Source organism: Aedes albopictus, chromosome 3, assembly GCF_035046485.1.
Source record: "Aedes albopictus strain Foshan chromosome 3, AalbF5, whole genome shotgun sequence".
Taxonomy (NCBI): Eukaryota; Metazoa; Arthropoda; class Insecta; order Diptera; family Culicidae; genus Aedes; species Aedes albopictus.
In genome coordinates, this window is record NC_085138.1 from 11,126,331 (window position 1) to 11,190,258 (window position 63,928).

General features: G+C 41.0%; 1 protein-coding gene across 1 annotated transcript; it reads left to right on the forward strand.

Moving 5' to 3' along the window:
- Nucleotides 1-7,718: 7,718 nt before the first annotated feature.
- On the forward strand, nucleotides 7,719-58,517 carry LOC115268724 (uncharacterized protein K02A2.6-like). The gene is made up of 4 exons (XM_062857171.1): nucleotides 7,719-8,244; nucleotides 8,328-8,555; nucleotides 8,632-10,570; nucleotides 58,325-58,517. Exons 3-4 carry the CDS (start codon nucleotides 8,766-8,768, stop codon nucleotides 58,515-58,517), a joined length of 1,998 nt encoding a protein of 665 aa, XP_062713155.1. The 5' UTR covers nucleotides 7,719-8,244; nucleotides 8,328-8,555; nucleotides 8,632-8,765.
- Nucleotides 58,518-63,928: the final 5,411 nt, after the last annotated feature.

Consider the following 63,928-nt stretch of genomic DNA (forward strand, 5'->3'; position numbering starts at 1 on the left):
CGGTTCACTGCAAAACCATAAGTAGGAAAACATTATTGAGTTGCCTCAATAGCGTATCTGCTACCAGATCCCACAAAAGCGGTGTTAAGACTCCCTCTTGGGGGTATCTACAAACACTCAATTTCATAATCCCTGCTAGACGCAATGTCAAGAAGAGATATCGGTTTTTGAGCATTTGGTGAATCCAATTGGAAATCATTGGAGATATACCATGAATTCTTGGTGAAATCCTTGGAAAATTTTTTGGAAGAATCGAGTCTCATTATTTTCGATGGGCAACAAGCCCAAAAAGTTTCACAACAATTGGATTTGCACTATATCGATTTGCTATGGAATGATTGACAGAGATTAAAAAAAAATGGTATTTTATAAATTTATACCATTTTTACATGAAACGAAACTATCAAATTGCAATCCCGCCCAGACAAACAAAGTAGTCGAAAACCAAAAGGCCTCTGTATGCCACTCTGTCAGATCTCATCATTAGTTATGACTGCATAGACCGGAAATTGGTAAGCATTTCCGCCTTTATGGGCAAACTTTAGCCATATCATAAATGTATCCTTTCGGTCGCTGGACGACATATTCAGAGCGTCGAAAACGGTTTCTAATCGTTAGCACGACTACCGAAGCCGAAGCAATGTTCCTCTGAGTGTGGGGGTGGTTCTCCGCCTGATTGCTACGCTGGGGATAAGCCAGAGTCGTAAAACCAGAGATGCTACAACTAAATTTTATGGACTTGTTCTCGAGTAGCATCCCATCCTCCTTGTAAGCACAGTCAGTGAAGTCGGTGCTGGTGTCGCTCCTCTATCACTAGGTAAGATGGTTCATAAAGATGGGAATCATTCGCTGCTAATCGTTTGCGGTTTTTTGGGGGGCAGGTTGGGGATAAACTTCGGAGAAGGAAGGTTACATAAAATTAAGTTCAGATTATGAGGGTTGACCGCAACTTTAGCAACATTGTGATCATAAATGCCAATGGTAGTTCGTTTCTAGATGCTCCACGTGACATTTACGGTACTGTTGTGATTCAGTTTTGAGGTAGAATTACAACATCTGTAATTATCAACCACCGGAAAAAACATCTGCTCGTTGATGAAGTGACTCATGACAAACAACTCATACAAAATGCCCATCAGATTCATATGTAGGCGATGAAAAGAGTAAGTGAAATTTATTTCAGCTTTTCAGCGGCTGGTTGGTGCCGCTTTCTACCCAATCTTTGTACCTAACAGCAAATTAATTTCAAATCGTGAATAGTCACAATCACGTTAAAACTGTTCTCATTTATCGTGAATAAAACATCTAGTACCGCCCTCAAAAGTGTCGCAGCGCAACGATCACAAAATGTTCTTCATGGGCAAAGTCACAAAGTGCCACATTCTTTCTCAAGCTGGGTCCCCAAAATCTCAGCAGGCCATAAAAGTAAGAAATTAGGGTTGCTCCCCTGGAGTTGGTGGCACTAGCAAGCAGCCAGTAGGCGGTTTCAGGCCGGGTTTAATTTATCACACGTCATCCACCTAACTGGAAGCCATCTGCATGACTAATGATAATATGAGCCACGGGAGCAACAAGCATTATGTCTTGATCGCAACCATATTCGGTTGAGGGCTACAATCGTACCGTGATGAGAGGTCAGACTGATATGTAGTTTTTTGATATCCGATCTAAAATTTGTGCGAAATCGAGTAAGTCCAAGGGGGTGCTCATCGAAATCTTTACCAATCAAGCTGAAAATTTGTCCAGAAGTTCATTTCGGCATGAGAATTTTGATACTTACTTGACCGGTGAGATTCAAGACATTTTCTAAAATGTGAACATGTCTAGTGCTCAACGATGCTTGATGGGAAAATTTGATCAAATATACGCAAATATATTATCACAGACAAACAGACGTAACACTCTTCAAAACGGTTTGTCATATGCATTCAACGATCAATTCAAATTTCATTTGATTTCCGCGATCCTTCCACCAGAGGCGCTAGACTAGCGCCGCTAGTGTTCGATCGCTTTGACGTTTGCCAGTGTACACGTTGCTGAATGATGCAAACGAAAATTACAGGCGATTTGTGTAGCGTTGGGGCGAATGGAGCAGAGCTGGGAGCACGGTCTCATACTGACCGTCGCCTCGCTTTACCACTGGGCTCTTTCCTGACAGCTGGACTGTCATGCGATTGATGCTACGTCAGATCTAAAATGTCATTACGATCTCCGCCTTACTCGAGTATCGCACTGCACATGTAAATAACAGTCGTCTTTTAATAAAAGTAGTGCTAAAGTGTTTTATATAATTGAATTCGCGTACGTCTTATTTCGTATTACGACTATCATGGCCATCTCGGACGCGTATTCAACAGTGGCGACTCGGTGGTTTCGTTTCGTTCGCGCGGTTAGTGAGTGAACGGAAAAATCACGCCTCCCACGCGGAAAAGGAAAAGGCTGGCGGTGGATGAAAGTCCGGATCGATCCCCTTCTCCGGTGAACATGAACCAGCAACCGCCAGAGCAGCAACTGCATCAACAGCAGCCGATTCCGATGGACGCACTGATTCTGCAGGTCCTCCAGCAGCTGCAGCAACAGTCGCTGGTCACTAACTGCCAGAGACCGCTCAACCTTCGACATGACACGGCTATGATCGAAGGAAGTGGAAGTTCCGTGAACCAGATTAGGCGACACCAGCAGTTCCAGAAGCGTTTTAGCTCAAAGCAGAAGAGTTCTTCGAAGCCGCAGTTTACAAGCATCACAATCACAATGAAATATGCGTGATAGATAAACGTCAAATCGAAATCCATCATGGCCGACTGTGTCTCGCGCGGTTCTACCAACAGTTTGCAGTGTGCTCATGAAAAAGACGCAGGGCGAAAGTTTTTGATGACTTTGATGAGTTACGATTGTTTGTCTGTGATATTATGTTGTCGATTTTAGCCGCTAGGCTGCACTGTAAGCGTTCAATTACAAAACCATTGCTATTTTTGTAGCTTAGCTTAGCTTAGCTTAGACTGACTGCACATATCTATGGTTGCTACTCCGTGATTGACCAGAACCAATGACAGTTGCACAATGAATCAACTGAATAATTGACTGGGAGTGGTCAACATTCTCACTATTGCTATTTTTGTAGGTGGCTAAATCCCAAACAACTTTGTCGAAGACCGCAAAGTGATCCGATGCCTGCTAAAAATGTTATACCCTAGGTAAAATGAGTCTAAGTATTTGGAAGTCTGGAAAGCGATGAGGGACAACGTCATGCTCGTGGATCTGGGAGTCGATGTAAGTAGTATTAGACGTACTCGTGTAAGGGAAATAATCCTCGAGCTCAAACGCGCAAAAATCGGTGGGGTGATGCCTACAGGATCGTGATGGCCAAGACAAGAGATGAAATGACTCCTACAGAGTAGTAGAGATGTTGGAGTTTATTTTTCCGCGTCATGATCCTTGTCCTTGGCCGCCTTTCATAGAGCAGCCGGGAACTGAGGCTGGCGATGAGGAGAGGGTCACCGATGAAGTAAAATAAAGTTTGAACTAAATTGGATAAATTTGGATAAATCTGTTTTTTTATATATATTTTATATTTATAATTCAAAGTTCGTTTTTTTTTTAAATTTATTACTATTTTAGTTAATTTGTAGCTTTTGACGTTTTTATCTTTTTTAAGTAAAATCTTATTTAAATGGGATTCGTTGAATTTGTGTTTGAGTTTGATCCGTTTCGTTTAGTAGAGATTATCCGTTTCATATATGGATTGTGTCTAGGCTAAGCTAATGACGATTTATGTTATGTATCTTACAGTTTTTTTTTCGATGGCGCAAAATAGATTTACAGCCATGTGCGAGTTGAATTTGGCGCACTTGTAAATAATTGTTTGTACATTCAATAGACGACTGTCTTAATAGCAGGAAATTTACTTGACTAGAGAAATCGACTTGACTCCATCACTTTATAGTCAAGTCGGCTGGAGAGCAGAAGTGAGCTTCGGCGACCTTCTCCCAGTTTGTAGTTATTTAAGTGTTCAGAAATTAGATTTTGTCGCCAGGGGCAGACACTCTGCTTTCTGAGCATTCGTTTAATTTTCCAAAAGCGTTGAAAGACGCTTTTTATTTTGGGCTTTAAGCCACAACGCTCATCCTCGCCCGCCAATTACTGGCAGTTAAACGGAGTCAAGGGGAATACTTCCGGCCTACCTGCATGCGGCCAACGTACAGGCAGAGTACCGGACCTCCGACACCCCTCCGCACCTATAGTCCGGCGAACATTCAGGACAGCGAGCTAACGTCGACGATTGGCCAGGAGAAACCACCGTCGACGAACAAAACCTGCGCAGGTATATCACTCATGGCCATGAATACCCACATACACACACACACACACACACTTGACAAGCATTTTGTGAAAGACAATATACGTTCAAATGGATTCAATTGTTTTAGTTTTTCTTTGTTTCTGATTTTTGTTTGTTCCTTAAATTTACGTTTCACATTCAATAAGTACACTTCAAATACTCTATTCCGTTTGCTTATTCAGTTATCTAGGTTCTGTTCTTTATGTGCATTTCCGTTATTGTTTCAGTTCGTGCGTTTTGTGTGTTAAATTTAGTGCGTTTGGAGATTTAATTGAGTCAGCGGCCGTTCGAGAAAACCCTTGAGTGAAGAGTCGTCACATTAGTCGGGCAAACTTGAATATGAACCGGTGGTCTCTCGCTGGCGAGAGTGGCGCAAAAGCCACCGCGTTTTACGTTTCATTCAAGCTAATTCGACGAACGGTTACAATACACATACCAACTAACAATGCCAGGTAGTCGTCGGCAAAACCATAAGTAGGAAAACCGCTATTATTGAGTTGCCTCAATAGCGTATCTGCTACGAGATTTCACAAAAGACTCCCCCTTCTTGGGGGCATCCACAAACACTCAATTTCCTAATCCCTGCTAGACGCAATGTCGAGAAGAGATATCGGTTTTTGAGCATTTGGTGAATCCAATTGGAAATCATTGGAGATATACCATGACTCCGTGCGGCTTCCAATATGGCATCGAAAGACACGTTGTCAAAGGCACCCTCGATATCTAAGAAAACACCCAGACAAGACTGCTTTTGAGCGAATGCTTTCTCGATATCGTAAACAACCTTGTGTAAAAGAGTCACAGTGGACTTACCAGATTGGTAGGCATGTTGGTTCACATGAAGAGGCACGTTGGCCAGATGAACATCACTGATGTGATGATCCACGATGCGTTCTAAGCATTTCAGAAAAAAAGAGGTCAAACTGATAGGTTTGAAACTCTTTGCTTCTTCATACGACGCACGACCCACTTTCGGAATAAACTTCACAGTAATATCCCACCAGAATATGGGAATATACCCTGCAGCAAAACTTCAAACAAGTATTATTTCAAAACATGTTTGAAATGATCAAATCCCTTCTAAAGCAAAATAGGATAAATTTCATCTGCCCCAGGAGATTTGAAAGGAGCAAAGCTATTAAGTGCCACTCAATCGATTCTATAGTTACGATACTCCGAGCCGAAGCCAGGGAATCGTAACTACAAGAAAAGACATCAGGTTCATCCGAAGATGTAATATCCACGCATCCAGGGAAGTGTGTGCTGAATAAGCATTCAAGAACATCCTCATCAGAGGAAGTCAGATCGCCATATGGCAAACGAAGTTCGTTCACACGGAAATCCTTAGATTTCGCAAGGATTTTATTTAACCGACTGACTTCACTCAAACTGGAAACATTTGTACACAGGTTTTTCCAGCCGGATCGTTCAGCAGACCGGAGAGCTTTCCTGTAGGCCTTGCAAGCCGACCTGAAAGCCTCCGAACCAGCCGAACGTCGTCTGTTCCAACTCTTTCTACATTGTTTCCTGAGTTTCGCCAGATCATAGTTCCACCAAGGGGTTCCTCTTGTAATCTTCACAGACCGTAGAGGGCATGCTTCTTCAAAAGCTTCCATGATGAAGGTCGTTGTAGTATCAATGGCATCATCTAAATCACTTGGAGTGTCAATGAATGGCGGGTGTCCATGAAATTTGGCCACAACCAAATCGGTAAAGAGATCCCAGCTTGTTGACCGGGGATTCCTGAAACGCAAAGTTTGCAAAGTAACATTTAAATGTCCAAAAAAGATGTAGCGATGATCAGATAAAGATTCTTCATCTGACACATGCCAATTGGTCAGCTCGTGACTAATTCTGCTAGAGCAAAGCGTTATGTCTAACACTTCCTCTCTAGCAGATACCATGAAGGTTGGGCGGTTGCCTATATTAAGTAATGCAAGATCTGTACTACTTAAATACTCCATCAAACTGGAGCCTCTCAAGTTAATGTCTGAGCTGCCCCAGATGATATGGTGAGCATTAGCATCACTGCCAACAATTAGCGGAAGGCCTTTTAAAGTACAGTATGCGATGACTTGTTTGAAAGCATCCGTGGGGGATGGTTAATCATGCGGTAAATAAATCGAACAATAGACATATATCCTGTTGAGGTTTCCAACAGATACATCAATTGTGATAGCACATACATCTCTGGTGGTTAGTTCAGAGGTGAGTGTAGCAACTATTGCGTTGTTGACAAGCACACAGGCTCGAGGCATGACACGCGAGTTTGCCATTTCATGTTTACTGAAAGTAGCAAACACCTTGTTCACAAGGTTTCCTAGATAGAAATTCCCCTTACGGAAGTATGGTTCTTGGACCAAGGCCACTTGGGCTTATCCATTTTGCATAAGTCTGAAAAATTGATCGTTGCTGTTCTTTTATGCTGACGATTGGTCTGAGCTATCCTAAACGTAGCCACTACCCAAAGTAGGCAAGATTAAACTCTTCGCAACAACAGCACAACAAAGATCAGCAGCAACAAAAGCAAATCGGTGTCGATTGGAAAACGCCAAAGGCGAGGATACACAGAATGCACTGTGTAAATCGCATAATGCGAAACCATATAGGTAAACATTTAAACTAATTAACAACATCTTCATAATCCCGCCCTTATTTAGCCTCAAGGGAGACTAAAGAAAGGCAGCCGATTGTCTCGGAGAAACACAAGATCCACTGCACCATTGCTCCGGTTAGCGCAGTAAGGGCAACATACTGTGGAGGGCACCCTGGTACTCCACAGGTTCCGTTTGCGGTTAGGTTTTTATTAGACCCCCCTACCCATTCATTCCTTGGCACGGTAAGCATGAAGCCGCATCACACCATGAATAAGGGGTCACCTGTTGGTGGGCTCTTACCACCGGAACAGGCGGTCCGTAGTGTTATTCTTAGCCAATTGAGACAATCGCTACCGACACTACACAGCTATCTAGGCTGATCGAGAAAAGAAGTTAATATTGAAGATCAACTTCATATGGGCCCGAACAGCCGACCAAGAAGAAACTTTTGCACAAATCTCAGTAAAAATAACAGTAGAAATTTCTTTCGGTCAGAGTAGAGATTGTTGGAGGTTCTGAGTAGTGCCATATAAATCACAACGCGAGCATAGCAATTTCCCTTTTTCTTTAAAGTACTGAACATGCTTTCAGTTGTATTTTCTGATCGGATTCCAGTGAAAGCACTCATTAAAAGTCGTTAAAACTTTCTCATTTTGGATAAGATTGTAATGCCCGCTTAAGTCAGAAGAAGTGAACACGGCCGGCGGCTGATCCGTGCAATTGTAAATACTGTGTTTGGGTGTTGTGGTAGTAGTGATGATGTGTAGTTTTACATAAGGGGGTGTCCATTAATTACGTAAGGGAATTTTATCGATTTTTCGACACCCCCTCCCCCCCTTGTAAGACTTTTTGTATGAGAACCCAAAAAAATTTGTATGGCGCGTAAGATTTTTCAAACCCCCCCTCCCCCCAAAAACCCTTACGTAATTAATGGACAGCCCCTAAGTTTACTGAATAGCTGAATCATTGTTATTGTTGTGACGGGGCTATAAATAGTCAAGTAATAAAGCTAGCTGGGTTGTATTTCGATCCAGTGTACTAAACAGTATTCTTCTGTGTGGTTACTCAAACATAACAGCTGGCGACGAGTGATAAACAAGGTTGAGAACAATTGCAGTTGGCAGTGTAATAATCGGCGGCAAAGATTTCGATAGTGCGGTCAGTGAGGCGTTTTGGAACGGTGTTGCAGTAGAAAGGATTGGAGCAGTGATTAAATTGTGACTCATCCGCGGATTGTGTTTGGCTGTTTATCTTCCGGCCAAGTAGCATTTGCGCTGTTGGAAGTTGGTTGTTGGCGTGTCGCACAAGGTGAGAATTGTCTGGCGAATAATCATAGTGTTACGAAAGTGCCATAGTGTAGCCATTACACCGTTGTCCTTTTGTGTTTCTAGCCGGTCGGATAGCGACGCCAGAAAAATTCAGACAACGGCAAGAGAGAGCCAGAAGGAAGAAAAGTGAATTGGGAATTGAAAAGGGATTCCGGTGGTGCGATAGCAGCGGCGAGTGCTGAGTTTTGTATGGACATAGGCGGGTTCTGGTGACGGGTGGCATCGTTGGTGTTCTGGAGTGGACAAGAGGCTGGAAAACGAATTCCTGGGTAATCATCAAAGTAGAAACAGGTACGTGGATATTTTTTCCATTATTCTCCCCGTGATTACTGATTGCAAGTGCTTAACTGTTGTGATTTTCATTCAGTGCAGTCGAAATGGCGTTGATCGGTACAATCGACCCTTATGTACCCGGAACAAGTTTTTCCAACTATGTTGAGTTGATTGAGTTTTTTTTTTTCATCTAATAATATAGTAGAAGAGCGTAAAAAGGATGTTTTTATGAGCTGTGCTGGATTAGCCGTTTTCGAAGAGCTAAAGCTTTTATATCCTGCTACAGATCTCAAAACGTTGTCTTATGCGGAGATAACAAAAAAATTAAAGGAGCGATTAGATAAAATAGATTCAGAAATCATGTTACGTTATAAGTTCCGTTGTAGACGACAAAGCCCTACGGAAAGTGGAGAGAATTACGTATTAGCAGTGAAGCATTTAGCCGTATCTTGCGACTTCGGAGCGTTTCGCGACTCCGCCATACGCGATCAGTTAGTTTTTGGAGTGTACAATAGAGAATTGCAGAAAAGATTGTTGAATGAAGAGGAACTAAGCTTGAAGTCAGCAGAAAGGATCATAAAAGGTTTCGAAATGGCGAACAATAATAGCCAGTATTTTGCCGAAACTGGAGCAGCAGTTGGAGTCAATTCAGTCAGGAATCGTCTTGGAAACAGACAATCTAGAGTTGAAAGAAGAGATCGTAGCCGTAGTAGGTCCAGAGATAGGAATTATGGCAGGAATGAGGATGGACGTTCAAGTTATAGAAGAATGGAAGGCCGGTCAAGATCGGGGCACCGGAATGTGAGCAGAGGTAGATACGCAAATTTCGTCTGCAATTTCTGTAGGAAGCGCGGTCACATTCAAAAGAATTGCTACCGATTCAAAAACAGTCAAGGCGAGTCGGTGAATTCGGTAAAGGAGGACACGGCATCTAAGGAAGTTCACGATTATTTCAAAAGGCTTCGAGTAGATTACAGTTCGGAAAGTGAGGATGAAGGTGATTATCCATGTCTTATGATCTCATCTATTAGAAAAATAAGCAAACCTTGTCTACTCGAGGTCAAAATAGAAGGAACATCTTGTTTAATGGAGGTAGACAGTGGTTCGGCTGTGTCTGTGATGAGTAAGGCCGATTTTTTGGAGAAATTTAGTAGTATCAGCTTGAGGAACAGTAATAGGAAATTGATTGTGATCAACGGATCAAATTTGGAAATTTATGGTAAAGCTTCAGTTTCAGTATTTTTAAATGGAATTTTAGCTAAATTGGAATTAGTAGTTTTGAATGGAAATCATCAATTTACATCACTGATTGGAAGAGACTGGTTGGACATTTTTTGTGAAGGTTGGCGTGATAATTTTACGCATTTTTCAAAATCTGGCAGTTTTGGCATGGTAAACAGCATAGAAGATAACAAGGACAACGCTATGAAGATAATTAAACAGCGCTATGATGAAACTTTCAATAGAGACTTCTCCTCTCCTATTATTGGATTTGAAGCGAATCTGGTACTACAAGAGGATCGCCCTATTTTTAGAAAACCTTACGATGTGCCTTATCGGCTCAGAGACAAAGTATTGGATCATTTAAGTTTGTTGGAAAGGGATAATATCATTACGCCCATTAAAACCAGTTTATGGGCATCTCCAGTGGTGGTAATTATTAAAAAAGATGGCGATATCAGACTAGTAATAGACTGCAAAGCATCTATAAACAAGGTGTTAATATCCAATACTTACCCGTTACCCACTGCCCAGGATTTATTCGCGTCATTGGCGGGCTGTAAGATTTTCTGCTCCTTGGACTTAGCAACAGCTTACACTCAGCTACAGTTGTCATCAAGTTCAAGAAAATTGGTAGTTATCAATACAATCAAAGGTCTTTTCACATACAACAGACTACCACAGGGCGCTTCGTCAAGTGCAGCAATATTTCAACAGGTGATGGAGACAATTTTGCAAGGGATCGAATACGTTTATCTTGACGATGTTCTTATTGCAGGAAAGGACTTTGAAGATTGTTATAGAAAACTAATGTTGGTATTAGATAGATTAACCAGTGCAAACGTTAAAGTGAACTTTAAGAAATGTAAATTTTTTGTAACAAGTCTACCGTATTTGGGACATATAATAACGGACAATGGACTCCAACCTAATCCAGAAAAGGTTTCAACCATTGTAGAAGCACAAAAGCCAAGTAATGCTACGGAGCTTAAGGCTTTTCTGGGGCTGGTGAACTATTATGGAAAATTTTTGCCAAATTTATCGACAACGCTAAGCCCTTTGTATAATTTACTTAAAAAGGAGGTGAAGTTTCTATGGGATTTTAGATGTGACGAATCTTTTCAAGAATGTAAAGATAAACTGCTAAATGCCAATGTCTTAGCATTTTACGACCCGAAAAAGCCTATTGTGGTGAGCACCGACGCTTCTTCGTACGGTTTGGGCGGAGTTATTTCGCATGTCATCGATGGCGTAGAAAAACCCATATGGTTCACTTCGTTTTCGCTTAATCAAGCGCAAAAAAATACCCGATTCTTCACTTGGAAGCATTAGCGGTTGTGTCAACAATAAAAAAAATTTCACAAATTTTTATTTGGTCAAAATTTTACCATTTTCACAGACCACAAGCCCCTCCTAGGTATACTAGGTAAAGAAGGACGGAACTCCATTTCAGTTACTAGAATTCAGCGTTACGTAATCGAATTGGCAATTTACGACTACAACATAGAGTACCGACCAGCAAATAAAATGGCTAACGCTGACTTCTGCTCACGCTTTCCATTGGAAATGGAGGTTCCAAAAAGTCTAGAAAAACAGTACATCAAAAACTTGAATTTTTCTCAAGAATTGCCTCTAGATTTCACAGCGATCGCAAAAGAATCTAAGAAAGACTTGTATTTACAACAAGTTTTGTCCTTTATGAAAAATGGCTGGCCAGAGAGATTTGACAAATGTTTTCAAAATATATTCTCACAGCATCAGGACATAGAAGAAATAGATGGATGCTTGCTTTTTCAAGATAGAGTAATTGTTCCATCTTCTTTGCAACAGAAAGTTCTACAAATCCTTCATGCCAATCATGCGGGGATAGTGAAAATGAAGCAGCAAGCTAGAAGAAGTATATATTGGTTCGGAATAAATAGTGATATCGAATCGTTTGTTAAAAACTGTGAGGTATGCATTAAAACAGCTGTGGTTCCAACCCACAAAGGGACTTCTGAATGGATTTCTACTACGAGGCCTTTCAGCAGAATCCATGCTGACTTTTTCTATTTTGAAAGGCGAACTTTTCTCTTAATTGTCGATAGCTATTCTAAATGGCTTGAAATAATTTGGATGAAGTATGGCACTGATGCAGAAAAAGTTGTGAAGGAGTTTATAGAGCTCTTTTCAAGATTTGGCCTCCCAGATGTAGTAGTAACGGATAATGGCCCACCTTTCAACTCGAGTTTTTTTGTAAAATTTCTAGAAAAACAAGGAATTCAAGTTTTTAAAAGCCCACCATATCACCCGCAAAGCAATGGTCAAGCGGAACGGCTAGTAAGAGTATCGAAAGAAGTTTTGAAGAAATTTCTTCTGGATCCGACTATGAGGAGTTTGGATATTCAAAATAAAATCAACTTTTTCCTCTTTAATTATCGAAATACTTGCTTACCGGAAGGGGGAAAATACCCTTCGGAGAATGTTTTGAGCTTTAAACCAAAAACAGCTTTGGATTTAATAAACACAAAGGCCAACTATAAACAACATCTAGCCGAACCATTAGAATGGAGAAGAGAAGTTGCTGTAACCGATGATCGAGATCCTTATACTAATTTGAAGTTGGGAGATAAGGTTTATTATAAAAATCATAATACTAAAGATGCTGAAAAATGGTTAGATGCTATTTTTATTAAAAGAATTTCTCAAAATATCTTACAGATCTCTGTCGAATCGACTCTCGTCTCGGCCCACAAGGGGCAGGTGAAAGTTCGGGATCAGATAGGGCGAAGGCGTAAGGTGACGCTCCTTCTTCCGGAACTGAACAGCGAAAATGGACAGTCAGACAGCAACAGAGGTTCGAAAAGGAGGTTTGAGGATTTGGACGATGGGAGTGAGGATGAATTCAGAGGGTTCACTCCAAGCCCTGAACGACCTCTACCTGCATCGCGTGAACTACATCCCAGAATACTACAACCCCAGGAAACCCCGACACCAGATTCGTCACGGATTTTGAGAAGATCTACACGATTGAAGAAGAAGAAAATTCACGAAGATTTTGTTTATTCAACATGAATTGTACTGAAATTATAGTTTTGATATTTATAGATTCTATTATAAATGAATTAAACAAAATGAATTTTTAACTAAAAGGGAAAGGTATTGTAATGCCCGCTTAAGTCAGAAGAAGTGAACACGGCCGGCGGCTGATCCGTGCAATTGTAAATACTGTGTTTGGGTGTTGTGGTAGTAGTGATGATGTGTAGTTTTACATAAGTTTACTGAATAGCTGAATCATTGTTATTGTTGTGACGGGGCTATAAATAGTCAAGTAATAAAGCTAGCTGGGTTGTATTTCGATCCAGTGTACTAAACAGTATTCTTCTGTGTGGTTACTCAAACATAACAAAGATCTCCTGACTATCTAGTGGATGAGCTTTTAGATTGCCAATCCGCAGATGACGAGTTTGATTCCCGGTAAGGTCGGGACATTTTCTTGACCTTGGGGTTTCTATGGGGTTTCTACCCGGGAAACGCTTTAAAGCGTCGCTGAAATCTCCCTGAAGCTTACTTAAGAGCTGTGATCCAAAATGTATTTTCAGAAACTGGGTCCTCTTAACCCCCACCCCCCCACCCCCCGGAAAATCCCTTGTAACACCCCTGAGACCCTCCGAAACCCCCGAAAACGCCTGTGTAACGCCTCTGAAACCCGACAAAAATCCTCCGAAGCTTCCTAAAACGCCCTCGAAATCCCCCTAAAACCCTCTCGGACACCATGTTATGCACCTGATACCCTCTGCCACCCCCAAAAACGCCTACGTAAGCCGGAGTAATGCCTCTGAAACTCGTCATAAAATCATCTGAAGCAGTCAGAAATGCCTTCGAAATCCCCATAATATCCCCTCGGACCCGATGTAACGCAACTGAGACACTTCGAAACTCCCCAAAAGTACCCCTGAAGCCCCCCAAGTGCCCCACCCCCCTCTGCTGAAACCCCCATAAAATCCCTCTGAAACCCTGCATGGCCCCTTCAAATTTCCAAGTCATTCGCCCTTCTTAAACTACTTTGTAATATTCAAATCCATTTAGGCAATGAACTGATTCCATTTAGGTAAAAATTCAAAAATCCGAAAACTCTTTTGATTTCGAGGAGAATTATCAAGCCTGCTAAGAAATGCGGTCATCTCTTATAGCAGAAAGCCTGCATAACATTCTTTAACGACAGATATCGAACTACCACTTCAAGACTCTACACGCCGGAGTTCAGCTGCACTCAGTGTAGAGCACTCCTGCGTAAGTTGCTGTCGTTATCTTACATAAAAACCGGGGTAAATCTTCAGTGAAACCAGGATTTCGTCTCTCATAAGAAGTGTTTCGTAGTCATATTCGTGAGCCTTGTAACCAAAGCAGCCAACGTAGAGCTAGTCTACGACCTCTTCGCGTCGGTTTATTACATGAAAAGAAAATCCGAGCCTTATAGACAGCGACAATGCCACAAACGTTAGAGGAGCAGCGCGGGAGTTGAAGGAATTTGGCAAGTAGTATTGTTGTCATCAACACCAAGATGAATTTAACAGGATATCACAGCCGTGGCACGGTAAAGGCTGGATAATTCGCGCAATCCCAGTGAGGTCACTAGCCTCTGCCCAGCAACTCCTTTCCATACCTCCGCGAGGTACCGGCTGGAAAGTACGAGCAACCTTAGGGACGGTCGAGTAACCAAACCCGGTGGGAACTTTGGTCGTAGGCTGACAGGGAAGAAGGGGTTTGCTTTTGCAAACCTAAGCTTCTGTTCTCCAGGAGGAGCGACTCACAACAGCGTCTGATCTCCATGTTAGGGACGGTTGATCAACGTCCGAGTGCCAGGGAAGGACTATAAGCTCAACTGCACACTATGGTCCTCCGGAACGTAAGGGGTTGGTGTGTGTCGAGCCAGCCGTAAAAAAAACAATTGTAACGGAAAACCAGCAACAGAATAATACGAACCGAGACCAACGGCAATGACACCAGCGAACAAAAAGGACTTGCGATTGCAAATTCGGCACGTGGGACTGCAGATCTCTCAACTTCATTGGGAGCACCCGAATACTCGCCGATCTAATGAAGGATTGCGTGTTCGGCATCGTAGCGCTGAAGGAGGTGGGTTGGACAAGATCCATGGTGCGAACGTTTAGAGGTAGTCATACCATCTACCAGAGCTGCGGCAACACACGCGAGCTGGGAACAGTTTTCATCGTGATGGGTGATCGTGGCAGAGGCGCGTGATTGGTTGATGGCCGTTCGACGAAAGAATGTGCAGGTTGAGGATCAAGGGCCTATTCTTCAATTTCAGCATAATAAACGTGCACAGCCCACACTCCGGAAGCACTGATGATGACAACGACGTATTTTACGCGCAGCTCGAACATAAGTACGATCGCTGCCCAAGCCACGACGTCAAGATCATCATAGGCGACCTAAACGCTCAGGTAGGCCAGGAGGAGGAATTCAGACCGACGATTGATAAGTTCAGCGCCCACCAGCAGACGAACGAAAACGGCCTACGACTCATTGGTTTCGCCGCCTCCAAAAATATGACCATACGTAGCACCTTTTTCCAACAAAGTCTCCCTTATCGTTACACCTGGAGATCACCACAGCAGACGGAATCTCAAATCAACCACGTTCTGATTGACGGACGGCACTTCTCCGACATTATCGACGTCAGGACCTATCGTGGCGCTAACATCGACTCCGACCACTATCTGGTGATGGTCAAACTGCGCCCAAAACTCTCCGTCATCAACAATGTACGATACCGGCGACCGCCACGGTACAACCTAGAGCGACTGAAGCAATCGGATGTCGCCTCAGCATACGCGCAGAATCTCGAGGCCGCGTTGCCAGACGAAGGCGAGCTCGATGAGGCCCCTCTAGAGGACTGCTGGAGTGCAGTGAAAGCAGCCATCAACGATGCAGCCGAGAGCACCATCGGGTACGTGGAACGGAATCGAAGGAATGAATGGTTCTACGAAGAGTGCAGAACGGTTTTGGAGGAAAAGAACGCAGCGAGGGCGGTAATGCTGCAGCAAGGTACCCGACAGAACGTGGAATGTTACAAACAGAAGCGGAAACAGCAGACCCGCCTCTTTCGGGAGAAAAAGCGCCGCCTGGAAGAAGCGGTGTGCGAAGAAATGAAACTGCAATGCCGTTCCCAAGAAATACGGAAGTTCTTCGCATCCCGCACTCAATGCTTCATGCCGCGAACCGGAATATGCAGGGATAAGGACGGAGGCTTCTTGACGGACGGACGTGAGGTGAACGAAAGGTGGAAGCAGCACTTCACTGAACACCTGAATGGCGTGGAGGACGTAGGCACGGCAGACCACGACAACGGAGAATTCGACGACGCCAATGCAGCCGAGTACGGAAATGAGCCAACTCCCACGCTGAGATAAGCTAAGGATACCATTTATCATCTCAAAACCAACAAAGCAGCTGGAAAGGTTGGTGGAAAAGTTGACCATCTGCCTGCACTGGTTGAGTCAGGATCTGAGAAACCGAACAGCTACCGGTGGAGTGGAAAGAAGGGGTAATCTGTCCCATTCACAAGAAAGGCGATCATTTGCAATGGGAGAGATTCAGAGTTATCACCATTTTGAGTGTTGCCTTCAAAGTGCTATCTTAGATCATCTTCCATCGCCTGTCACCTAAAACGAATGAGTTCGTGGGAAGTTACCAAGTCGGCTTCATCGACGGCCGGTCGACAACGGACCAGATTTTCACCGTACTGCAAATCCTCCAGAAATGCCGTGAATTCCAGGTCCCAACGCACCACCTGTTCGTCGACTTCAAAGCGGCATACGACAGTATCGACCGCGCAGAGCTATGGAGAATCATGGACGAAAACGGCTTTCCTGGGAAGCTGACTAGACTGATTAAAGCTACGATGGACGGTGTGCAAAACTGCGTAAGGGTCTCGGGTGAACTATCCAGTTCATTCGAATCTCGTCGGGGACAGAGACAAGGTGATGAATTCTCATGCCTACTCTTCATCATCGCTCTGAAAGGTGTGATGCGACGAGCCGGGCTCAACAGTCGGGGAACGATTTTTACAAAATCCGGTCAATTTGTGTGTTTTGCGGACGACATGGACATTATTGCTAGAATATTTGGAACGGTGGCCGAGCTGTACACTAGGCCGTCCCTTACTTTGCAAAATTTAGAAATGTTATAAGTTCGTTAGTGGAAAATGATCGTTTTAGCTAAAAAATGATCGTGTCAAAATTTGAAGTCCGTATCTCAAGGCTAAGTGGTCCCTCAAGGGGCCTAAAGTTGTCAAAAATTGTATGGGACCAAAAAAAACATGAAATTTTTTTCGACAAAAAAAGTACGCTATTCTATTAAAACCGGTGATTTTAGGACCCTGCAGGGCCAAAAATGTGCTTAGATTTGCGATATCTTTACTCGTTTCCAAGATATTGACAAAAACGACTGAAAAATCAGCATTTTTGACCATATTTTTTAGATTCCGAAGGAAATTTACCCTATTTTGTTCAATAACTCAAAAACGAATAGAGATATCGCAAATCTAAGCACATTTTTGGCCCTTTAGGGTCCTAAAATCACCGGTTTTAGTAGAATAGCGTATTTTTTTTTGTCGAAAAAAAATCCTTTTTTTTTTGGTCCCATACAATTTTTGACAACTTTAGGCCCCTTGAGGGACCACTTAGCCTTGAGATACGGACTTCAAATTTTGACACGATCATTTTTTAGCTAAAACGATCATTTTCCACTAACGAACTTATAACCACAGACAAACAGACGTAACACTTGCAAAATTCCCATCGACCACGCTTTTAACGATCATTTTAAATTTTCATAGTTGTGGCTTTCACAGCCAGAGGCACGCGCATCGTTTTTCTATGCGTTTGACGTTTCACACTAGCGCCTTCTGTTGACGATATGGCACAACACAGTGATTCGTGCAACTTTTCCACCAGGTGATGGTAGTGTGAACTGGGCGATGGATTTTCATGAAAATCATTCAAGGTGTTACGTCTGTTTGTCTGTGTTATAACATTTCCAATTTTTTCAAAATAAGGGACGGCCCAATACACAAGCTGACGCATCTGCGTATATGTGACCAGTTTTATTCAATACATCATAAGATCTAACCTTAATTTGGATGTCAACGTGGAAAAAATATCGAGCTATTTACTGCTAAAATTTCGAAAGTGTGTTGAAAACTACAGTGGCGCTTACGTCAACTATGCGAATATGGGCAGAATAAAATTTATTGTTGACATTAACAAAACATCGCTTGAAAGACTACTAAAAAAATGGCGAAGAAACTCCCGAGAAACATTTCAAATGATTTGCCAATGGAATAAAAAAAGCCAAATATACTTGTAGTGGAATTTCCAAAGAAATTTCCAAAATATTTTCCGATGATTTTTTTAAAAAATGCGTAAAAAGTATTTAGTATCAAATTCTAGACATATTACCAAATAAATTCTTAAAGAAATTGTCGAAGAAATTTGCCGGTGATTTTTAAAAGAAGTCCTAATTAAATTAAATTACACAACAATTTTCAAAAAAATTGCCCGGGAATATTCCCTCAGGAATTACCGAAACAATGTTTTGCCGAAAACACAAATTGCTCAGAATATGTATTCCTAATCAATGTATTCAATCCACAAAACAAAGGAGTTGTGATGATTGTAATGTTCAAACTGAAAATACAAATTCCATGTTTAATTACGTAAGTATAATGTTATCAAGTTCTCAAACCTCACATGGCGGGGAGAGTGTTAAGTCAGTACAACGGTTCGGATAAAAAAAGCTGTTCTTTTAAATAAATATAGCGCGCTTAAATTTTCGTGCTAATTTGTCCCGCGACGCAGTATATCATTGTACTAAGAAGTTGAAGGTGGATCGGTATTTCTTTTTACAAATAAAAAGCAAAACAACCTAGAAGCCACTGAAACTGGCACCCCCCAGGCACCGCCTAGGAAAAATCATAGATACGCCAATGCAGATTTAGCCTGAATTGGCGAGCATTGGACTTGAACGAGGATGGAGAGCGGAAGCCACTTGCCGAGTATTGTGGCGTGATTATGTCTTATCTTAACCCTCCAGTGATCGCGCTGTTGAATTTTATACAACACATTGAAAAAATCTCACTTTTTGTACTCAGAATTAGCGTGAATACGGAAGGTTAAATGTGATGTTGAGCAAATAAATGTATGCATGTATCATAGCAGTGACATAACCAGAGACTATAGGCAGTGCAGCCTCAACAGTAATATAAAATAAATCGATGGATATTTCGAGGATGGCGGGCAATCGCTCAGGATGTTATTCAGTCACGATGACATTTTGCGCAACTAAGCAATGTTACCCCATTGCAGGGTGCCCATCATACGCCTATAGAGACTCCTTCAAATGAATTCATTACCATCCCGCAACATGTGCAGCGTTCTCGGAATGTGTTCCAATGCGTGACTCTCCCGGAAACCAGAAGTGATTCATTAATCAAGCCCTCCCCAGAAAGAAAAAGAAGTCCCGTCACTCAAAAGTGCGCGAGTCCTTGGGTTGATGGATTATGTCACATGAAGACGACGACGAACGGAATAATTCGAAAATGACACACTCTGCGCGCGTTCGTCATAAGTACCAACCAAACGACCGACGACCGACCAACAACAAAAACCGCCAAGAAAAGAGATTCCGGGCTCCGGAAATGATGGCGAAATTAAGAAAGCGTGACTGGGAAATTTGTTTGACTTTGAAGCATCCCGCTACTGCTGTGTGGTGAGGACGAGGCAGACATTGCTTCGGGGCTTTCTTTTGGATTAGTCATTGCGTTGGGGAGGGTGACTTTTCATGGAAATGGGGGGCGGTAGCTAGGAGGTCCGGAAGGTGATGATAGTCCTTCTCTCGGATGGATTAAATTGGTTTTACAGCTTTGTGGTTTTTAATTGGATTAAAAAGCTGAGTACTCTCAGAAGATTTGCATGGTGGAAAGGATTGTTGCGTTTTTCGTCTACTAATCTATTCTTGCTAAATCCTAAGCAATATCTGATTAATAAGTAAGTGATTGGTTTTAAGGGGGTTTTCAGTCTCATAAGAAATTGACTCTTGGTTTGACCTTTTCTCTTCAGACATTCAGAAATTACTTATTTGTTATCAACGGGTTTCAAAATTGCAACACATTTAAAAATCAAAGCACCATTCATCAATGAGACCAATTAATTTACTAATGAAATCTCATACATAGCAGTATTACACAAAATCCTATTTTGATAAGCTCGCTTCCATTCAACAAACTGTTTGTTCGATTCATCCAGCGTTCGGTAAACAAATCTAAATCACCGATCACCACTAATAAGCTTACACATTCAATCCCACCGTTTTGTTGTTGAAAGCATGCTAGGTATGTTACATGTGTCCTGAATAAATAACCCCGAAAGCCGCTTCCAGCCAAATACCGATCCACTTGGAAAGCATCAACAAATTGTAGCAAATAACACCAAAAAAGGTCCAGTATGAAAGCGCTTTGTCGGTAACTAGCAGCAGCAGCAGCAGCATGCCAACCAGCAACTCCGGACTTGTACGTGGAACGTGTTGACCATAGTTTTAATTCAACTAAAATCCACTTGCATCACTGAGCCACTCCTAACAACCTGCTGTGCAGCGTCCGCGTGCGTGTACCTAGATGTAAATGTGTGGGAATGGTGAGCACCAAAACCACGAATCGTACACATACATTCCAGGATGCCAGCCGACCGACGCCGCACGCCCGCGCTCTCACCTGGTCCCAGGATGGATGGATCAGGCTAGTGGTATTTGGCCTTGCATGTCAGTGCGATTTGCCGCGCGTTTGTTACACGAAATTTTAATGAGACTAAATGGCGACAGAGACGGTCAGCTGCAACCGAGACTATGCGATGGGCGATGGTACACTGGAAGCTTTTTTAGTACCTAACATACATTTATTAATAAAAAATCAATTTGTCAATAATATTTCACCATTGTACTCGGTTTTCGGATGCCGTTCTTCATCCTCGATCACGCTCGATAACGCTCGATCACGTTCTACCTGGTCCACCCATCTTGCTCACTGCACTCTTCGCCTTCTTATCAATGCTCTTATAGCTTAAAGTGGGGCTTATTTTGGAAAATCTCCCCGGGATATGATTCCCAAGTTTTCTAGACTAAATCGGAGAATCTAAAAGCCCACTGGACCAAATTTGATCTCTAAACTGCGATATCTCTACTGGTTTCCGAAATATTTGAAAAAAAAAATGGCATATTTTAGTATTTTTTGTGTAGAATACTAAAATATGACATTTTTTTTTTCAAACATCTCGGATATCAGTGAAGATATCGCAGTTTAGAGATTAAATTTGGTCCAGTGGGGTTCTAGAATCACCGATTTAGTCTACAAAAATCCACAGAATCGTAACTTGTTCTTTGGCTTAGTTAGTTAAAGCGCCGGACTAGCGATATGGAGTCGTGGGTTCGAATCTTTCCAAAACAGGTGGTAATTTTTTTACAAATTTGTCTCTCAATTTGTCAATCAAACACACACTGTGTCTTCGAAAAAGTTTGAGTTTTTCGTCTAGAAAAATTATGTTTACAAATTTAATTTGAAATGTTTTTTCAATGTTTGCTCTAGAATAAATTTCAATTAAACCCTTTGCGTTACCCCTAAATATCAACTGAAATCGCTCCTTTTTGCACATCTCACTCATTTCAACCGGTAGATCACTTTCCGCTTGGAAAATCATAGCCCGAAGAGATTCTTCAAAATTAGCCCCACCCTATGCTATGAGTTTACCATGAGAGCACTGATTAGAAGGCGAAGAGTGCAGTGAGCAAGATAAGTGGACCAGGTAGAACGTGATCGTGGATGGAGAACGGCATCCGCAAACCGAGTATAATGGTGTAGGGGAATTGTGGGTAAAATGAACAGGGTGGTGTTTTACAGCAATTAGCGTATTTCTGCATGTTTTAACGATTGGGTTCTGTGTGATAGCGTATATCATTATACTTCTGCAGATTTTGAGCTTTAAAATTAAATAAACCACATAATTACAACGAAAAGTTCAGAAACCACGTGAAAAATATGATCTGATGTAAAATTGAACTTATCTGAATTAAGGTCCATTCGTATATTTTTCGCTGATTATGACATATGTAATGTCATATTCCAATAATGTACTCTCAAAAGACAATACTTGATTGAAAAGAAATAGGTTATGCTTTCAATGCAATTTTAGGAACAACTTTAAAACAAGCATGACTTGGGGGAAAAATGAACATCTGGTTCAAACTTCATCCATTTTTTTTTATAAAATTTTGTGCAATCTCGATATATTGAAATCTAGAATACATAGTATGACACAACTAGAGCAAAAAGTTAAGACAAAAATATTTCACGCCTATAAAATAAGATTTATATCCTAAAAACCGCTTATTTTAGTATATTTTTACAAATAATGATTCCAGTACATTCCAAATTTTATATCAAAAGTTTTAAAAGTGAAGCATATAAAGTTTACATTGAATTTGTTGACCTATACTTGAATATATCGAAATTAAACATTTAAGCTAGTTTTTGAAGACATGTTCATTTTACCCCCATCGATTGTTCATTTTACCCACACTATTTTTCATGACTCTGTTTTCTTGCATTTTTTGCAACCGAAAATAATGTAAGAAAATTGTATTTTTCATCAATATTTTCTTCCAGGACTCTTAGAATATATTACCATCTACGATGTAACAGGGTAAAAAAGAGATATTTTGTCATATTTATTTTGGAAAAGACGACAAACGCTTAGGGTGTTCATATTACCCCCAATTCCCCTAATATTGTTGGCAAATTAATATTTCTATAAATACACGAGTTGTTTTTTGTGATATTTTTTTTCTATAATAATCGCAAAAGTAGCATTCTTGCAGGAGATATGCAAAAAATCTTTTGAAGTTTCCTCCGAGCATTGTTTTAGAATGCATTTGTCCATGAACTTCTTTAGAATATTTCTGACAATTACCTCCAGGGTAATGTTTGCTCCAGAATTTCATAGAAAGAAGATTCTTGCAGGATTCCCTAAAATGATTTCAGCAAGAATTTCTACAAAAATTGCTCCTGGTATCGCTTAAAAATCCATTCCTATCCATGTATTTTCTTCAGCAATTTCTCCACAAACTTCCCCAGAGATTTCGTCAAGAGTTCTTCCTGAAGAAGATCAGGAGTTTCTCAATAAATATCTCAAAAGATTGATTACGAAACTAGTCCACGGGCTTCTTCTGAAATTCTTTCAGAAATTCACATGCACAAGTTTGTGCATGCATTTTTATAAATAGTTTTAAAGAAATTCTTCCACATAAACTTAACATAAACCTCTTCGGGAGTATTCTTTGGATTTCGTTTAAAATATGCAATTCCAGATGATTTTTTTGACAAAGATTTGGAGACTCATCTAGAAACTTATCTAGGGGTTTCCCTTAAGGCGAAACTGGAAGCATTTCCTCACTTTTTGGTTTTTGATTTTTTATTAAATATTTAGGCAATATTTTCAAAATCGGTTTTCGTACACAGTTAAAGGTAGGATCGAGGTATCTCCTGATTTTTTTCAGGTGGAAAATGTTTTTCAGTTTAAAGGAAACAATTTTTGAGTGAAATTTCAAAAAATATGGTTTTTGAAAAATCGATAAAATTTTTACACTTGAAAAAAATCCAGGAGGTAGCTTGATCCTTCCTCTAACTGTGTATAAAGAGTGATTTTGGAAATATTGCTTCGTTATCTAATGAAAAATCAAAGACCAAAAATATCAGCAAATTCGTTCAGTTTCGCCTTAAGATTATTTTCCAGGATCTCTTCTATATTTTTAAAACTTCTCCAGAAGTTCCTTCAAGTATTGCTCCATATATTCAGGGATTCTCTCCGGTTTTTATTTGGAAATTCCACTATAAAATTCTCAAGAGATTCTTCTGGTAGTTTCCCTGCAGAGATTCTTAAAAGAAAATCCGGTGATGCTTAAGAAATACTTCAAAGGTTCTCTCAACAATTTCTACAGAAATTTCTCCAGATATACTGGATTAAAAAGCTGAGTACTATGCCATGAATCCCTGAAGAAATTTTGACGGAAATCTTCAGTAGAATCCGTGTCGAAAGCTCAGGAAGTACCTTAGTAATAAATATCTCCAAAATCTTCCTTGGATGCTTCATAAATGTTTCATGATTTTTTTCCGGAATTTTCTCTCCAGCATCCACCAAAAATTTCTCCAAGAACTTCTCAAGAAAAGCTTGCAGAAATACCTCCATAGTTTTTTTTCAAAAACTTCGTACAAGAATTCTGTCAGGAAAACATTTACGGGTTCCTTCAGAAAGGCGATCAGGGATTCTTTCAGATAACCAAAAGTTCAGAATTGCTCTAGAAATTCCTCCAAAGTTTGCCTTAGAAAATCTTCCACAGACTAATTTTATTCATAAGTTATATTTAGTAATTCATCCAGAGTTTCCTCAGGAAATTTCCCCAACGCATCAAAAATTTCCTCAAGAATTTCTCCAAAACTGTCTCCTAGAATTCTTCTTCGTGGGTTTCCATGTATTCGTTTGATTCTCTGCTAGGGATAACATTGTACTTTTTTCTTAGGAAAACAATCTTTTCAAAACTTCTCCGGGAATTTCTCCAGGGATACTTTCAGAACTTTCTACAGAGATTCCTTCAGAAATTCTGGCAAAAACTATTTCATAAATTCCTTCAATGGTTTCTTCAGAAAATCTTCCAGAGATTACTTCATAAATTCTTACAGGTATTTCTTTATGAAATCCACTAGAGATTTGTCTAGGAATTTAAATAGGGTCTCCATTGAAATTAAACGTAATTCTACTATATCGAAGTGGGTTCATTAAGAAATCCTGCGGAAGTTCCACAAGCGGTTCTTGCATTATTCATGGAATTTCTCCGGCATTTCCTCTTTGAATGTAATAATTTCCCCATTATTTCAGCAGTACGTTCTGAGACTTCTACAGGAATTCTACTGAATATTTCTTCCCCAATTACCTCAGGGATTCCTTTTTAAATATCTTTAGAAACTTTTTCAGAGTTTCAAAGTATTCTTCAGGAATTTAGGCAAGATATTTCTTCAAAACTCCTTACACGGAGCTACAGAGATTCTTTCAAAGATTCCCACAGATTTTCACACAAGGTTTTTTTTAGAAATTGCTCCTCAGTTTCATCAGAAATATCTTCTGTGATTCTTGTTGAGATTCTTGCCGGAGGCGTTTTTGATTAAATTTCAAGAAAAAACTTTTTCAATCTCTGAAGAGTTTCCAACGCAATTCCTGACAATTGTCTTAAAGAATCTCTGGAAAAACTTCTGTTGAAACGTTTGAAGATTCCCAGAAGAAGTTTTTCAAACATTTTGGATCGTCCTAGACAAACATTCCTGAAGTAATTCCTGAGTCATCTATATACCACTAGAAGAAATTCCTTTAGTATCCCCCTGGAAGTAACTGCAAAAAAAAAATACTTAAGAAATTTCTGAAATTTCTGCAGGAACCCGTAGAGGATTTTTTGAAGAAATCTCTTAAAAATATCTGCAGAAATCGCAGACAAAAGTTCTGGAGAAATTCTTGAAGAAACTCGTTAAGAAATTTCTTAGGATCTGAAGGAATATTGCACAAAAATACAAAATCCTGGAGGAATCCCTTAGAGACCCACTTAAGAAATTTCTTTAAAAAAAAACTTTTGGACTTGTCTTCAAAAAATCTCTAAAAACTAGAAAATCCTCTACAGGTATATATAGAAATATTTCTTGAAAATTTATCTCGAGTTTATCAAAAAAAAAAGTGAGAAAAAAGAAAAGCACAACATTGAGTAGCAAGTAGAAACACACTTGCTACAGAAGAGTCAGTGTGGCGCAGGTTTTAGTTACTCAGAAGCCACTTGCCTTACTTCCAGCAACTCAGGTAACAATTTGATGCTGAATAATCGTTTTGTAACCATTTTAAAGCTGCCTTCATTTGAACAAAAGCTCAGCACCAGGGGTACAATCCTTTCCCAAGCAACACACTTGGACATTAATAAGTTCCTGTAATTTGTATGCAACTATATTGAAAGTTATGCCATTTGAACCAATCGTCTTATTAACGACTAAATTGCAACCAAAAAAGCGCAAGAGGTGGAGCCAATATAAAACATCCATTCCTGATATGAACGGTTTTATTACGCAATCGATTTATAACCAAGATACAACTTATAGTCAACTTAAAAAATGGTGACCGATTCGACAACTAGTCAGCTAGTCACCACATTCGTCACTGCCAGTAATAATGCATCAAATCAACAGTTTCGTTCATGTGATTAATAAATTGTGTGCTTAAATATATCGCAAATAAGGCTGACCGAGAACGTCAATTTGTGTGCCGTTCCAGATTTATCGTTGAGTTACGCATTTTAGCTCCGTATTCTGAACGCGCCTCAGTCTACCCATCATTTTGCGAGTGAAAATGTAGGCATTTGTGGTAAAAATTTACTCGCCATATTGCTTCGACGACGTGCATTTCAGCAGCTTATTTAATGCACCCGTAAAATGCTGAAAATTAATTTTAGAATTTAGAAAGATATTATTTGCTAAATCACGTCTATGGGAATTCGTATTGACTAAGTACAACAATGCTGCACGCGGTACACGAAACCGCCAAACTACCCAAAATTGGATGCTTTTGACGCAATCCTATAGTTCGGCCCAATAAGTCAACATTTGAGTGAATCGCAAGGTAAATTGCCTTTACCTCCAGCTAAAAATATACTCAAGAGTAGGTAAATTCAACCCCAGACCCCCTTCATTCAACCTAAATTTGGGTAAATCTAAATTTACCCAAAATTGGCTTATTGGCCTCAAGGACCCCCGTTGGATAGACGCATCTCTGTTTATTTACGACTACATCTGTGGGGGAGAGAGGAAAAACAACCTAATTTTGGGTAACTAATCTATTTGATATACTCATTTTAGGGTAAAATCGACCCAAAATAAGGTGGTTTGAATTTTCCGTGGAGGACATAAACAAACAAAAAAGCAGACACTCAGACGTGTACTTCCCATTTTCGTCGACAAGAGGCTATCCATTTATTACGTAACGAAAATTTCATGTTTTTTTTTTTTGTAAAAAATGTAAACAAATTGTAAAATTTTTCGTGGGAAACTCCTAAGATTTCTCAAAATCCCATATATTCAAATCTTCCCAGGGGTAAGTACCAGTCGTTCAGTACTGCGAAAATGAGGCAGATTTTTTTTTATTGGGTTAATATTACACTTCCAATCAGATTTTTTTTTTTATTTTTCCACTTTATTTTAAAAATTTGGAATATGTCGATAAATTTATGAAGAAAAGATTACATTTTATTTGTACATGAATTCGTTATTTTTGAAACATTTTGGTTTTTTTATAGTGCATTTTATATTTGTCATGATCACAAAAACTTTTTGCCGCACTTTTTGGAACATCTACCTCTCCTGTCAAAATTGTTCGTTATGTTCTAAATAAGTTCCAGGTGCAACATGTTTATAACAACCAAAATCAATGTTTTGGTTGATTTGGTTTGTATACGGTTGTAACTAAGATTCGTTGAAACAATCAGATTATACTTCAGTTACAAATTGGTTTCGCAAGTTTCGACTAATGATGACGTTTGTTTTCATTTTGCTAGTTGTTATAAAACTGTTACACCTCAGTTTGGCTTTAACATCAGGATTTTAATTGGTTTTAATTTTGTTTGTTTCATGAAAACTCAGTTGCAACATGTTTGCAACGATGATCATTTCCATTTTAGTTGCAGGTGCTACTTGGGTTATTCAGCCCCTAAACATCTAATTTTGGTGATTTTATGCAACCTTAAGCTGGTTTAGGGTTTATTGAAAGGCTGATTTGAGGCTCAATATGCACTTAGTCAACCATCAATTAAGTTTATTAAAATTGGTTAAAAAAAACATTTTTTTTTTACTTTTTTTTCACCATAGGCGGCTTTCTATTTCCAGAAGAGACGATTCGGAATGTATAAATTCTTTAGGAAAACTGGGAATTGAACTCGAAACTCCTGATGTCACTCATCTTATCACCTACACCACAAACAAATGTATACATATCCTCGAAAACGAGAGCAATGCTTGTTGTATCTGAATAATCAAGAACTTAATTTGAACTAAAGCTGTATTGAGGTCGAAGAAGCTATGTGGACCCTGTGAAAATACTGTTTGGGTCAGCTGTCAAAAAAATATTTTATTAAAGGTTGAACAATAGATGATTAATTCTGCATATTGGTGTTTGTTCCAAAGCTTGTTACAGAGATGAATAATATTCTATTCAACTTGATATTCAGCTATATATGTATTGCTGATTAAGGAGGTTGAACAAGCAATATTTCAGACCAATATTCAGTTGTCATTGTCTTCAGCCACTACCACCATTAACCAGCCAAGTCACAGTGACTTCTGCGCAACAAAAACCTTCACTGCCGTGACTCTTCTGTGACAAGTGTGTTGCTTGGGCAGTGGTCCTGGAACTGCAGATTTAAAACTCTTTGAATGAATTCCAGAATGCTCTGGTGAAATAATGAAAGAATTTCGTGTGAAATTTCTATAAAAATTCCTAAAGAAATCTCAAAGAAAGTCTCCCGGTAGAAGCTCTTATGACATTCCCGGAGGAATTCCTTCAGATTGTTTGAAGAAATACAGGGAGGAATGCCTGCAATAGTGGAAAAACAATCCAAAATAATTCTTGAATACAAGCAGAAAATTCTGAAGGATTTTTCCCTAAGAAACACGTTTACCGGTTTCAAGATAAGTGTTTTGGGAAAGTTTTTGAGAACTTCCTGAAGAAGACTCAAGGAAAATTTCTGGACTAAATACTTCAAGAATCTCTGAAGGATTGCATGGAGAAATTGCATTTTAAATTTCTTGCTGAAATCACTTTCGCAAATCCTCCGAATGTGCTATTCAGAAATTTGGAAACCTTAAGTAACCAAATTTGATTTTTACCATGGCAGCACTTGTGAAAATAAGGAAGGCTGAGTTGAAAAAAATGTGCTACGTATAGCCATGTTCTTAGTGATGAAAAAATTGATGCTGCTTTTTTAGTTCGAATCTTAAAATGCATTATAATTGTGCAAAACTTTGTATACAGTTCTGCAATCTAAATTGTTAAAAAGTATAACTAACTTAGTTAAAACTTTTAAAGCGTTAGGTATGTATCATAATTACAGATCACACGCACATATGCTGGAATAGATGGGGTAGTGCATCAAGCAAATGTTTTTACATCAATTGGTTTCTTAAGAAAACTTGTTACCAGAGGATGGTGACTCCAAAGAGGAAGAGATGCTTAACCCATTAACGCCCGAATTATGCCACAATCACAGTAGATGTCTGATTTTTTCTGGAGTACCTGAACCACATAAAAGAAAGTTATTGCAGTCATTTAAACAGAAATCTGCCGTGTAATTTTCGTTTTAATACACAGTGGCGCATATGCACGTGAAACGTTGAAAAAATATTTTTCTATTTTTTTTGCGCAACTAGGGTATATGAATCATTCCTTGGCCTAATTTGCAAACCGCCTTGACAATTTTGACCATAAGTCATGAATTAATAGCACTAGAAATAATATGTTGACCCTATTACGTACTTTAGGCAATGCATGTTTCACCAATTGGAAGTAAACTAATGCAGATATTCAAGAATTTACTTAATTAAGTTGAAAAGATTCGATGCGATGGTATGCAACGTTGGTCTATGGTACAAAAATTGGCCTATTAGTGGATACAACGTTGGCCTATTGCTTTCCATGCACTAGAACCACTTATTATCTCATTTTTTCAATATTTCTGCTGAGGTATTATCTCTGTTTGTTCACCAATCATACTTTCAAGTTACATTTTCGGAGCCAAATTTTCAAAAAACTATAAATAAATCACTTAAACTAAAGTTCTTTAATTTTTTTAGTAACGAAAACAATGCAACCCGATTATTGTGTTATATTTTTACAGTCACTGCACACAAAATCTATTTTTCTGTTCGTTCTTTCTGGTTCTTACGCAAGCAATGTTGTTGTCGTCACTTTATCGGTGTTTTTGACGTCACTTTACTGATGGGCCAAGATTTGGGTACATAGTGGAAAAAATGTCCTCAATATTCGGCCCACATGTAATTTGTAAAGTAGTTATTGTTCGCTAAAAACAAACAAACAAATTCAAACTAGCATCTTTGACCGTCTCATCAAATGTTCAGTTATTGAAAAGGCAATTCGAAATATTCCAGAATCATGCCATTTATTATCATGTGTATAGACTACCCACTAAGCCGAAGTATCGTGGCGTCTACAAAAGCTAAACAAAGTGACATTTTCATACAATTGTAATACTCCAAAGTGCTAAAATTGAAACGAAATGTTACAGTTGTCAGGCGCAAAGCTTTTCCGATATCCAGTTCGGCATGTTTGTTTGAGTTTTTGGGTAACGTTAAGATAGGCCGAACGAGGGGAATATGCCAACGAAGCATCCCGATACCCTACTTTATTTCTATGAGCTATGTAAATCTATTTTAGGTAACTGATCATGATGCAAGAAATAGTTGATAATCTCTTAATAAAAAAAAACAGTTTGAAATGTGCCAGAAAGGGATTACATTAGTAATTACTAAAAAAAAATCTACTAGTAGTTTATCAATGGATAGTTTTCAACAGTTTCTACACACTTAGAAAATATTACCGAACTCGGTTGATTTTCAACCGAGTTTTTATCTGCTGAACGCTCGGTTTCCTGCTCGGTTCAAGAAGCTATTACCGAGTCCTCGTTAAAGCGTTTTGATTGCTGAATTGTAAAATTTACCGAACATGCTCGGTTGTTACTACTCAATTTTTAAATGGTAACCGAACATCGGTTTATTTGCCCTTACTGTCAAAACTACCGAACTCGGTTCTTATTAGCAGTACCCCCTGGTTTTGATAAAAATACTTGATTTTTATGAAAGAAATAAACACTCAACATATAGATTTTTTTATTATTCTTAGCGCAAATGTTTCCTTATTTGTGTCAAGCTTGTGGCTCACAAATCACATGCACTCTCCACTCCACTCTCCATTGGGGCAGCCAATGACAGTCCTTTTGGCAGGCTGGATCATGCACACACTTTTTGCATGGGATAGACGTTCAGGATATCTGCAAACATGATTACAATTGTTTTAATAAACGAGGGAATACTTTAGTTGAATTATTTTACCTGTTTTATTTATTCCGTGGGATTTCAGATTTTTTATATTTCACGGTGAAATCTACTCCTTCAGCACACGAGCAACTAGCCAGGAAAAAAATGGCTGACGACCGGATGACTGGAAACAACCGAGTTTGTCGGTTAAAATATCCGGCATGAAGTTCAGCGTCTTGACGTTTATGCATTGAAACGAAATTCGGTTTGTTATACCGAGTTTTTTCGGTATTCAAGCACCGAACTTGTAAACATCACTGATTTACCGAGTTACTCGGTTTGTTTGACAATCAATGTTGTTATTTTTTCTCGGCATAACCGATATTTCGGTTTTATACAATAACAAATTGCCAAATTAACATTTTGTTCGGTTCCTTTATGATTACCGACTTTACTCGGTTAAAATCTGAACCGAGTTCGTTATTAATTTCTAAGTGTGTAGGCAATCCAATATGCATTATTCTAATTATTTCTATATATAATGGGTTGATATTCGGCATTCTAGTAGTATATCCTGCCACCCGATAGCACCTTGCCGAAAACGATTTTTTTCTATAAAGTCCGATTCTCGAGATACAGAGGTTTAACTTTTTGGACTCTCTAGCGCAACCTAGCGGATAAACCTAGAACCAACTAGTTCACTATCGTATAGTTCTTGATGTCCTGATCAACTTTGCCGAAGACAAAACTTTTCTATGTAATTGGCTGTTAAGAAACATAAGTTAAGAATTTCTATAACTCGCTTGCGCCACCTAGTGGATAAACCAAGGGATAAACCTAGAACCAACTTGTTCAGTATCGGTTAGCTTTTGATGCCCTGACCTGGTCGACCATGTCGAAGACGAAATTGCGAAATTCTTCTATGTAGTCTGATTCTCAAGACACAGAAATTCAGAATTTTAAGAGCCCACTTGCGCCACCTAGCGGAGAAACAAATAACCTACTATCGAAAACAGAATTCTTCTATGTAGTCGGATTCTCGAGACACAGAGGTTTAATTTTTTTAGGACTCACTAGCGCCCCTCAACGGATAAACCCAGAACCAACTAGTTCACTTTCGTATATCTATTGATCTCCTGAGGTATCTATAAATAGATCACTGGGCGTTCGAGGCATCTGATCTAAAAATAGATCACTGAGCGTGAATGGGTTAAGAAACCAAGTCAAACATGGTGACTCCAAAGAGGAGAGTGTAGTAATATCCTATATACAAAATCTGTTTTGATAATCCGTGAGATAGATTGACTAGCAGGTAAGTAATACTTCATAAAATCGTGTAAGTAACTCAGGAGCACTTACTGTAGATAATGCCAGGTGTTCTGTTCAAAAGTTTGTCAATAATATTTGCCACAAATATTATGTAGGTTTATAAATCGTTGGTATTAGGTATTTTTCGTTTAAATACAAACTTATCTATGAACGGACCACCATTTTGATTAGCAAAACACATTCCAGTGTAAAACGGAATGCATTTTTCTGCTGCATCAATGTGCACACTACCATGGGAACGCAGCGCAGCATCCAACGAACGTTTTCGGAATCACGTCACCATAGAAAGGAGGAACCTGATGTGTTGTCGCGCTCGCAATGTAGCCTATTTGCTGACGGGGGCGCGGTCGGCGGTGGGTGGTTGCATTCATTATGGGGTTTCCTTCGCGGAAGCTCTCTAGTGGACATTAGTTTAGATAAACATTAGCTCAAACTGGCGCGGGATTTGTCAATGTGGGCTTCGTGGTTTTCACATTTGCGGCCATTTGGGATTAACGAGAATCGTTCGTACTAAATGGGTTTTCGAGCGAGGCAAAGGCAACGCCGGGGGGTGAGACAGTCGATAAATTCGCACTCGACAGGCACTGTCAATTTAAGCTCATTAGAGTCGATTTGCGGTTCGGACCGATTTTGTTATGTTGGGGACCATGTTAAGCTTTTGGATTGAATTGAAACAGTTGACTACCGAGGCACGTTTTTCTATATATGTGCTTTTTTATTCTCAAAGTAAACATCGAATGACAACAATAGACAGGATATTGTGCTTTAAGGATGCACTTGAAGAGGCAATAAATTCGTTCATTTTCCGTGTTGAGAGCTACAAAAATCTCCAATGATTTACGGCATTCGGAGACACCAGTATGCAATAGGGATGATCTTGTTTATTTGTATCTTGTTCAAGCATCCCGATGTTTAATGGATCTTTTCCTCTACATTACCTAGAAGATTTCCTGAAAGAAACCTTAATTTTTAATAACATTATTAGAACACTTTCTATAAACATTATTGAAACATCCCTCTCGCGTCGCTTCTTGGAATGTTGTAACCGTACTTGTGAGTCCGCGCTCTTAGCAGCGGTGTCTGTGCATCTGTCCCAAACCGAGTTTATCTTGTTTGCAATAAATTTTCATCGCTTTCCTGGCTGCATCCCAGGGATGCTGGGCTGGGCCACTATGTACCACTGGGTTTCAGGAGACAGCAGTGAAATAGAAACTGTATACCATCGACTCGACGGCTATAATACTTCAGATGTACCGTCATACATAGGCTACTAACATGTGAGCTTGTTGTTGTACAAGAGCGATGTAGAGACACGGAACCGTTGGAACTTCATCCTTACCCCAGTCTGTAGAAATGCCTTTCGTCGGATTCTCATTTCCTGGATGACTTTCGGCGTTTGAAATATTGTTAAGGGAAGTCATAAGCACATTTAGTCTTACTTCGTCCAACTAAAACATATTGCATGGTTTGTACTTTCGTCACAGACAAACAGTGTTAAAATTTTGAATACTTTACTGAGTTGTCAAATTTGGGATGTTTTTCTCTTCGCTTTCTGACAACAACAAAGAGAACGAATGATAGCGAAGACGAAAACGAACTCAAAAGTGAGTTTGAAAGTACCGTAAACTGGGGTGTAGTTGATCAGTGAGGTGAACCTGATCACTCAATTACCCACGAATATCGACCTTCAAGGAAGTTACCATTCCATTTTAATGTTACGTCATTGGATTGCGAATGGTAAAAATAGAATTATTGCTTCCTTGAATGTCGATATCCGCGGGTAATTGAGTGATCAGGTTCACCCCACTGATCAACTACACCCCAGTTTACGGTACTTAATTTTAAATTTCCTTTTTCAGTGTAGGGAACTTTTTTTCATTACCGTACAAGTTTGGGCCGAAGGGTCTCAGATTTTCATGAAACTTTTTCCACAGGCAGGGCTCATGGATATAAACAATAGAACAATAAAAATTGAGAAAAATTCAAGGTCGCCTATTTACCCGGGAAACTCAGGTAGGGTATGTGTGCCATCAGTAATCTCATCCTCCCATTTTCATCCTATTCAAAAACAAGTGATTACGGCACCGATTGACTCCGTTCTTTTTGTTTTCATGGGTGCTCACTTCTAACAAAAAATACAAAAATAAGAAACAAAACAAACAGCGCACAGTGGGAAAAAATAGGTATAAAACGCGAATAAATTCAATATCTCTGCTCGGAGTGGATGTATTCGAATGATTTTTTGACACAAATGGCAAAAATCTCTACAGTTTCAGATAAGGAGGGTGTCATTCGCCGCACGATGCTGTAAATCAGTATAATGAGCTCGTTTTACCCCACGCTCTCTGTCTCACACCTTTTTGAGAAAATCCTCAGCTATTCCCGACTGGCGTGCAAAATAAATGACTCGTATTTGTGTAGAAACTTCCATTTTATCTGAAATTTGACATAAGATTGGTCCTTCTTTTGTTGATTGCACTCCACTCCGGGGGGAGATGCATGTGAAAATTTAATGAAATAGGGGATATCGGGGTTATTTGAAGATATTTCAATTTTTTGGGCTGTGCGGTGAGCCAAACCATCTTCATTCGACACTACGGAAGTTTTAACACAAACACGAATCAAATAAACCATACATTTTGCACTCTAGGGTTTTTCCAAAATGGTGAAAAAGAGAGAGAGTGGGGTAAAACGGGCCCAATACACTGATTCCCAGCATCGTGCGGCGAATGACGCCCTCCTTATCTAAAACTGTAGAGATTTTTTCAGTTTGTGTCAAAATTTCATTCGAATCCATCCACTCCGAGCAGAGATATTGAATTTATTCGCGTTTTATACCTATTTTTTCTCATTGTGCAGCGCTTCAATCCTTTGTTTTTCATGGGATGAAAATGGGAGCCACATGCTTAATAAGGGAACCAATACCCTAGATATTTTTTATTTTCCCCTGACACTACTTACTTTGAAAAATCATAGCGCAAGAACGAAGCATCGTAAAAACTAAGTTTTTTTTTTATTTTGGATAATGATAGCAAATTTTCTCAGAATACAAAAAAATACACTTAAAAAAGTTTTCCACAAAATTTTCTACCGTTGAGAAAATTCAAAAAGAAAAGCCGGAAAACTATGCCCAAATCCATGTCACGTCAAAACCGTAATACCAATTCACTCAATTCTGTTTTTACACGACTTTTTTACGCGATTTTCTCAAAGTTACGCGACTATTTTTTTTTCGCGATTTGAGTCATTTGCGGTGGACAAATCTCGTAAAAAAATTCATTTGGAATTTTTTTTTTGCACGATTTTTCGAAGTTACGTGAACTTTCTTTACACGAACTTTTTATTGTGCGGACGCATGCATCGCGTAAAAACAGAATAAAGGAATTGATTTCTTTCCACGAATTCCATGAAAGGGTTTCTGCGGGGATTCCTTTGGGTAAGGTTAACACTTCCCTTGCCTCCGGGGATATCTTTTACGATTTATCTAGCAGTTACTTCAAAGACTTCTCAACAATTCCTCAAAGATTAACTTCGAAACTTTTATCAAGAATTAATAACGGAAAACTTACAACGATTCCTCCAGCAGCTCTTCCAAGCATTTCTTCAGGAAATTTTCCAGAAATCATTCCGGAATAGGCCACAAACAGTGAAGTACTAGAATTGAAGTAATGAGACGAACTTTTGTATGGTGAGAAGCCCAACTAACAATCGCCAGCCACAAACAAGCATGCATGCTGAATTGTTTTTTTTTTTTTTTTATCTAGTTCATTTATTTGGGGCTCAATCGCGTATAACGCTTTACGGAGCCGAAGATTTTTCTTTGTACTTAATAGTATACACTATACATAGTAATAACTTTTTAATGATATCTGTTAGTAATGGGTGGAAGCCAGGGTACTCGTGGCAGCTCGAGGTTAGAAGGTCACATTTTGAGGGATGGACAGGGTAAGGATTGGGCCAAAGGTTTCACTGCTGCTCATCCGGGGGTAAATCGCATCTTGCTAGCGAATTCGGTGCCTTGTGGTGTTGGTACCAACTTGTTGTGGAACTTGGTCTTCCGGATGGCCAGGAGTAGCTTGGTAACACAAAGAGGACAAAACAGAGAAAAAAAAAACTGGAGAAGAAAACACAAGCGAATTAAACTTTTATACCAGCAGAGCGAAGAAAGTCGAAAATACATCCCATATATGTGACATCGCGGGTCCCCAACACATCTCTCACAAGAACAAAGGGTTGTCTACCTCGGGCCTCAAGGGTATCCAAAAGTAGTGCTCTGGAGGCGTCATTATCCGGGCATTGCCAAACTACGTGGTCGATGTCATCATAACCGGAACCGCACTTAGTACAAACATTGCTCAACGCGAGGTTAATCCTGTGTAAATGCGCGTCTAGCGAGTAATGGTTGGACATAAGTCTTGACATCACGCGAATGAAATTGCGACTTACATCCAAACCATACCACCACACTCGCAAAGAAACATTAGGAATAATGGAATGTAACCACCGTCCCAGCTGGCCATCTCGCCAATCATTTTGCCAACTTTGAAGAGAACTCTGGCGAACAAAATGGAAAAATTCATCATGTGAAATTCTTCTATCATAGATCTCACCTTCCTGTGCGCCCACCTTTGCGAGAGAGTCCGCCTTCTCATTGCCATAAATTGAGCAATGTGAGGGGACCCATACAAAGGTAATCTTGTAGGATCTTTCGACCAGTGCACCCATCTGCTCCCTTATTTTTGTAAGAAAGTAAGATGGATGTTTTACAGGTTTCATCGACCGGAGTGCCTCAATCGAACTAAGGCTATCCGAGAAGATGAAGAAATGGTCTACGGGCATGTTGGAAATCATCCCCAAAGCGAAATTGATTGCTGCCAGCTCAGCAACATAAACCGAACAAGGTTCCTGAAGTTTGCGGAAGGCGGTGAAATTTTCATTGAAGACACCGAAACCAGTGGATCCATTTATGCGAGACCCATCAGTGAAGAATCTCTTACAGGAATTGACATTTTGGTACTTTTCGTTAAAAATGCGAGGAATAGATAGACATCGAAGTTGATCTGGTATTCCATGAATAGCTTGTTTCATGGACAGATCGTATTTAACAGAGGAACTGTCATTAGTGAAGTGTACACGGGGAGGATTATAACTTGGTAGGCTTATGTCAGATGACATGTAGAACAGATAGATTCTCATGAATTTTGATTGAGTGTTCAGACTGAGCATTTCTTCGAAATTTTCAATGACAAGTGTGTTGCTCACTCCACACTTGATAAGTAACCTTAGCGAGAGCTCCCAGAATCGGTTCTGGAGAGGTTTCACCCCTGCCAGGACCTCTAGGCTCGCATTATGCGTTGAGTGCATACAACCGAGAGCAATACGCAAACAACGGTATTGAATTCGTTCCAACTTTATTAGGTGGCAGTTTGCTGCTGAGTGGAAGCAGAAAGAGCCATACTCGAGAACAGAGAGAATAGTCGTTTTGTAAAGTTTTATGAGGTCTTCCGGGTGAGCACCCCACCATGTTCCGGTAATTGTGCGTAGAAAATTGATCCTTTGTTGACATTTTTGCACCAAATACTTGATTTGGGTACCCCAAGTGCCTTTTGAATCAAACCAGACCCCAAGGTATTTCGAAGTCAAAGACTGGTCGATTTCTATTCCCAAAAGATTGAGTTTCAGTTGGGCTGGGTTCCGCTTTCTAGAAAACACAACCAATTGAGTTTTTTGCGGAGCAAACTCGATCCCCAAATCTCTTGCCCAGATTGACAGATTATTTAGAGAATTTTGCAATGGTCTTTGCAACATTTCTGCATGTGGGCCTTTTAGAGAAACCACAGCATCATCTGCAAGTTGTCTTAGCGTGCATTGTCCTTCCAAGCAACTATCAATGTCTTTCACGTAAAAATTATAAAGCAAGGGACTTAAACATGAGCCTTGGGGTAGGCCCATGTAACTAATTCTGGAAGTTGTCAGTTGTCCGAGATTGAAGCTCATATGTTTTTCTGACAACAAATTATACAAGAAATTATTTAAAATTCCTGGAAGTCCACTATTGTGCAGTTTTTCTGACAATATTCCTATGGAAACTGAATCAAAGGCGCCCTTAATATCCAAGAAAACTGAAGCCAGTTGCTCCTTTTCCGCAAAGGCCAGTTGAATATCTGTTGAAAGCAACGCTAGACAATCGTTTGTTCCTTTGCCCTTGCGAAACCCGAACTGTGTATTTGAAAGCAAATCATTCGATTCAACCCAATGGTCGAGTCGTGATAGGATCATTTTTTCTAACAATTTCCTTAAACATGATAACATAGCAATTGGGCGGTATGAATTATGATCAGACGCTGGTTTACCAGGCTTTTGAATAGCTATTACTTTGACCTGTCTCCATTCTGGCGGAACAATGTTATTCTCCATCAATGAGTTGAACAGGTCCAGTAATCGTCTTTTCGCGATATCTGGGAGATTTTTGAGAAGATTGAACTTGATCATATCGCGTCCCGGAGCGGAATTGTTTGATGAAAGAAGAGCCATAGAAAATTCCAGCATAGTGAATGGTCTGTCCAGAGAACCGTCTCCTGAGGATGTTTCCCAAGAAATCGGTTGTGCTGGGACTGAGTCTGGGCAGACCTTTTTCGCGAAGCTAAATATCCAACGGTTGGAGTATTCGTCACTCTCATTAGAAGAAGAGCGGTTTCGCATGTTGCGAGCCACTCTCCAAAGCGTTGTCATTGAAGTTTCTCTAGAGAGGCCCTCAATGAAGTGTCGCCAATAACTACGCTTCTTCGCTTTCAGCAGGTTCTTCAGCTGTCTTTCGAGCTTAGCATACTCTTGAAAAAGATCTGAAGTACCATGCCTACGAAAAGCTTTGAAAGCATCAGATTTTTTAAGATACAACTGGGTGCAATCATCATCCCAGCCTAGTGTGGCGGGTCTTCTTTTGAAAGTTGCACTTGGAACTCGTCGTTTTTGTGATTCTAATGCACTCTTGTATATCAGTTCTGATAGGAATCGATATTCATCCAAAGGTGGGAGGGGGTTGAATGATTCGATGCCAAAAGATACCGCTTCTGCATATTTTTGCCAATCGATATTCCTTGTGAGGTCAAAAGGAACCTGAATTGGTTGGTCTGACCTTTCACTATTATGCTTTATGGTGGTTATAATGGGCAAGTGATCACTACCATGAGGATCCTCGATTACCTTCCACAAGCAATCGAATGATAGTGAACTTGACCCCAGTGATAGGTCGAGACGACTTTCTTTGCCGTCAGATGCAATACGTGTCACTTCACCTGTATTTAAAATGTTCAAATTGAAATCGTCGCACAAATCATAGAAAATGGCCGCTCTATTATCGTCATATGGTTCGCCCCACCCTGTACCATGTGCATTCATATCACCCAGAATTAAAACTGGATGTGATAGTGCAGCAACCGCATTCCAAAGATGACGGCGGTTAATTGAAATTCTTGGAGGAATGTAAACGGAAGCTACGCAAAGTTCTTTACCCTTTACGTTTATTTGGCAAGCGACGATTTCTACGCCAGGATGAGTCGCGATTGGAATTCTATAAAATGAGTAAGTCTTTTTGATCCCCAAAAGAACCCCTCCATAATGGTCATCTCGATCCTGGCGTATAATGTTAAAATCGTGGAAGTTGAGTTCATCTTCAGAAGAAAGCCATGTTTCACAAAGGGCAAATATATCACAGTCAGAGATGTGAATCAAAAACTTAAACAGGTCTAATTTAGGTTTTAGACTATGACAGTTCCACTGTAGCACAGTGATCATATCTTGTACCTCACTTGATGAATTATCCATCGAAAGATATGATCGCAGCAAGGAGGGGCCATGATTGTGTCAGATTCCGAAGATATTCTTCTACTGTAGGTATAAACATATCAATAATGCCTCTAAATGTTTCTGGAAGGCTGAGGGCATTATATAAGCGATCCACGAGAACCCTAAAAGTAAACAGTCCTCGCTTGGGTCTAGGAGGCTTGCTTGAAGTGCGAGGAACTTTGGTAGCTTTTTTCTTGCTACCTTGTCGAATATTTGTCTTTGAAGTGTATTTAACAGGCGGAGACGGGGATGACAGATTCTTGCTACAACATGGATCTGAAGCTAAAGGAACCTGATTATTCGGAGTTTTTAAATTTACCCCGCCTCCTTTGACATTAGGCAAACTTTTGAGGGAAGACTTCAAAAAGACCTTTCGGCGCAATCCCGGGGAAGATGATGACTTCCTTTTTCCAGGTGCGTGTACCTCCGATAGAGATCCACCCTCATCAGTTTCGCCATCGTCCTGATCATCGGAAGACAACTCCTGATAGGGATTTTCAACTGGGACAGCTGATTCAGACACGGAATCTGGTGTTTTAAAAGATTTCACCATCTCCGCATATGTCTGTTTGGAGCGCCTTATGATAGAGCGACTCTCATTTCGAATGCGTCTTTTGTAAGCCGGGCAAACTTGCAAGTCATGTGGATCTCCACCACAGTAGCTACATTTTTCCGCTTCCTGTGTGCAAGAGTCCTCCAAATGAGCTTGGTTGCATTTGCCACAACGGGGCTTGTTGTCGCAAAAGCTATCACTGTGACCAAACTGCTTGCATTTGGTACAATTAAAAACCTTCGGCCTAAAAAGATGCATGCTGCTGAATTGTTGAAATATAATAGTAATTATAGCTGAACTAAAATAATGCTCTACACATTACTGTACAAATGCTATTTCAATTGAAAAAAGAGCCAATGTTCAACTTTTCGTATTGGTATTAACAATGATAATTTAAAACACTTTTCAAGCGTTTAATAAGATTTTTATTCGACTCGCAGTAATTCCTTTACAACATAGTATAACAAGACTTTTTTATACTGCTTGTTAAGTTCATGTAAAAATTAGCACAGGTATCTGTATAATGTGTCTTTCACAAGTCAAATAAGCGCTTTCGTTTCATCACACTTCGACTCTTGATGACTTGACGACTTGATAAAAAAACACGTGTTTTTTTACTGAACAACAGCTGAATTAATCTGTTGTTCAGTCGTTAACTATAAAGTCTGTGCTAATTCACCACTGCTGAATAGGAGTCGAAGTCTGATCATAATCAAACAACGGAAAGTTTATGTTTTGATTTGAGCGCTGCAATTCATCATCTCTAGGATGGCGCAGTTAGGAAGGCATGCGGCTGGCAGTCGACGGGTCCCGAGTTCGAATCTGGATTTTGGTAAATTCGGCACCAACATTTCAAAAGGGCATAACTGCATTTACAACCAATGCCGTCTTCAGCTTTGTGGAGCGTATCCCATCCCTCTCGAGCAATTCACTAGCACAAATAGAAAGATAAAATCCTCCTATTTCGATTAATGGATGTAAATTGCGTGAGATGAATGAAATACGACCCACAGCTCTGTGAGAAGGCATTGGTCGCAAAAGCAGTTACGCCCTTTTGAAATGTTGGTGCCGAATTTATGTGTAATTATTATTTCACAATATTTGTTTACTGCATTAAGTTCCATTCATAAACTGTCGTGGAAATTGAAAAAAAAATACATTTTGTTTATTTTTTTTTTGCTTAAGCTGAATAACAGTTTTACTATATAGTTGTAGAACGATTTAACAACAAACAGTTCAGTTGGTACACAAAACTATGCTTTATAGTTTCTCCAAATTTGTGTGAACAAAAAAAAGTAGCCCCAAAGGAATCGTTTGTGGAAATCTTCAACAAACTTTTTTTGGAATTCTTGGGAATCCATATTATTAAAGAAATTTCTTCAGAAACGCTTGAAAGAAAAAAATGGTAAAAATTTTCAATTTTTTAGGATCTCTGTTAGAGTCATTGAAAATTTTTGGCCGACACATGAATGATTAACGTAAGTGACCAAGCCTCTGTTCCCCGTCTAAGTATAACTCGATAGAACAGCCTATGATTCAAAGAAGGAACAATCTTTGATAAAATATAGGCAGTTTCGACGCCAATCAATCCCAGAATATCAAAACTAGAAAGAATAGCCTATGATAAAAAGAAGGAAATATTTCTGATGATCATATTGGCAGTTAGAATGTCATAAACTTCTTCTGAATTCTTTTAATCATGAATCGACCAAACGGCATTCGGCCAAACGACCCATTCGGCCAGATGGCATTCGGCCAAATGGCGTTCGGTCAAACTACATTCGGCCAAACGGCATTCGGCCAAATGGCCGGACACCCTCTCAACACTCTTCTGGGAACTTCTTTCCTGTGAGTTATCTGAATTATCTTTTGCGGAGTTTTTTTTTTCGCGTAAATTCTTTGGAAATCCTTTTATCAATTTTCAATGGATTTGATCCGAAAATTCCTATAAGATTATTTTTAAGGTTTTCTTGGACATTTTTTTTTTTGAAAACTATTTTGCACGGTGCTTCATTTACCGTTATTATCAAAAAAAAATACCATCAGAACCTGAAACGCCATTCTCTTTCTTTATCATTCCTACACCTCTGGACAAGCTTTTAAAATAATCGTTAGGCGAATTTTTGAGTTACGCCCTTTTAAAGGGCCTAACCCCTAAAAAATCAGGGTTTCTATAGAAAACATCATATTTCATAACAGAAGCACGCTTCTGCCAACAAAATTTGAAACGCCATTCTCTTTCTTTATCTTTTCTGCACCTCTGGATATTTTTTTTTAAATAATTGTCAGACGAAATTTTGAGTTATGTCCTTTTAAAGGGCCTTACCCCTAAAAAATAGGGGTTTCTATAGAATACCATCATATTTCATATCAGAAGCATGCTTTAAAGTCCCAAATAATAAAAAGTATCAATAATAATGCTACAATTTGATACTATGCACTAACATTGACTGCATTTTGTATAAAAATTAGCAATAACGCCAGCATAAGGGAAGTATTCTTTAACCTGTAGGATACGAACGTTGTTGGCTTCATTTACTATTATAGCCAGAACAATATACAATGAAAAACATAAACGACAGTTCATTTACTTTTTCATTTATACAGTTATTGCACACCCATAAACTGAATTTCTGTCGGAGCCATGGGTCAATAAATCCAGAATACAAGGTATTCCAAAACACTCATGTAAGTTGGTATATGATGACAGCCAGCTTTCTCCTAGAGCGGCTATTTTATTACATAACAACTGTAAATACTTTCCAATTTCAGAATTCATAAAAAGAGACATCGTAGCTGTCAGGATGGAGGTACCTTCCGCTAGAGGGAGTAGATAGATCTTGATGGTCTCGGCATACTTCCCAGGTGACGTGGACGAAATCCCTCCTCCAGAAATAGCTGCGCTCGTAGCCTACAGCCACCGACACAACATCCCCTTCGTCATAGGGTGTGATGCAAATGCACATCACACCGTATGGGGAAGTACAAATATAAACACCAGAGGTGAGTACCTGTTACAGTTTCTCTCTTCCAAGAACATTGACATTTGTAATGTTGGTGACAAGCCCACGTTTGAAAACCTCATTCGTCAGGAAGTTTTGGACTTGACTCTATGTAGTCGGTCTATCTCTGATAAAATAAAAGAAACTGGCATGTTTCTGAAGAAATATCAATGCCAGACCACAAACACATCATCTTCGAATGGGAAGGGGGTCTAACGATAGAAAAAACGTTTAAAGATCCTAAGAAAACTTATTGGGAATCCTACTCAGCTATCCTACAATCTGAAGAGTACATCATAGAAAGTCACATCAAGTCCATTACACAATTGGAAGATGCGCCCAAATCCATTAAAAACAAAATCCTTAATGCCTACCAAGAGAGCTGTCCAACTAAATCAATTAGTTCGAGCAGAGACGTTCCATGGTGGAATAAAACTCTTGAGAAGCTTAGGAAAACTGCGCGTAGGGAATTCAATCGTGCCAAGCGAACCGGCGATTGGAGGCTATATAGAAAGGCCCTGACGAACTACAACAAAGAAATAAGGTCAGCCAAACGGAAAACGTGGATTCTAATGTGTGAAAGCATGGAGAATACACCCATAACTTTGCCAAAGAATGAATTTTTAATTAATACGCATGTTTCAAAGATAATTGACATAAACAAATTAAAACACGCTATTTTTAGCTATTTTGCTCTAGAAAACTAAGTTATTTAACTAAACCAATCGGTTCAAAGATTGCATTTGATAGAGAACTCAATAATTTTTCGAATAAGGGTAAAAAACTGCGATAAGTTTGACCATTTTAAAGTTATAGCCAGTTAAGGCGAAACTGGAAGCATTTCTTCACTTTTTGGTTTTTGATTTTTTATTGAATAACGAAGCAATATTTTCAAAATCGGTTTCCGTGCACATGTAGAGTATGAATCAAGGTATCTTCTGATTTTTTTTTGTAGTGGAAAATGTTTTTCGTTTTTACAAAAACCATTTTTGAACAAAATTTCACAAAAAATGGTTTTTGGAAAAATGGAAAACATTTTTCACCTCAAAAAAATTCAGAAGATACCTTGATCCATGCTCTACATGTGTACGAAAACCGATTTTGAAAATATTTATTCGTTATTTAATAAAAAATCAAAAACCGAAAAAATGAGAAAATGCTTCCAGTTTCGCCTTAAGGCAATAAGAGTAAAAAACATGGGGAGTTCAATAACTACGTAACGGTTGAGATTTGACCATATGCGTAGAACAATTTTTTTCGCCATTCATGGTCTTCTATCACCCTTTAAAAAGTTTGCACTCATGAACCTAACACCCAATTCGTTTTCGTGAGGACTCCTGGAGTCTGTAATATCTGCAAATTAATCTTGTAGTTCTGATGCTGGCCTAATATTGAAGCGATAAAAATGTTAGAAGAAAGTGATTGCAGTTCACAACAATCATTGAGCAAATTCAAAATAATTGGCTTGATTAACTCAACGGCTGTCGATCACAGGTAACACATGGAACTATTCTTAGTAAAATACATAATTCGAAAATAGCAATCTAAGCTTGAAAGTTTATTCTTCGTATACTGTAAGTTTCATACTGTGGGAAGCGCGTGACTATTTCCGTGAGTCGGCCGGTTTTCTCGTTAGGGAGATGGGAACGCGAATATTGAATGCAAAATCAGAAGCGCGCGATAATTTTCGTGGGAAAGTCGGTTTTCCCGGTAGTGTAAACGATCGATGCGGTGATGCGTTTAATATAGAATGCTCGTTGACGTATGTACATTATGCTTACTATTGCGACCAAATAAAACATAATCGGGATGAAGACCATGTCGTGTATTTTCATACAATTAGGCAGCATCCATTTATTACGTAACGCTAGAATCGGATTTTTCAGACCCCCCCTCCCCCCTCCGTAACGCTTTTTTGTATGAAAATCTTAAATTTTTTGTATGGGCCGTAACCAGGGATGCCAGATGATTTTTTCAAAAATCTGTATCAGGATTTTAGAAAATCTGTATTTGTCTGTATTTTGAAAAACTGTGACTGAAAGCAAAAAATGCATCAAGTAAAACCAGTCAGTCCCCATAAGAAATCTGTGAACATGTATGTTTTTGTACCCCGAGCTTTGCACGAACATTTCTATTTGCAGTAAATTTTCACTTAATGGTGTAAATAGCAGATCGATATGATTTTCCATAGTAAAATAAATATGTATATTCTTAATAATTCTGAATTTTTACGTCGCCGGATTTTTTTAAAATTTCTACAAGGATTCTTCCAGGAATTTTTCCTGTGACTTTCCTGGGAGTTTCTCATGGAATTTCTCGAAAAATATCTTGGAACTGGTTCACGGGTTTCCACAGAAATTCCTCTCGAAAATTTTGGGATTCCTTTAAGGACTAAATAGAAAATTTCTGCATAAGTTCATGCTTGTATTTCCCAATGTAGTTTTTCTTCAATGGTTTTGGTTCAATTTTTTAATGAGTTTTTCTAAGGCATTTCTAGGAAATTTAACAATGAATTTCACCAGGGGTGCCTCCATGAATTTATTTGTATCGTGTTCCAGGAGATATTTTTTTAGCAAATATTCAGAGATTCTATCAGAAATTCAGAAATTTCCAGTTTGTATGGAGAACTAGCATAAGTTAAAATTCACAAAAATAAAAAGATTATATAAAAAAAAAATTCAAGAATCTTTCCAGAAATTATTGCTTAAATTTCTACCAAATGTATTAATCCATTTTTTCAGGGATTTTCTCGGAATTTTTCAGAAAATCCTCTAGAAATTCTCAAGAGATTCTTCTGGTAAGTTCCTCCAGTAGTTTATCCAATAGTTCCTTGAGGTCTTCCTCCAGGCGAGTGTAGAATTAGCATCTAAGTTAAAATACACAAAAATAAAAACTAAAAAAAATCTTCCTCCAGGCATTGCTTTGAATTTGTTAAGAATTTTCTTCTGGGATTTTCCTTCATTTTTTTTTTCAAAAGATTCTCTTAACAATTGCTGTAGAACTAACTCAAGAATCTATTAATAAGCATTTTTCAAAGATGTTATCAAGAAATGATTCTGTAAATATTTGTAGACAGTTCTCCAGTTATTCTAGGTATTTCCTTATTTTTTTTTAATTTCTTTGGTGGTTCGCTAAAGAATTCTTCCAAGAAATCTCTTCATAAATTACACGATTTTTTTTTTCGGTTGGACTTAAGAAGTACCTCCAACATTTCTTCCAAGGATTCTTTCAGAAAATTCTCCAGAGAAATTAAAGAAGGATTTCTTTAAAAAATCCACAAGTTCGTTTGCCTGCAATGTCTGAGATTCCTTCAGAAATCTTCTACAAATTTTCCAGAAATCCCTGCAGAAATTTTGCAAGCATTATTTCATTGATATACTTGCAGAGTTACTCCAGACGATGGTTTTCAGAGAAGGAAAACGGCAACTTAAGGCGAAACTGGATACATCTGCTCATTTTTTTTTTTCTGTAAAAACTAACATGTAGGAGTTGTAGGTGCAAGTTAAGGGAAGGATGAAGCATGATCGATGAGATTTGAATTACCTCATGACATCTAAAATGCCGTGTTATTAATTGACTCGGTAGCTTAGTTGAAAAAGCACTTGTCTAGCGAATAATGGTCGTGAGTTCAAATGTCACCTGAGCTGTGGATTTTTTTTTTTCGGAATTTCACTAATAATTTATCCATCTTTTCATGTATATGTTGAGTTCTTTAAAAAATCATAAATTGTCCACACGGATTGGTATATCAAACTTAACTCTTAAGCCATGCAGGATTTTTAGCAGGAATCACTGAAGGAATTTGTCAAACAATTCTTGGAGAAACCCTAGGAAGAGTTTACGAACAAATCCCTGTAGGATTTGCAAATAATTTACTTGAAGAATATCAGAATTTTTATTTTTTTTTCAGGTACACTCTATGCAGGAACTTCTGAATTTTGAAATTTTGAAGAAATCTCTGGAGATAAAAAATATCTTCACATAGGAATTTCAGAAGAAATCCAAGCAGGAAATTAAAAAAAAAAGAAATTTCCGAAGAATTTCCGGAGAAATTTCCGAAAACATATTTTTAATAGAATCCTTGTAAAAATCTTAGGAAGCACTTTTGACTGAATATCTGGAAGGATATCAGAAGAAATCCCAAGTAAATTCTTGAAAGAATCCTAGAAGAAGTTTGTTAAGAACTTACTGTAGAAATACCTTGGTGGAACGCATTACAAAACATTTGCAAAGATCCCAGAAATAAAATCTACAGATATTTCTAAAAACATTCCGTAGAAATTGTTTGGAAATATTTTTGAACGAATTTCTCCAAGAATCCGTGGAGAAATAGTATCCTTACAGAAAATTCCGGATCTGTTTAAACTCCTGCCTGAATCACTAAAAGCAGATATGCAACAGTTGCTGGAAGAATTTCTGTAAGAATTTTGGATGAATTCCTGACACATTTATTTGGGAATTTTTAATGGAATCTCTGGAACAATTACTAAGCGAGCAATTATCTGGTAGACTGAAGAAATACTCCCTGGGAGAATGAGGATCCCTGGGGAAATTTTCGATGAGTTTTTAAACAAATCTCTAAAAAAAGTGTGTAAAGTTTATCCTTCTGGAGTTTTAGAAGAAACCCATAGAAATATTTTCAATAGAATTCCTGGAGAAACTTATCGAGGAATATCTGAAGAATGCCCTTTAGAATTTTCTCAGGGAATTTCTGCAAGAATTTCTTTTAAATATACCCTTTCCATTACCGATGTTCCATACACTAGACACCTCTCTGCCTTTTACCTAATTCCGGTAAAACACCTTCTCTGTGCTTCAACAAGCTAAGATAGCCAAAAGTGCTGGGGCGTGATATTCACACTCAAAGGACCTGAGTTCAATTCACGTTCGCAATTCTTTTCTTTTTTCTGACAAACATGTGCAAGGTAACGTTGAAATTGTTCAAAAATTCCCTTCTTATATATTTTAACTGGCTTTCTCAGTCTGGGGAAATTCAAAACGGGTTACTTTTGTTAAACTCGATGCATCATATTTTAGCAGGTTGTTTTCGTACTCTGTAGTTTCCAAAAGCCCTATCTATTTTTGATCTTCAACACAATTTTATAAATAGTAACTCAGTAGTTTGCAGCAGAGGTGTGTATTAGATATTTCTTCTAAGGTACGATGCGATATTATTAACCCTCTAATACCCAATCCCGCCTTTAGACGGGGTATAGTTTGACCATTTTTGTAATTTTTGTTTCGTGGAAAATCAATGTTTTTGAATTTTTGGCTGATATTTAGGACTGTTCTGTATATCTCAAAATGGTTTTTGGTGTATTTTAAAGCGTATTTACATTTTTAAAAAATCATTGAAAAATTGATGTTTTAGTCACCTTTTAGAAGTCATTGTTTATTTTGTATTGAATCGCTACAATTAACATATTTTAAATTTTTCCCAAATCATTGTATCCTTGTTTAATAGTTTAAGGGAATCGAATACACTCTAAAATTATTTTCCTTAAAATTACACGGAAAATAAAATTTTCTGTGAAAAAAATTTAAAATAATAATATTTCAACAATAATCATAAAATCTCAAAATGTTTTCATCTTAAAAAATCCGTTCCCCAAATTGGCTTCCAGAAAAAATATAAAAGTGTGGGGATGTTCAAAAATAAAAATTAGAAAAATCAAAAACTGAAATTCACGAAATCGCGAATTAAAAAGAATCATCTTCTAAAACGTGTTTTAATCGATTTTAGATGACGAAAAATGATATTTAGATCAAAATCAAAAATTTGGGTATTAGAGGGTTAATACAAAAAAACTGTCACTATTTTCAGTTTTCAATAAAAACATTATTCATTATAAGTTTTATCATTATTACCATTCTACATAAAAGAAGCAAAGTTTCCAACTTTTATGTTCAGTACTTCAAGATCAAATTTTCCTATCAACTTGATATTTCACATGTCAAGCAAATACCAATACATATCAGGAAAATCAACAAAGATATAGTTTACTCGATTTTTGTATAGAGCAACATTATCTTTGAAAACTTGCTGAAAAACTTAATATTGGGCGAAAGGTTATATTTTTCAAAATTTATGTTTCAATGTAAAAAAACGTAAAGAAACCCGCCCTTAACGTATGCTTATTGCATATCCAGGACGTCTTATGTTACGTAATATTTTTATAATAAATTCAATTCGAAAGAAATTTTCCTATGGAATAATGAATGGAATGATTGAAAATTATTGTCAAATGTGAAAAATATGGATTTGTACTCTCAATATTTTTTTATTATTTTGTTTTCCATCTTGCGTGATTGTATGAGGAAACAATATGTGGAGGAAAAATCTGTATCATGATCATGAAATCTGTATTTTTTCTGTACTCTGTATCCTGTCTGTATCAACCTCTAAAAATCTGTATAATACAGAAAAATCTGTATATCTGGCATCTCTGGCCGTAACGCTTGGCCGTACTCCCCCCCTCCCCCTAGAGCGTTACGTAATTTGTGGATGACGCCTTACTGGATCATATTACCTACCAAAGGTGGCTCCAAGATGCACAGCTTATCCTACCCTACTATCAAATACTCCTTCCCGATACAACTGTGGGGATGCTGTGGATTCCACGGTTTCTAGTAATAACGGTTGTCGAACTAACATTCCTTCCCCTTTCCCGATGACCGTAAGGACGTGGCCGGCGCCGTTATTGACTTTAAAATATTGAACTCTCGAATTGTGCACATTGAGATTGTGTAGTTAGTCCCAAGCACCATTCATTGGATCTCTGTGTAACTTCGATTGTTCTGGTCAATCACGGAGTAGTAACTACGATGTGTACGGTTATCTTTGCTTTGCTTTTGCTAGAAAGCTAAATAATCCAGAAAAATCAGATACAACTACAATACAAGCCAACTGAAGAGCAGATTGCCGATGCAATGACGAAAGGGCTACCTGCGCCAAGGTTTCGATAACTGCGAGAGTTATGAGGATTGAATGAGGTCGGCGACTTCATGGACGGTCACAGACGTGTTAGTTACAAGTGATAGAAGAAGACCAGGGGTCTCCAGTTAGACTAGTGGTTAGGTTAAGCTATGGATTGCAATTCCGGAGACAGCGATTTGATTATTTCAAACATGTTTTGAAAAAACTACTTGTTTGCAGTTTTGCTACAGGGTATATTCCCAAATCCTGGAGGGATATTACTGTAAAGTTTATTCCGAAAGTGGGTCGTGCGTCGTATGAAGAAGCAAGGAGTTTCAGACCTATCAGTTTGACCTCTTTTCTTCTGAAATGCTTAGAACGCATTGTGCATCATCACATCCGTGATGTTCATCTGGCCAACGTGCCTCTTCATGTGAACCAAAATGCCTACCAATCTGGTAAGTCCACTGTGACTCTTTTACACAAAGTTGTTAACGATATCGAGAAAGCATTCGCTCAAAAGCAATCTTGTTTGGGTGTTTTCTTAGATATCGAGGGTGCCTTTGACAACGTGCCTTTCGATGCCATATTGGAAGCCGCACGGAGTCATGGTATATCTCCAATGATTTCTAATTGGATTCACCAAATGCTCAAAAACCGATATCTCTTCTCGACATTGCGTCTAGCAGGGATTAGGAAATTGAGTGTTAGGCGAATGCCGCATTGCGGTAAAGCCTCTTAAAAAAAAATGAGTGTTTGTGGATGCCCCCAAGGGGGAGTCTTATCACCACTTTTGTGGAATCTCGTAGCAGATACGCTATTGAGGCAACTCAATAATAGCGGTTTTCCTACTTATAGTTTTGCCGACGACTACCTAACATTGTTAGTTGGTATGTGCATCAGCACCCTTTTCGACCTGATGCAAAACGCCCTTCAGGTAGTTGAGGGTTGGTGTCGCCAATATGGCTTTTCGGTTAATCCGAGTAAAACATCTATTGTTCTTTTCACGGAAAGGCGGAACCGTAATGGCGTTCGACCTTTGCGTCTCTTTGATTCTGAAATCGATGTGACTGAACAGGTAAAGTACGTTGGAGTCATTCTTGATTCCAAGCTTTCCTGGACACCTCACATTGAGTTCAGAATCAAGAAAGCTTGTATGGCCTTCGGGCAATGCCGGCGTACTTTTGGTACAACTTGGGGTCTAAAACCCAAGTATATCAAATGGATTTACACAACTGTGGTTCGGCCAATATTGGCTTATGGATGTCTTGTGTGGTGGCAAAAGGGCGAAGTGAGAACTGTCCAATCAAAATTATGCCATCTCCAAAGGATGTTCTTAATGGCGATGTCTGGAGCGTTCTCTTCAACTCACACGGCAGCTCTCGAAGTTCTCTTTGACGTTGCTCCAGTACATATTCATCTCATCCCCATCCAAATCCTTTTTCCTTCCTTTTCCCTCAGGTAGATGATGAAATAGGCTGTTATTTTGGCGATGGCACAAATGTCCCAAATGGAGGATAACGTGCCTCTGGAGCCGGCCTTCTGATACCTGATGCCTGAGGTCGGCGACTTCATGGACGGTCACAGACGTGTTAGTTACAAGTGCTAGAAGAAGACCAGGGGTCTCCAGTTAGACTAGTGGTTAGGTTAAGCTATGGATTGCAATTCCGGAGACAGCGGGTTCGATTTTCGTTCCGGTAGGGAATATTATCTCGATTCCCTGGACATAGTGTGCAATTGTACTTGCATCATGATATACAAGTTCATGCAATGGCAGGCAATGAAAACCCTTCAAATAATAACTATGGAAGTGCACAAAAGAACACTAAGTTGAAGAGAAGCAAGTCAAGTTCCAGTGGGAACGTACAGCCGTAAAGAAAAAGAAGAAGAAGACCTGAAAAGTGAATCGTTTGGAGAAATGGCGCGCTGTAGTCATCAAGGTAAGATAGTATCCGAGTATTTTATCTCAAAAAATTCCAAATACATCGATGAACACAATAGATTGTAAGCCGCACACCGCACAGCTTTCCCAGCACGAATCGCTTATCACAAGACTTCAAAATTTAACAAATTGCTCTTCATATCACTTGCCTTCTCATCGCATCAAAAGCTCCATTTCACACATGACCAACTTCGATTGCACCATTAGAAAACTTTTTGCTTCCGTGTGCGTTGCATAAACTCCCGTCCGTCCGGGAGCGCAATCTTGATAAGTTCGAGGTTGACTGGATCCCATGCTTCATCGACAGCCAACAAAACGGCGCGGCGAAGCAAAAGTCGAGGACTCACAACGACGTGGCGGCGTGGCGTGGCGGATAATCTGCGGCAACTTTTTAATAGCACAACCAACAGACCGAACGTGGCGTAGCGCACACTCCACGGTTATCGCTAATCCCATCCATTCACTGCTTGTTCCACCGTTCCATATACTCGGGTGCCATCTTTCCGGGGACTTTTTGGTCGCGCACGGCACACTAACTGCTATCGACAGCCACACTACTCCGAACCGAAAGCGGACTGCATCCGCGGCCGCCCGTGCACGAATCGATCGATCATAAATCAAATTATGAAACGGTTTTGCGATACATTTTTCAAGACCGGCAGCTGCTGGCTGCCAGAACAGAAGAGCCGAGTGTGGAACTTCCGGTCGGCGTCGTTGTCGTTGTCGTCTCCGCTTGGCGGCGATAAACTATTCATAGGCCACTTTGCGCGAGAGGCGGTTGTATGCAGCAGCAGCAGGGATGCTAATTAGGGTGTTACCAGTAGTTTGAAAAACTACTGCCTCAAGATTCCACGGCTACGACAACAGCAGGAATTTCAGTACTCTATGTTACAAACTGTTCTCAGTTAAAAATTGCTTGAAATTTGGTCGTGTACACCCTAACCGTTGCTGCTGTGCTGAGGACGAAGTTTCCAACGCTGACGGTCGTTTGGTACTGACATGGCATGGCGGTGCAAACTTTGAAGCTCTTCCAACCGCGGAGGAGGGAAGCAAGATGACGTTGCACTCGGGGAAGAAGGTCATCGCGAGTTTTTAATCATAATCTTTCGCAGCCGATCGGTTGATGCTGACACGTCATGGAGTTGAATATTTCAGCGATTTCATTTTTTTTTTCTTCCCCAAAGTTTTCCTTGCACAATAAACCACTCTTTGGGAAAATTTCACTTAATATCGGTTGGCGTGTGGTTGTGGGTTGACGAGGCAGAAGCGGTGGTTTAATGGAGAATTGCTGATGAACCGATCTGCCGCTGATTGCTAATGGAGATGGAAGCGGGAAAGTTTTGCCTCTCTGATGAGAAATTATTCTTGATTGAAATTATAAATCATCGTTGTTATGCATCTGCTTTATGTACTAGTTTGGTTGCTGAATCTGGATGGCATATATGTTTCAAATCTTTGAATTTTTCATTGTTCATCGAAAGACGACCTTCAACCACCAATTCTGTAGCACGGGATGCATTTCCTCATTGATTACCAAACCCCGTTCAAAATCCATCGGATAACCCGAAATCCCCCAGGTCCCCGACCACTGACTGCTTTGATTGACAGATATTGTTCAGATGATTGATGGCGGTGTAACTGGTGTGTCTATTTTCAGCTCATTGGAAATGCATTTACCTACCGTGTATGCAGCAGCCATACAACCAGCTAGCTAGCGATGTCACCGGAGGCTCCCGGGAGAAATTACAACCGAAAACAAGCATTTCGCATTTGGCTGATGTTTCCCCCTTTCTGCTCACAGGTATCCTCCTCTTCATGGAGGTTCGCGACTGCTCGAAAAGTGCAACTGTGTTTCAAGGTAGGGGATAGATGTCTCTCTACTCTGATATGTGTTTTTTTTTTCTTATGTCCATTCTACATTTGCTTCATAAATTCGAACATGTTAAAAAATAATACAATCAAAATCAAATCATCGATTTATAAAACTCACCTCACTTTTTACCTTCTTCCTTTAATTCTGCTATCAGCTCCTCTGGTAACTCAATTCAAGGTATATATCCTTCAGCTCAATCAGAATATGTGGAGCGGTATGCTGGACGCCCGTGAACTGACCTGACAAAATGAAGCAGCTGGTTGTGATCACCTGGTTGCGCCGCCACCATGTTTTAGATTTTAACATCTTGTATGTAAACATTTGTGCATCCAATTCATTGTGATACACGATTGATGTTGGATCCTGTCAAACCCATTAAGTGGGACGTTCGACGTTGCAGCGGAAACTTAGTTTGTAACCGGCGGTACCGAGCACAATGAGCACGGTACACGCTATGTCCAAAGGGAAGTATAATGAAAAGTGAATGTACCTCAACGCTTATTCGCTAGAACCGTATTTTTGGACCTCGAGATTCAAAATATGTGCGATTTAAAATAATCCATCTTGGGTTTTTTTTTTCATACATTTTTATATGGGATAAAATTAACCTTAAAATGACTTTTTTCGCCATTTATATGGAAAAATAGGAAAAAAATCAAAAAAATCGAAAAAACTCGCAAAAACCAAGATGAAATACATATTTTAAACCGCACAGATTCTGAAGCTAGAGGTCCAAACCTACGATCCTATGGAATAACATTTGAGGTACATTAGATTTTCATAATACTTCCCTTTGGACATAGCGTGCGGTATCACCGGCTGCAAACTGAGCAACTGCTCATTCAGGCACAGTACCTAGGTATAGCTTCCAACTGCGTACCGCTTCCCATCGTTTGATTGAGCGGGTGGTAGTCAACAAAACTTCTTCGATCGTCTCACCGTAGACTTCGATGTCATCAGCAAAGCCGACAATCTCTATCGCACCGGAAATTGACTTTCACATGACATTTCATAACACCGGACTCTGGGTGGAACCTTGCAGGACTCCTGAGGTTATGTGAAATCACTTCCGACCCACCTCTGTTTTGTAAACTTGTAGGTACTCGATTCTGGAAGTAACTTCCGTGAATCTTGTACAGGTATTCGGGTATCCCCACACATATGAGCGCATCGGCAATATCCGGCCCACTGGCGCTGTTAAAGACAAACGTCTTGAAATCTCGCTTCAACAGTGCATCAGAACTTCACACTCACAAATCTCAAAATGCAAACTTCAAACAACAGTGCATTTTATTATTCTGTTCGTGCTCACTTTTAATAAGCCTAAAATAAGAAGATCAGGTGCGCTGGTTTTGTTTACGAAGAGATTTATGCGCTCGAAATCGTGAGTAGGTGCCAAGTGGCCTGCCATTTTGGGATCCTAACAAGTCTGTCCTTAAACATTTTTCTTACATCCAGAGTCACTACTGCACAATAGCGAATTCCCTTTCTTTTACGCTCGAGTGCTTTCAGGCGGTTTTTGTAACCGACAGGATAGCGTCTACGGTCGATCTCCCCTTCCGGAAGCCGTACTGGCCACTCGAGAGACCATTTACGATTTACACCCTCGGTGTGCCTTAATATTCTATTGAGGATGAACTTTTCGAGCACCTTCCCCGCCGTGTCGATCAAGCATATTGGTCTATATGCCTGACAGGTCTCCGAGTGTTTTTTCCGCTTTTGGTAATAGAATTAGGCTATGCCTCTTCCATACTTCTGAAAAACTCCTTCGTCCAGGCACATCTGCATAGCAGACCTGAACATCTCGGGAGCCTCTGCAATAGCTACTTTTAAGGCCAGGTTCGGAACTTCGTCCGAACCTGGGGCCTTACCTACGCTAAGGGACTTTGCTATCCCCGCAAGTTCCACATCGGTGACCCTCTGCTCATCGCCAGCCCCAGTCCCCGGCTGTCCTACGAAAGGAGGCCAAGGACTAGGATCATGACGCGGAAAAAGTTCTCCAATGATCCCCTCCAACACCTCTGGAGATTGCTCTGTAGAAGCCATTACATCTCTCGTCTTGGCCATAACGATCCTGTAGGCGTCACCCCACGGGTTCGTATTGGCACTCTGACAGAGACCCTCAAAGCAGGCCTTTTTGCTTGCTCTTATCTCGGTCTTAAGCGCGGCTTTTGCAGCGGCGAACACCACCCGCCGTTTGTTTAGCTCTTCCTCAGATCGTGCTCGCTGCATCCGCCGCCTAGCCCGTAGGCAGGCGCGGCACAGGTCCGCAATCGCGTCGGTCCACCAGTAAGCCGGTGGTCTCCCATTTCTAGGGTGGACTCGCCTAAGCATGGTCGCATCACACGCACGTAAGAGCACCGCTACCAGCTCGTCACCGTCTAAACCGAGTAAGTTTTGCTCACGGCGGAGCGCCTCTCTCAATACCCCTTCGTCGAAGTATGATGTCTTCCACCTGCGAGGGCTTGGCCTTGGCCTAGCCGCCACTTCTTCTATCTGCTGTTGTTGTAGTCGATACTGTAGCGAACCGCCAGGTGGTCGCTGTGAGTGTAGCCATCATCTACTCTCCAGTTCGAACTACTTGTTAAGCCAGGACTACAGAAGGTCACGTCAATAATTGACTCCGCTTCGTTTCGACTATAGGTACTCTTAGTACCGACGTTAGCCAAGTCGACATCTAAGATGGCCAGTTTTTCTAGCAGGATCTGACCCCGCTGGTTCGTGAAACGGCTTCCCCATTCCATGTCCCAGGCATTGAAGTCACCCGCTATTACCACCGGCCTTCGCCCTGTTAGCACGGTCGTTAAGCGGTCCAGCATTTACGTGAACCGCTCGATCGGCCACCGCGGGGGCGCATAACAGCTACAGAAGAAGACCCCGTTTACTTTGGCAACCACGAATGAGGGCTTCGTCGTAGTAGACACCAACTCCTGGACGGGGTATTTACCCGTCGTCCATATCGCTGCCATTTTTCTGGTCCCATCCGCGACCCAGATGCTGTTGCCGGCGTGTACTCGGTATGGGTCCGATATGATGGCAATATCCATCTCTCACTCAGAAACCGCCTGACAAAGCAGTTACTGAGCCACATCACAGTGGTTCAGGTTCAGCTGCGTTACCTGCACTGTGATTTGTTGTTCACTGCGGCTTTCTTGAAGGCCGGGCACCTTGGACCACGCATCGGATATCTGTTGTTCGAGGATTTCCCGGTACAGATCATGCAGATGGGCGGACTCGAGCAGCTTTGGACTTTATGACTTTCAGAGCCGCATCGCCTGCACAGTTTGCTCCTATCAGGGCCTTTGTAGTCCCATGACTTGTGTCCGGGTTTCAGACACCTGAAACAAACCTCCGGTGGTTCGTGGAACGTCAGATGACATACACACCAGCCTGCCTTAACCTCCCTACTTTAACGGACTTTTTTACGTCCGCCACCGGTATCTGAACCAAAGCTACCTGTGTCCCTGCCGACCCTTTCCGTAGCCTAACTGCTGCGGCGGCCTCATACACCTCGCACTGTTGCCGCAGTGCCGTGACGAGCTCTTCCACTTCGGTGACCTCGTCTAGGTTTTTCACCTTCAGAGTCGCCTCTTGTGTGATATCCCTCACTTCTACTCTTTCGCCAAGGACCCCTCCACCAAACTTTTGTAGACTTGCGTTCCTTGTCGTGCTTGAGCTTGATGATCATCTCACCCGTACGAGTACGTTTGAAACTGCGCATGTCGGCGCCCAGATCCACGAGCTTGGTGTCGCTTCACAGCGCCTTCAAGACGTCCGAGTACTTCGACTGTTCGGTCTTGATGACGAGCGCGTCGCCTTTCTCTCGCTTGACTTACTCTTTTACGTCTTGGTTTGGCGTTCCTAGCTTCCTCGACCTGCGGCTTTATCTTTTTCTTCTTCCACTCGACCTTCGTCCACCCCTTTTCAGTTTTCGGTACACCTGGCTGGGGTCCGACTTGCCGACATTACTGCTGACCTTCGGGGTTTGTATCCTTCTGGCCTTGCGGGCACCGCCAGACAGCTCCTCACCTGACAACTGCCTCATCCACTTCTACGAGTGCTTATCACGAGCAGTCGCATCCACCACACCTCTTGGAGTACCTGCAAATGCGAAGGCCTAGTGAGAAATGGATTGATTGATTTCGAAAAAAATAATAATTTCTAAATGAATCGTGCGATAGCGGGGGGTTTCAAAGATTGTGTGTGTTTGATTGCCGCTGCTAAAGTAATTCGGGTTCGGAAACGGTGCTGAAATTCGTGTCGAGGAATGTGCCGTCTGTTTCGCGTTGTCACGTAGAACGGTCAATGATGGCGCTACGCCTTCCAGTAGTTTTCCATTGTTAAGTTTTTGTAAAAGCACTAAAACCGCAGTTTTGTTTCGTGTTTTTACGTATGTGGCTATCAAACTACCGCCATGCCATCAGTGATTCGCGAGGGATTACAGAATCATCCCGTGTGGCTTAACATTCATAACTTCGTGAGAGCTAAAGTGACGTGTGTTCAAATGATGACTGACAGCAAGTGCAAGGCGGCGAGACGAAGAGGAAGCCTGACTGCACAATGAAGACGTTCCCATGGTGATGGCAGCGCTACCTTGGATTGGATGGATTCCGGTGAGAATGTTCTGATTACTGTAACTACAACAAAATGAACTAAACTAAACTAATACGAGCCAGTTTCAAAGATTTTCTTTGAATCAGGAAGCGTGTTTGCATTATCATTATCCAAAAGATAACGGTAATGTACACATGCGGGGCTTATTGTTAGTGAAAGTCACTTGTGAGTGGACGTGTCTCTCCAGCCTTTCTGAAATGGGTCTCTGAATCTGCAATAGAGCTATCACCTTCTAACTCCCGGACTAAAGCTTTTTGCAATATTTAACATCAAAATGATATTGCAGAAAACTTTCTTCCATAATACCACTGCCGGACAGTGGGGGTTAGTTGGATCACACACACACACACACACACACACACACACACACACACACACACACACACACACACACACACACACACACACACACACACACACACACACACACACACACACACACACACACACACACACACACAGGGCAGCAGGGACAGGAGTCCAGGGGCTTGACGAACCCCCCCTTCTGCGAGTCGGGTGGCAGCTTGGGAATTCATCCTAAGCGAAAATCGTTCACACATCCGTGTGGATTACCACCTTTGGCTCTTCCTTCGGGGAGTGACCGAGCTTCTGGTTTCCAGATAGCTCAAGCAGAGGATGCCTAGGATGTGGCGGGGTTTCAACAGTGGGCTCTGTTGGATCTCCATAAAAAGCCACACATCCGCAAGCAACTCTGTACAAGCGACCTGGTACCGCTTCCAAAGTGCCTTAGCCCAAATACTCGGAGTGCCAACCGGCACATCAGGATCGATGCCAGTAACATCCTGATTATGGCATACTGGTCTACGCAAACGACAACGGACTACGGACTATGGATCGGATGGCGATGATGGGCTGACATTCGTGCTGTTCTGTTCCCTGAGTAAGGAAGGGTGACACCTACTTGAAACGGCGAGCGGGCTAACAGTACGTTTGCCTCCGTCCCGTTAAAACCTTGGCAGGCCTCCAGGTACGTTCAATACTCGCACCAACAAAGGTGGGTAGTAGGCTCAGATGGAACATTCCTGACCTACGCTGATCCGGCTCTGGACACGTACCCCATGAAGGTACGCGTTCAACCCTCGCTTGGCCTCCCTGCTTTGCAAAGATAACCAAGGGATCATAAGCGACTACTACAACGAGTGGAGATAGCGGCCCGGAGTGGGGACCCAACAAAATGGAGAATCTAACGAATACCGAAGTCGAGGAGGACGCGAACGTGTTCCGAAGAAGCGAGAGGATGCAGAGATCACCAGTGACACCGCTGGAAACCGCAGCGATCGCTACCAGTAGCACAATCCGAAGCGAGCTCCAAGGAAACCAACAGGAGCTAGGGTCTTCGAACCAGCGAGTGTTCACACCGACGCCGAAGAGCAGTGCTGCTCAAGAGTCGGGTTTGGGTGAGGTGAGGAAGAAGGTGAACGAACTGTACGAGTTTGTGAAGGACAGACACAACGTGCACCTGAAAATTAAGCAGATGGTGACGAACATCAAATCTGCTGTTATAGCTGCCGAACGAGAGCAAAAGGCACTTAGATTGAGAGCTGAAACAGCTGAAAAGGCTGTAACGGAAGCTGCAGGAAGAGCTACGGCGGAAACTCGGGAGACGCCTAAGAGTCACCGCTCGGAGAAAAGAGGTAGGGACACGCCTGGAGACGAGGAAGTCCCGAAGAAGCAGAAGAACGATCAGTCGCGCGTCGACAATCAGAGAAACGATGGCAGAGACAGTGGATGGCGCACCGTTGAAAGCCAGCGAGTTAAGAAGAAAAAGCGAAAGGAAAAAATAGAAAGGAAGACGGAACCGGAAAAGAAAGATAAACTTCGGCCATCTAGGAGGAAAAGCAGAGGTGATGCCCTCATAGTCGAAGCGAGCGACAAGACAACGTACGCTGCGCTTCTCAGGAAGGTGAGGGAGGATCCAGACCTTAAGGAGTTGGGCGAGAACGTGGTTAAGACACGGCGCACGCAGAAAGGCGAGATGATCTTCGAGCTAAAGAAAGATCCAGCTGTTAAGAGCCTGGATTACCGGGAACTCGTCGCGAAATCCCTGGGCAGCGATGCAAATGTCAGGGCTCTTTCACAGGAGGTGGTGATCGAATGCAGGGATCTGGATGCGGTCACGACAGAAGAGGAACTGAGATTTGCCCTAACCGAGCAGTGTAAGCTGGATGTTCCGGTGCAAATTCGATTAAGGAAAGCGTTTGGAGGCACCCAGACGGCGGCGATTCGCTTATCGGTTGACGCTGCAAACAAGCTGGTGGAGATCGGCAAGATAAAAGTTGGTTGGGCGGTGGGCACTCTGAGAGCCACTCCTCGAGTTGCTAAGCAGATGGAGAGATGCTTCCGGTGTATAGAGTTCGGTCACCAGGCGCGAAGCTGCAAGGGCCCTGACAGGTCCACATTGTGCTGGAGATGCGGCGGAAGTGGTCACGTTGCTCGAGACTGCACGAAGCAACCGAGGTGCATGTTCTGCAAACCGGACGACGGAAACGATCATTCGACGGGTGGCTTCAAATGCCCGATGTACAAGAAGGCGAAGGCAGGTCAACAATGACAATGATGGAGATAACGCAAGTGAATCTCAATCATTGCGATGCAGCACAGCAACTGTTGTGGCAGTCGACAACGGAAACCAAGTGCGACGTCGCAATAATTGCAGAGCCGTACCGAGTTCCTATCAATAACGGTAACTGGGTGGCGGATAAAGCAAGGATAGCGGCAATCCAAGTTACAGGCGGGTTTCCCATTCAAGAAGTAGTGGATAACGATCATGAAGGTTTTGTTATCGCCAAGATCAACGGTGTCTTTGTGTGCAGCTGCTATGCGCCCCCAAGGTGGACCCCTGAGCAATACAATCGGATGTTGGATCTACTAACTGATAAGTTGATAGGACGTGCGCCGGTTGTTATCGGCGGGGACTTCAACGCCTGGGCGGTGGAGTGGGGAAGTAGGCTGACCAACGCAAGGGGTTACTGTCTGCTGGAAGCCTTAGCGAAGCTGAATGTTAAAGTGTGCAATGAAGGCTCTGTGAGTACATTCCGTAAGGACGGACGAGAATCCACTATTGATGTGACGTTCTGCAGCCCGTCGCTGATGAACAACATGAACTGGAGAGTAAGCGAAGAATACACGCACAGTGACCATCAGTCCATCCACTACAGCGTCGGTCGGCGGATCTCCGCTCTGCCGAGCACCCGGAGGACCTGCGAAAGGAAGTGGAAAACGAAGCAGTTCGACAAGGAGCTTTTTGTCGAGGCACTTCGGACAGACAGCGACACTCCCGCTATGACCGCTGTGGAACTAACGGAAGCAGTAGCGAGGGCATGTGATATTACTATGCCCAGGAAACTCGAACCGAATAACCGCCGGCGTCCAGCTTACTGGTGGAATGAAACGCTCAGCACCCTACGTGCTGCCTGCCTTAAAGCTAGAAGACGATTTCAAAGAGCAAGATCCGAAGCGAGCAGAGAGGAACGCAAGGTGATTTTCCGCGAGGCCAGGACCGCTTTCAAGCGGGAGATTGCTCTGAGCAAGGCCAATTGCTTCAAGGAGCTGTGCAGAGAAGCAGACGCCAATCCCTGGGGACAAGCTTATCGCGTCGTGATGGCGAAGATCAAGGGCCCAGCTACACCAGCTGAAATGTGCCCTGAAAAGCTGGAGGTAATTGTGAACGGCCTCTTTCCGAATCACGGTTTAACCACATGGCCACCTACGCCGTACGTCGACGGGGTGGAAGTAGCTGCCGGCGCAAACCGGGTGTCTAACGAGGAACTCCTTACAATAGCCAAAGGACTAAAAGTGAAGAAAGCCCCTGGTCCAGATGGTATCCCCAACATGGCATTGAAAGCGGCGATCGAAGCGTTTCCGGACATGTTCAGGATAACGATACAGAAATGTCTGGTGGATAGCTACTTCCCAGACATTTGGAAGATCCAGAAGCTGGTGTTGCTGCCAAAGCCTGGCAAGCCGCCAGGAGACCCAGCATCGTATCGACCGATATGCCTGCTGGATACGCTTGGCAAACTCCTGGAGAAAATCATCCTGAACAGGCTGATAAAGTGTACGGAAAGCGAGAGCGGACTGTCTAATAGGCAGTTCGGGTTTCGGAAAGGGAAGTCGACTGTGGATGCAATCCGGACAGTCATTGCGAATGCGGAGAAAGCCTCAAAGCAGAAGAGGAGAGGTAATCGTTACTGCGCCGTGGTAGCTATAGACGTGAAGAACGCATTCAATAGCGCCAGCTGGGAAGCCATCGCCACTGCACTACACAACATGAGGGTCCCTGACTATCTGTGCAAGGTTCTGAAAAGCTACTTCCAGAATCGAGTCTTGGTCTACGAGACAAACCAGGGTCAGAGATCGGTTAGAGTCACGGCGGGTGTGCCACAGGGCTCCATACTCGGCCCAACGTTGTGGAATATTATGTATGACGGAGTGTTAAGACTTGAACTACCCGGAGGAGTCGAGATCGTCGGTTTCGCGGATGACGTCGTCCTTTCGATAACCGGTGAGACCCTGGAAGAAGTAGAGATGCTGACGGCGGAGACGATCGGTTCCATCGAGGCCTGGATGAGTGAAGTAAAGCTGCGGTTGGCTCACCATAAGACAGAGGTAGTGCTAGTCAGCAACTGTAAAGCAGTTCAACGGGCCGAAATCAACGTCGGCGGACAGGTTATCCCGTCAAAGCGTGCGTTAAAACACCTGGGCGTGATGGTGGACGACCGATTGAATTTCAATTGCCACGTCGACTATGCCTGTGAGAAGGCAGCGAAAGTTGTTAATGCTGTATCCAGGATTATGCCGAACATCGGTGGACCGAGCAGCAGCAGCAGACGTCTTCTGGCGGGAGTATCCTCTTCGATACTTAGATACGGAGTTCCGGCCTGGGCTACAGCGCTGA

Excerpts from the sequence above, each read along its gene's own strand:
- LOC115268724 (XM_062857171.1), top strand. The coding sequence starts at position 8,766 with ATGAGCTGTGCTGGATTAGCCGTTTTCGAAGAGCTAAAGCTTTTATAT. Across the intron at positions 10,571-58,324 it reads GATTGTTATAGAAAACTAAT|TTTTCGGTACACCTGGCTGG; the intron begins GTTGGTATTAGA and ends ACCCCTTTTCAG.